The 60,948-nt window shown below is 43.3% G+C and overlaps 1 protein-coding gene across 1 annotated transcript; it reads left to right on the top strand.

Moving 5' to 3' along the window:
• The first annotated feature begins 22,594 nt into the window (after positions 1–22,594).
• Positions 22,595–27,311, top strand: RTL9 (retrotransposon Gag like 9). Its single transcript, XM_037512934.1, has 3 exons — positions 22,595–22,885; positions 22,925–26,620; positions 27,195–27,311. The coding sequence occupies exons 1-3, from the start codon at positions 22,595–22,597 to the stop codon at positions 27,309–27,311; spliced, it is 4,104 nt and encodes a 1,367-aa protein (XP_037368831.1).
• The last annotated feature ends 33,637 nt before the right edge of the window (positions 27,312–60,948 follow it).

Here is a 60,948-nt window from a genome sequence, read left to right as displayed (position 1 = left end):
GATTAGGTTCGAGGTGGGAACCAATGGGCAAAAAAGCAGGGGTTGAATGGACAGTAAGAGATGCCCGTTGAATTTCCTGGGACAATGGCTATGAAATTTGAGGGCAGAAAGGTCCACCTTCCCCACCCCCCACCCCAGGTCTGCTAACACACTTACCTTTTGGTTGCACCTGCCCAGCACGATCAGAGTCGCCAGCTGCCCTAGGCTAAAAGCCCAAAGTTGTCTTTCCTGCATCCTTATTTCTCACATCTACATCCAGCCAGTCACTAAGCCCTGCCAAGTCTTTTTCCCAAGCATTCCTCAAATTTTACCCATTTTCTCCATTCCTCCTGCCACAGCTTTAGGTCAGGACTCCCTCGTGGGCTACTCTTACCTTCCATAGCTTTCTGGTTCCTTACCTTTCTTTTGTCCTTCTGCTGATCTTTCCCTCCTGCCCCCCAAGGTGTTCCAAGTGTTCTAAGGATCAAATCAATGTTTTATAAGCGTGTCTTTCACTTAAGCGCGAAAGGCTTTCCAATACCTGAGGCCAAAGGCTCTAGAAGGGAAAGTCTTTAGAATTAGGTACTCTTGAGACTCTGGGGATACTCCCCCAATCTGTGTTTAACAAGCCCTTCTGGTGATTTTGATGAGTGCTCAAATTTGAAAACTCCCACCCTAAAGCCATAGTTGTCAATCCTGAGTGTATATTAGAATAAACTCGGGGAGCTTTTACAAATTCCAATACCTCCTCCACAGGCTAATTCAATCAGAGTCCCCAGGGATGGGATTTAGCCACCAGTGTTTTTGCAAGCTCCCCAGGTGATTCAACATGTAGTCAAGACTGAGAATCACTGCTCTATATGATGAATTCCAACCCCCTTAGTTTGGTGTTTAAAGCCTCTTTGGTCGTATATCCCCAAGCGCTTTCTATGCTTATTCTGTAATTGAATCATAGGGCCTCATTTACAGTACAGTTTTTTATCTCAGTGCATTTGCACACATCTCTCCCATCACCCAACCCTCCATGCCCTCCCTCTCTTTATCTAGCTGGCAGCTTCTCTTCTACATGTGGCTGGGATGACACCGCTGGGGAAGAGCCTTCCTGACCTCCCCAACCTGGGGGGTTGCCACTCTTCTCTCCCACTACATTTCTGCCATAACACTTGTTATGTTCTGTTTAGTGGTATGTTTTCCCTACCGGTCTGAGAACAAGGATTTGCAGCCGAAAGACCATGCTTAGCACATAGTAGATGCTCCCTGGTGCTACACATTCCCCTCCCTTTCCTGGGAGCCATTCTGAGCCTTGGGAATGGAGGGGATTTCTACTCAACATTTAAGATGCAGTTCAGGTATCTTCTTGGAAGTCTTTTCTGCATCCCCCTCTGGGTGAGATACCCTTCTTTGGGATCCCACAACACCCTAAATTTAATCTCATTCTAGCCCTTAGCGCATGGGGCTGCAATGGCCTGTTTACTTATCAGTCTCCATTACTGGGAGCAGCTCAAGAACAGGAACAGAGTCTTGTACATCCCTGCGTCTCAGCCCCTAGCACAGTGCCTAGCACAGGGCCGGGACTCAGGAAACACCCCTAGAATGGATGACTGGATAAAATGAAGTCCCTTGTCTTCTCCACAGTTTTTGCCACTGTTCTAGTCAAGACCCCCGCCACTTTATTGAAATAGATCCATAACAAATCCATCTCACCTTTCTGTAATCAATCTGTACCCAATTCCCCTTTCAGATGTGACTTTCTGAAGCCACAGTCACCCTGGCCTTCTCCTACTCAAACACATTCAGTGATTCCTCTTTACCTATTGAGCAGATATTAAAATCCTTTCCCTGAGTGCTCCTGCCTTGCCAGCCATACCTTCCTTTCTCTATTAGGACCAGCTACATCATTTGTGGGCCCTGGTGCAAAATGAAAATGTGGAACCCTATGCTTAAAAAGTATTAGAATTTTCAAGGCAACTACAGCAGTGCATTAAACCCAGCATAGGGTCCTGGTGAGGGCAGGGTCCTGCTCTGACATGTATCCAGTGCACTGGCCAAACCCACTCATTGTTCCCTCAACCGCTCTGCAAGGTCATTTCCTCCACGACATTGGTCAGGCTCTTTCTAGTCTCCTCTACCCTTTTTACTAATCATAAGCTCCTTTCCTCACATGTCTACCTCTTTCCTGCCCTTCCAAGACCTGCTCAAGTCTCATGACCTACCATTCTAGACCACAGTCATTTTAACCACACAGCTGAATACCAATGGTTATTTTTATATGTGTGGCGTCATGTCTCTACTGAATTTTGAGCTACTTGAGGGCAGAGACTATTGTGCCATAGCCTGGGTAAGGGAGTCTGCCAAAAGAAAACTAGACACTGAGCACGTTACTTGGGTCCCTCGTTATTAACACTGTCACATTGCAGGGGTCACTTCTTTCACTAAGCCCTAACATTGCCATTTATACAAAGATGATGCTCTATTTTCCACTATTACATTATTTCTAGTTTTCAAAATCTTCTTTGTTTTTTTAATACACCTAAAGCTCATTCCATATTATGACTTACAACATTGTAATATCTGAGTATTTGAGGATCTCATTCATTTTTTTTTTGTTGTTGCTTCTGGCTTCATTGTGTGTTTTGTAATTTTGGATTATGTGTTCATGTTCAACCAGATTTTACCCATGGTAATCCCATGAAAACTGCATGGAAGGTATGTTCGTCCAGGGAGAATTCTTCTTCCACATGGTTCAGGACACTGTTAACCCAGGACTAATTGGGGTGAATGTTCTAGTCCCAAAGGCAAGGGCCATGTCTTATTTACCTGTATGACCTGGGCTTAGCCCAGGGACTTGTAGGTGCTCGACATGTATTTGTTGATTAAATAAACAAATTAAGACATCTAAGAGCTCCTTTTCAAAGTCCAATTTGAATTTTAACCTCTGGTACTAACAAAGGATAATAGATAGAGCAGAATAATAATCACTAACATTTATTGAAATTTATTGAGCATTTACAATGTGCCAGGTATCACTCTATGCATGCCGTATGTGTGAACTCAAGTGATTCTCACTACAACTCTGTGAAGTAGGTACTATTTTTGACCTCATTTTATAGAGGAAGCACCAGACTCAGACAGGCTGAATAACCTGGCCAAGTTTACACAGCTAGTGAATGGAAGAACTTAAATATGAACCCAGCCACCCTAGAGATACAGCTAACTACCAACCTATATTGGGAAAGAGAGGAACACTGATGACAGTAGTAATAGAGTGGAAAATTCCAGTACTGCCAAGGGCATTGCAACAGCCACATGAGACTTGGGAAGGGGCATGGCATCATTTTGTACTGTCAGCTAACCTTTCTGTATAGAGGTCCCCCCGACCCCCCACACAATTAGAACAGAAGCCGTTTGAAGGCAGGAAGCATGGATTATGGCTCTTTGAAATGCTTAATATATATTTGCTAAATGAAGAAAGAAAAGTTTTGAAATTAAACATGAGTGCTTTAAATAAATTAAATCACACCTTTTGTGACAGACTGAAATTGCTGATAAAGATTTCACTTTTCCTTAGAACCTGAAAATACTTAGATGAGGCCATATTGCAGTTGGTATAATCACACCTCGCACTTGTCCTGGAATATGGCGTTCAGGACCCCCTGGGAATAGGAAGGAAGACATTCGGATTCTGCCTTCTGAGGCCCAATCAAGGTTGTCAGAAACCAACGGCCACTGTGTTTGTAACCCGTTCCTTAAGCTGCTGTCCAAATCACGGAGGACCTCAAGGAAAGGGGGGCTTTATTTGCTCTTATCCTTGCCAAGGCCAGGACAGAATTTGAGTGTGGACTCTCTATAAACTTTCCAGGTCTTCACTCCAGCACTGCTCTGATGGAATAAAATTCCCAGTTTCCACCAATCTTGGTTCAATATTTACCTGGGGGTTTGCAGTGAGCCTGGGGACAGGCTTCCAGAATGAAGAGAAATGGAGCTGGGAAGTGAGGGAAAAGCTGTGTGTGTGTGTGTGTGTGTGTGTGTGTGTGTGTGTGTGAGCGCGCACGCACACATGTGTGTCTGAGTGTATGCTGGATGAGGAATGGCAAGGGGCCACCAAGACAGCCAAGCATTGCAAGGAGAGCCAGGTCAGGAGGGAGAGTGTGGGGGAAGGAATCACTCCTCAGCACATGTTGGGCCCTTTTCAAGGACTTCTCTTTGCTGCAACATCTTGTCTGGTTCCACTCTTAGAAGACCAGTTTGGGCAATTAACACCCCCCTTGTTTTCAATTTAGCTTTTTTTTAATGGGTGAGGGGTTATCGTTAGGAGGGGCATGGGAAGGACTCAGGTGTCCTGGCATGAAGAGAGAAAGTGGGGTTAGGAGTTGGCTTGTAACTGCACCAAGACGAGATCAGTGCTCCTGTCCCGCTAGGGGGCGTAGAAGAGGACCTCATTTCCGGACCCCGAGACAGAGCAGGGCACTGCTAGACGCTCCCTGGGGAAGTCATTGCTGAAGAACTTTCTGTGGGGCATGCTGGATTTGAGGAGCATGAGAAACTTGCAGGCAGCTGGCGCGTTCTGGGCTGGAAAGAGAGATATGGGAGTTGGGAGCATATAGGTGAGAGTTGAAACTGCCCAAAGGGAATATATATAGAGAAAAGCAGAGGAAAGGGCTCCTGGAGTTAATATGGTCTTGCTATGGGAATAGAATTTGGGAGTCATATGGGTGTGGGGAGGGTACATGGATTCATTCATTCATCCATTCATTCAGCATTGATCGAGCTTTGTGCCAGATACGGAGTTTGAAGAGGAAGTTGGGGATTTAAGAGGGAGAAGGGTTAAGAGGGGGTCCCTGGGTGGATTCAGATGAAGGAGAAGGGAGGGGCTGAGTGCCTGGGTTCTCTCTTGCCAGGAGAGCACATCTGTTAACACAAAGCTGCATCTGTATCCCAGCCAGCTCTCTCCCGCTACCCACCCCCACAAGACAGGGAGCCACATGGTGACTTCCTACACTCCTGTATCCCACCCCACCCCCCGTGTTCTTTTTAGGCACTTAAGTGTGGCGCCAGCAACACCCCTTCTGAGAGCTCAGGCAATCCCCAAGGGCGGGTGGGGGGAGGGAGGGTTGACAGTTTGGAGAAAAGAGCCAGAGAAGGAGATGTCTGTCTGTCTGTAATTAGCTCCAGCTGCTGGTGCGCGGCAGCGTTGGGGGCCCTCAGGAGTGTGAATGCATGTATATGAACCTGGGTGCGTGGTGCCTCATTGCTATCACTCTATTTGTCACTGTATTGTGCTCTGGCTTCAGCCTTGCTGCTCTGCAACCTCTCTTGTCCCCGAGGAGCCCAAAGGACAGAGTGTTCCACAGCCAGCACCAGCTTGAATCACTAATGCTGCTAAGCAGGAGGACAACAAATATAGGCTCCCATCTGTCCTGGATACGCAAGCCCCTGCTCTCTCCTTCCACCCCCACTTCCTGAATGTTTCCCACCGAGTAAAGCCCCAGCCCTTGAAATCAGCAGCACCTCGCTTCTGCACGGCCTTCTGGCAAAGAGTTTTCACAGCTGCCATGCCATGCCTCCTAGGACCATCCTGAGGGGCAGCATTTGCCCATGAGGACCCTGAGGTTCAGGCAATTGGGAAGTCACCTGGCCAGTTGGTGGCAGAGTTGGATCCGTGGTGCAGGTCCTTGGCCTCCAGGCCTGGTGCCCCATACCCAGCTGCCTAAAGAGCTGCTACCAGTGGCTCCGGCTGCAGCTGTGTCTGTGCTCCTGAGAACCTGGGAGCTGCGGCGCCAGGACCTGCCTCAGCAGCCGCTGATGGTGCAGACGGTGCAGAAAAGGGAACCTCCACTGCCACGTCCAGCCTGTGGGTTCATTAGGTCACCCGGCTGGTGCTTATGGGGGCCTGAAGCAGGGGTACAGCATAGGCCACGTCTCCAAAGAAATGACGTGAACGGGAGATCCAGCTTAGACTCAGATCGAAAGGCCGTCCAAGAGCTGGGCGTCTTCCACTAACCGCTCTGTCACCAGGGACGATGGTGCAGAGACCCTTCTACACGCACCCTTTCCTGCTCCTGGGGGGCATGGGTAGGGAGGGCTAATGGTGACTTCATCAGGCAAGATGGGGGAGGAAAAGAAAAACTCAAGTTCCCACTAAGTGCCAGAAACTGTGTGGGTGTGTGTGTTACACACATGTCATTTATATGATGATTTGGTGTTTATAATACACACACACAAGCATAGCCACTTCCCAAGGGTTAACTCATCTCTTTAGCAAACTCTCATTCATGCAAAAAGTTTAGGCACTTAGAAAGCACCAAATGGATGCTAAGTGTTTTTCCTTCTTTTCAGCACCATCTTCATTACCTACAGAAATAATATATATTATCTCATCTAATCCTTTACAACTCCAGGAAGTTGCAACTATTGCTTTTATCTCCAATTTATAAATGAGAAAACCAATAGCTTACTGTATCCAAGCCTGGGGGGAGGGATTACCGAAAATACAAAGGAGAACCCAGAATGTTTGTAGGCAACCCATGGAGACCTTGTCATCCCACTGGAGGGACTGAGGCACACAAAACGACCATGTCCCTTGGGTGCTATAGCTGAGGCCTATCGTAACTTCAGGGGGGCACTGATGGCAAAGGACCCGATAACTTCTGGGGAAGTTAAGCAGGCATCATAGATGAAGGACATTGGACCTAGATCGTGAGGGTTTTGCCAGGATGAGCAGTGGAGTGAAGGGAAGGACATTCCAAGTAGAGGGAACAGTATTCGCATGAACGTTCCTGTTCTGGAGGGTGGGGCAATGATGGTGGGGTTTGAGATGGAAAAGGGGCTTGGGATCGGCTTATTCAGGGCTTTGTTGGCCAAGTTGAGAGTTTTGTAGTTTGTTGTGTGAGCAATAGGGAGCCAGCAAAGGTTTTTATGAAGTGGGGGATGACAGACCAAGAAGACCGTACTTAGAGCTCCAGGGTATGGAGGGGCTGGATGTCTACTTGCAGATGGAGCCATTGGGAGGCCATCTCAAGGTTCTGGAACAGGACTGTGGCAGTGAGAGCGGAGAGTAGGATACCATTCCTGGGACATGTCAACAGGTGGAAACAACAGGGCTGGGTGTCATGGAAGTCAAGGATAAGGAAAAGGTGGCAGTGACCCTGGGGTTCCCACATGGGTTTGCAGCGCTACTGTGAAGTGGATGGGAATGCAAGATTATCTGTTGGCAGGGGGATGAGTGGACACAGGTGACAAATTCAGCTTAGGCATGTTGGGTTTGGGATTAGTGGAACATCCAAGTGGACGTGTCTAGCAGGAAGCAGAGTGAGTGCTACAGTCAGAACCCAGGTTCTGAACACTTTGCATGAAATAACTCAGACCCAGGGATGGGAGCTGAGACAACAGCAGGGTCCAAGCGATCCTGTGGGACAGAATGAAACAACTCTTCTCCCATTTAGCCCTCCAGGGCAAGCGCTAGGGTCAAAGCCAGGTGAGCCCCAGCACAGAAGAAAATGGGTGGTGGGGGACCCTGGCGTGGGATAAGAAGATACTCTTCTCAGTCCTCCCAGAACCCTCATCACTGTCCCTCCGAATCAACATGTGGGACACTTTCCCTCGCTGGCCAGCATGAATTCATGTCCACACAGGGGCCGCGAGTCAGGAAAATGATACTCGCTGCAGCTTTTGACATCTTTAGCAGGAAACAGTCTTCTAATGAAATCTAATAAATTAATGATTGGGGATTTGAGACAGAAAGGACAAACACCACAGCTATACACTGATCACTAGAGCATTCAGTGCAAGTAACCGAGCCCCCCAATTGTCAAATGCTATGGAACCAGGATGATATTCAGCACAGCATTTCCAAAGGCCCAGTCTTTGTGAACCACAGTCAGTCTTCTAGGAGTCCTAAAGCTCTAATTAGAACCAGCAGGTCCCATAACCAAATCCCATAATCCTGTAAATCTATAGCAACAATTTAGGCACGAGAGTTTTAGATACCATCTGTATGTACGAACCCCCAAACTGCCATCTTCCTTCTGAACTTCTGCAGCCCCTTGACCGACTCCTCCTCCAGAACTATTTATCCAGGATGGGCTTGGTCTCCTCTGAAGCCCCAAGGATGTCTACTGATCTCTCTGTTAAATCCCTGGAACCACACCCATGCGGTTCGGAGCACTTTACATGCGTGCACTCATTTATCCCACATGATATTTTAGCCAGCCCCTGTATATATACACTGTTGAGAGTAACAATAAGAACAGACGTTTGCCGAGTGCCTCATGTGCGCCAGGCATGGATGAAAACACTTTGCATAAAATAACTCACAATTCCTGTGAATGACACGGAGAGAGGTATTATTACTACCCCATTCTACAGATGAAGAAACACATCAGAAAGACAGAGGACATTGCCCAAGGTCCCCCAGATGATAACAGGGCAGGACTGAGAGTCAAATCCTGCTTATTACCCAACCATGGTCTTCTATAGTTGCCACCAGCTCAAAGCACTTCTAGATAAGCGCTCTCTGTCCGTTGTGTAACTCAGACTGGCAGCGTCAGCATTTTAGGGCTTCAGTCCAGATATTTCAAAGAGCTCAGGGTCTTTGTGAAGCAGCCCAAGAGCTGCTGCTGGACAAAAGGTCAGGTCTTAGAAGGCACTTACATGAGCTCCCGAGAGTCAGAATGTAGGCAGAGGCTCAGTTTAGGAATCAGAGTCCTGTGATTTTCCTCTCCACCCCCGTTCCCATCCCCCAAGATGGCGTGTGCTCTTTCTTAACATGCAGGCTCCAGAGAGCTTTTCAAATGTACAGATTCCAGAGATGAACTCCTAAGCCCAGAGACTCTGCATATCTATGGAGATAGAAGCTAGAATATACATCTTAGCTCCCTGACTTAAATAGTATGACAACCACTCTCCCTTAGCCTTTGAGACGCCTGTCTTCTGACTCTAGGGGTACCATGAGCCTGCCTCGAGATGCTTCCTCCCTGCCCCCCTGCTCTGAGCGGAGACTCAGGCAGGCTAGAATACAGAGAGCACGCTGAGAGCATTCCTGCGCAGAAAGCAGAGTTCCTTTCTGTCACCACACCCCTCAGAGAGAGAGTGAGTCCTGTCTCCTCTGGAGAGTGTTGGGGGGTGAAGGGAAAGAGGAAACAAAGGAAAGCCAATGGAAGTTGCAGCACCCTGGGGCCCAAACAAGGGCGTATCCTGAGGAAGGGAGACAGGGGGGTACTGGAGTAGGAGAACAGCAGTGGGGCAGCAGCCACCATGTCGGGAGCTACAGTGGGAGTGGCCTTGGCTGGGTAATGAGCTAGGCAGTGAGCTTCACAGGAAGCAGAAGGTACAGTTTCCCGTGGGACGCCTCTCCTTTTGTTTGTAGTTCAGGAGCTGCACCGTCTGGACCCCACCTTCCCAGAAATGATTCCATTTCCCCACCAGGGAATGGGTCTCAAAACTCAGTCTGTGGTAGGGAAAACTGGGACTAGATTTCATGAAACCTTAGCAGCCAATCCTATATTTATTTAGCTGGGGGTTGGAGTGGATGCCTGCATAGTGGAAGGAAAGGCTTGGGAGCACTCTCATCTAATGAGTTTGGGAGGAAAAGGACGAGATAGCTACTTTAAATGAAGGCAATGATGAGCTCCGGAAACCATGGTGGTGTTAGACCTGCAGTGAGCACCACCATCTGCTGCCATAATCCACTCTCCCATGGTGACACTTAACGCAGAGATCTGGGAATCTGAATCCTTGCTGATTTTTATTAAGCACTTCCTTCATACCAGGCACTATGCTGGGCTTGAGAAACATCTCATTATCTTCACATCAGTGTCTAGTAGAGCCTCCTATGGTCGTGACCATTTTACAGATGAAACTCAGATATGTTGTGTGACTTGCCCAGGGTTGCACTACTAATGAATGGCAGAGCCAGAATTTCAGCTCAGGTAGTCTGACTCCAAAACCCTGTCCACTAGACCCTAGGAAGGAGCCTGCATAGAGATGTGGGGATGCGTTCCCCTTGGCCTGTAGTTCTGCACGGGTGACCCCTCTTTGCACCTTACAGCTCTTGATGAACAAGATGAGCTAACATATCTACTATGAATCCCTCAGGTCTGACTTTGATGATAGCCCCCAAAAATGGAAAAGGTGGGAGCAGGTCTTGAAGTCTAAATCTCTATGTGCACCCCACCTTTGACCTACCGTCCTGGGCTGGAGAAATGCCACGGTGGTGAGATGACAGAGTATTCGATCTCTTTGATTCCTTGTACTTACTATTTTTGAGAGCATCAGTTCAGTGACTCTGGCTCAGGTAATTTAGCCTGATGGGGGTTGGGGAGGTTGCAGAGAACTCTGTCTGTGTGCCTCCAATAGATGGGATTATTTCTCCTCCTTGTACCCCAGTTCCATTAAGTGGTTCTTGTCTTATTCCCAAAGCCATAAGTTTCAGTGAGTTGCCTCATACCTCACTTTAGCGAGAATGGGACCCTCCCTTTCTGCCAGCGGAGCCTCATGGTACTTTTGCTCTTGATTGGGGTCCACCCTCCAGACTCCTGCTCTGAGCTTCATCTTTGTATCAACAGTGATCTCATGTTCTTCCTCTTTCTGCTCCCCTCTATCAGAATCTGCTGTAGGATGGGATGTATCCAGATGAGGTTGAACAGTTTGACCCCCCCCAACCCCCAGAGGTTGTCATTTTAACTGCTACCAAAGTGCTGAGTCAAAGGAACCATGTACTTAAGAATTTTCAAGCCTTTGGGAGCGGATAGGAAGAGATTTGGAAAGGTAAGGGCATGTTCTTAATACTCCTGGCATATCACAAGGTAGACACAAAATTCAGGCTACTGCTAAGCCAGAATCTGGTTGTTTTGCTAATGAACGGAAGCTATCACATAGGGCGATCTCCCTCCCTGCACCCAATACTTTGACAACAAAAGTTCTCCAGACAATGAACTTCTGTGATCCAAGCAGCATTTTGTCAGAGCTTTCCCGAAGGAGGAGGGCTGAGAAACTTCACGAGTTACCAAAGACCGCACAAAGAGATAATAGTCAAAGCAAACACAAATTCTTAGACTAGTTTCTATATAGCCTGAGAACAAATCCAGTCTCCACCAGATACAAGCAAATTGCCCTTTTTGATTTCTCCGGCATTGATATTACTACCGTTGTCCTCAAATCCTTTTCAGACCCAGCACACTTAGTAGAATACAAATAAGAAGCTGCTTATTTCTCCAATTTGAGAAACTGAAGGTAACCAGGCTGGGTCTAATAAACATCTTAGGCTTTTTCCCTGCTACACACAATGTTCATTCTATGGTGAAAATCAAAGTACAGGACCTGCTGTTCTTATTCATGGCTCAGAAAGTCATTACAAGAGTACAGGTCATGGAAGGTTTTCTAAATGACTACCCATCAAAGACATTCTTTATCCTGGCTTCCGAACAAATTCTATACCCTCAGAAAGATTTGGTTTTGGCGTTGGGGGAGGGGGGTAGGTAACAGAGCTTGGCTCTGTCATTCTGGGCTATTTTGAAGGCTGTCCCCAAAAGAAAGAAGAGAAGGGCTTGAATGTCCCCTTCGGAACAGCCATTGGAGCTGCTTTAGGGACTGACAGCCAGGCCAGCGACAATGCCCAGTCTCTCAGGAAGGTGGTATTTAAAAGCACCAGAATTGCTTCTTTCCTGGGGAGCCAGGAGCTATTTTAGCCTCTTTTTCCATTAAAATAAGAAGGCAGCGAAAGGGGGCTCCCTGGCCGTGGCAGCAAGGAGTCTCCCCTTTGTGGCAGCATTTCTAACTGCGTTGAGAATGAACCCAAACCACACGGCTCTTCCTTTTTTACCATGGAGGAGTTTCTAGATTCTCATTTACACCCTCCTGCTTACAACATCTTTCACTGTTTCAGCAAATTGCTGCATAAAAGATGGAGAAGCCAGCAGGGGCTGTGCCCATAATAGTAGCTGTGGTTGCATTAAAAAAATTCAAATGGCAAAGGGACGCTTCTCCCATTAAATCCAACATGAGAAATAAGGTGTGCACGGCCCTAGGAACAGAAGACCCCAAACGACAGGTGGAGTTTCTGATATGCTGCAGGCTTGGGAGAGAACACAGGCATTTTTATTTTTCTAACTAAGAAGCAGTCTGGTGGGGGGGCTGTCAGGAATTCTTCTAATGCCATGGGCCTGCCCACACCTGAGTCACATATTGATGACCTTCCCCAGGCCCTGCCCACCTTTCTCCCTCCCCAAAAGACAGCATGAGCAGCAATGAACCCCAGTACTTACAGGTGCAGAGGATTTTAGGACAGGAAGATGGAGACCTCAGGCTCCAGAACGCCTGCCGAGTCAGTTGCATCAGATTAGGAAGTGATGATTGTGAGAACGAGATGTTTGGGGAACGGTGTTGCCCCTTCCCTCCCCTTTTCAGTCCATCTCCAAACTCAGACCACCCCGTAGGACATCTTCGTCCTTCCAGGCTGCCGGGTGCCTCTGTGCCCCTTACCGGGAGGGTGCTGGCAGCCACACTGCCTCTTGGAGCCTGTGGCCCAGCAAGGTAGTCAGGCTCCTGGGATTAGCTTGGCAAGAACGACTGTCCTCCAAACAACCAGCCCAGAGACAGAGAGAGAGCGAGCAAACCCGAAAACGGGTCCAGGACGGAGAGCTCCAGGTCCTTAGCATGATCCTGCCGTAATCCAAAAGTGGCATCCACAGCAGAGAAAGTGTCCCAAAATAGCTCAGGCTGCCAATGCCTCGCTGAAACCTGAGAAAGAATTGCTGAATTCAAAGATCTGGGTCGCTGTGGGTGTGTGATCAAAGTGCAGATTTGTTGGTAGGAGGAACTCAAGCCATGAGCTTGGAACAGACACGTCTACCTGGGTTCTGCATGGCCTGCCTTCTCGTCTCCAACATGCTTAAGTTGGTGGCAGTGTCAGAAAGGTCCCCTGTGCTGAGGCAGGGGGCTGCCAAGAGGTCCCAGGGACACTCTTTGCCTCCCCAGGTCTCTGATGCGCTAACAATATGAAACAGCAGTGCTCTATTTTCTGCATTTCAAATAAGGGAACTGATACTGTGCAAAGGTTTCTTTAAGATATTGCTTCATAACTGATGAAATTCCTTTTTCCAGTAGATTTTTCATTTCTTTTGGCCTTTGGCATAAGTAAATGTCAACTTCTTTAAAATCAACAGAGAAGAGCAAACAGTAGGGTCTCTGTGATTTTTCTTGGGATTTGAGAAATCTCCCCTCCCTGGCTTCTGACTGGATGGTGTCTGTACATTGCTGCCTATGGTACTGGGGAGGATGAGGTCCACCCAGACACGCTGTCTCATTTTTGTATTTGCTGAGATCTTGGGACACTCTCCTTTCATCAGGTATGTTGAAAATTTTAGGATTATCTGCAGAGAGTGGGGGTCAGTCTGTGGAAATTTCAGCATATGTCTTTTTTGGACCGATCTCGGGGTTTAAGAAGAAAAAGCACAGAATTTGGTTTCTAGTTCCAGCTCCGCCTGTCTTTTGCTCTGTGATTTTGAGCAGGCCACTTCTCTTCTCTGGACCTCAGTTTCCTCCTCTGTAAAATGAAGCCAGTAATCCCTATCTGGATTCTAGCCCAACGGTGTGTGGTGAAGATTAATGCAAAGAGTTGCAAGAATGTCACTCTCAATAAATGGTGGCATTCTTCAGGGCACTCTGGCTCGTAGCCACCAGGGTCCTGCATCAACATGCCTATGGCAGGCCTGACACATACCACAGGACTAGGCACTATGGGCTTCGGGCCTAAGGGTCCAAATTTCTGCTTCCAAACTGTGGGTCTTTGGGTCGGTTGCTTGGTACTCTGGAGCTCAGTTTTCCCATCTGTCAAGTGGGCATACAGATTACTAATATAGGTCCACAATCCCTTACCTGAAACCACTGGAGCTAGATGGGGTTTGGAGTTGTGAATTTTTGAATTTTAAAACAGCAGGATGGTACCAATAATGTATATTCTATTACACTCTTAATGGGATCTAGGGCAGTATTCTGTGATGAAGCACACTGATATTTCTAAATGGGATAACTGAGTCGCCTCCCGTCAACTCCTGCCCCACTTTGCCACCAAATGAGCTTGCAAAATTTCAGTTCTCAGCATCTTTTGGATGTCAGAAAGGCAGATATGGAATTGTGGGCAATGAAAGAAATGATACTTATTTAGCGCTTGCCATGTGCCAGGTATTATTCTAAGTAGTTTGCCGATGTCTTGCCAATGTCGTTGTATCTAACAGCCGTAGGAGGTAGGCATTGTGATTGTCAGCCCCGCTTTATAGATGAGGTGGCAGACTCAGAAAGGTTAAATCACTTGCCCAGGATTCCAAAGCCAGTAAAGGGGCAGAGCTGGGATTCTAACCAGGCAGTTCGAGTTCCAGAACCTGTGCTCGTCACTGCCTTCTCTACGGACTCCTTGAGTTAAAATGAGGCTTCAAATACCTACAAGGGCCAGCAAGTCACTGTGAAAAAGTGAAGGTGTCCGGTGGGCACGGGAGGAAACTGGTGAGCCCTGTGAACGGGGAACCACTTCCTCAGCTCTAGCTGGCTGTTGCCCTGTGAGCAGGAGGACCCAAGCCTTTCAGTTTTTCCCAGAGAAGCCAGAAAGTGTTTTTTTTTTTTAATGTGAAATCTCCTGACTTTTAAATGTTGGCAACCAATTAAAAAAAGTTAAAAACATTGTATGGGTCAAATAAAATCCGTCTGCTGTCTGGAGGCAGACTGTGGCTGCCAGTTTACAAACTCTACAAGGAGGAAATAGATGCGAAAGTGCTTTGAAAACTTAAAAATGTGCTAGAAACAGACCGTCTCATTTTAGGGTTAAGGTTTTTTTTTTTTTTTTCCCTCCTTGACTGTGGTCTAGTTTTTTTTTGAACGAGTGTTCCTGGCCTGATGGAGATGAAAAGTCGGAATTCAATAGAGACTTCAGTGAACTTGAACACTTCATTCCTTTGGCAGGCTGGATAAATGAGAAGCCTAGGTGTACTGGACGGGCTAAGCCTCAGAATTCCTGCCACACCCACGGGCCCCTTCTAAGGAGTTTCCATGCACAGACCCTAGCTGAGGGAAGTAGCAGCTTCTTATGAATAGGTGGCTATGTTTGGTACCACGTGACCCTGCTTCCCCCTGGCAATAGCCGACTGAGCCAGCAGAGGGCATCTGATCCAAGAGCAGTCGCTCTACAGATTGGCAAGCGGCCTACCAGGGCACCCGGGATGAGAACTTTGCTCAATAAAGCACAGTGCTGACTACATTTGGACTGATGAGAGTCTCTTGCTTGGGGAGTTTGACTACCAGACCTAGAAAGAGTGAGCAGTTGGCAGAGTCGAACACAGAGAAGGCATGCAGCAAGGCCCACAAATAAGCAGGGCCAGGAAACATCACGGAGCTTCGTTCCACTAGGTGCCAGACACTTGACACATTTTCTTTGTTTGTTTGTTCAAAACAGTGAGTGAGCTGGGAGGCAGTTACTGATATTATCCCTGTTTTACAGACTAGAAAACTGAGGCGAAGTAGCCAAGTGCCAACATGGGAGCCCAGGCTCACTTGATGTTAAAATTACAATTCTAGGGTGTTTGACAATATCTTGGGTGAAAATGCAGATTCCTTGGCTTCACGCAGACCTGACTGAGTCTGATTCTTCATAAGTGCAGCCCTCTTCCCCAAATCTGCTTCAGCATTTTAATAGCGCTCCCAGAGGGCCACTGATACAGAGCAAAAGAGAAGAGAAGCCACGCGAAGAGAATGCAGAGTGAGAGAGGATGGCAGGTACTGCCTACTGTGTCACTTTCTCCTTCAGAAACAAAGGTCAATGTCCACAGATGTGGTTTAACTCCAATTTAAACTTCTGGACATGGGGCCAATTCGCAACTATGAGGACATCAGTTTGGCCTCTTTTCTGATCCAGGCAGTGTATACACCAACACCGGCTATCTGGCAGGATTGAGAGGAATGCTGAGAGTCTGGATAGAAGACCCTATTCACTCTTTCGGTGCAGAGCTCATTGTTAGTATATGCTCACCAAGCGTTTTCCATGAGGAGCAAAAATGGCAGGAACATGGTGTACAGGCAACACAGAATAGGAGAGAAAATTACCAAATGCAGCAAGCCACATAGTAAACCACTTAAAATGTATACCTACTGGGCCTCCCTGGTGGCGCAGGTGGTTGAGTGCAGTGCTGTGAAGCTGTCCGCAGCCTCTGCAGTGCCAGCTCGATCCCTGCCGGCCTCAGAGCAACCCACATGGTGAGCAGACCTCTCCTGTCTCGCCTGCTGCTCCCCTCAGCAGTGTGTTTCATCAGTCTGCCTGTTCTGTTCCCCGCTCTGTCTCTGGTGAATCTTCTCACCCTCCCATGCATCTGGCCTGTACCCTGGCTCTTGTATAAATAAAATAAATCTTTAAAATAAATGTATACCTACTTCCCAATTTGATCATAGAGTTCTTCTCAGTCCTAGAAAATATCATGTAAGAATTTCATCCACGTTCATATTTTCTCCATTGATAAAAATGTTAAACGGGACAGGATCAAGGTTAGCAGTCTCCTTCTAGGTCTTGGTAGAACTCCCCTCTCTGGCAATAGTACTGTGCTAGTTTTGAATTCACCTGCCTTTCGGAATGCTCCCTGGGAAGACAAGTAACAGCCTGAAAGTTGCTTTCAGTGTCAGGAGCTGGTGTGTGGTCCAAGTGCTTAATGGCATCAGGTGCTTAGTCCTACCAGAGGGTCGTGTGGTCCAACGGGTAGCATAGGTCACACGTGTTGGCCAAGTCTGCCTGGGCAGGGCTCAGAGCTGCATTTGGCAACTGTTATTTGTCTCCCGCCCAGCGCCTGTGGATATATTCTTTATCTACGCTAATGTCCTCTCTAGACTAAGGTCAACCTCTATTCTTCTCTCTTCGGGCCAGAAAGACTTCCTACCCTACAGGTATCTGATCTTATCTATGTTGATATTTTAACTTTGAGTGATTCCCTAAAGCAAGTCCTTTGAACAAGTGCAGGAGTCCGCGGTGCACCGAGAAAACCTGCGGACTGTGTAGTCAGGGTTTTGTAAAGCAAAATCTATTTCATTTAAAGGACCACCCTTTGTTCTGAGATTATGCCCTGCTCTTTTGGAGTTTAAAGAGTGCCCTTTCTTATGAAATGACAATTTTGGATTGGCTGTTTTTCTTCTTAATGCCTTGACTTGGAAAAATAAAAACCCAACCACCCCAACGCCAGTCCCCTAATTCTTTGGTTTGAGGGAGCTGCAAGTCTGGGAGCCTGGTCTAATTTGTACAGTTCTGCTAGTTCCTCTAGGTGCTTTCTCTCACCACTTATGTCCTAAGTGCTTATAAATTACCTGCTTCATAATCTGCAGCAGAATCTCTCCGAGGATTGACATCAAGCTCACAGCTCTGGAGTTTACAGTATACTGGTCTTTAGTTTCCTTATTTAAGAAAATTGGGATGCTGCCCATTTGCAGTTCTTCCGTATTCCTCCTCTTCTCTCTGATTCCGCAGATCCTTCAGGACGGCACCTAACGCAAGGCAGTTCCGTTTGCTCTTCTTATAATGTTCTTTTCCCTATAGAGTTGGACATGCATACACATGTTGTTTGGGGAATTTGCAGTACATCCAATGAAAGCATAATTCCCAACTAACAGTCAAATCCTTCTCTTTGGAGCTACTCAGAACACACCTACCCTCTCTTCCATATGACAGCCCTTCAGAGACTTGAAGACAGTGTGACTTTCCCGTGAGTTAAGAGCACCAGCTGAGTCAGACAGACCCGAGTGACAAGACCAGCTTCACTCCCTCTCGGCTGTGAGAGCCAAGGTAAGTTACTTGATTTTATTTTCTCTCTACTCCAGTTCTTTAGCTGATTTATAAAAAAGGGGGGGTAAAACCCCCACTTCATTGGTTTATTGTGCAATAAATAATGTAATGCATGTAAAGCGCTGAGCCCGGTACCTGGCATAATGAGCACTTAGCAAATGCCTGCTATTTCTCCCCTCTATTTATGAAGAGCTGGGTGGGCATTTTAAGTGTCAGGGCTATTGGGGAGCAGGAAGGTGAGGAGGCTTTCTCTCTCCCTGATTGACCTGGGAAGGCAGCGGACCCTCAAGTAGACCACGTTATTTCTTTATCCTGAGGTGGTCTATTTTCAGTTATCTGAAATGCCTGCTTGCTAGAGCTAGAGGAGAGAATACTATTGAGAACCTAGAGAAAGGTTTATTTTCAAGAGCTTGAAAGCTATTCGTTGACATATTGAACGGTCTCTTGTTTATTCTTATTTCCCTGAGCAGCTAGCCATGCAATACCCCAAATTCAATTACCTTTTGTGAGGCGGCAGGAGCGCTATACCTCCTCACTGTATTGATCAGTGTGGACTGGGCAGGACGTGAGGGACCTGGAGATGCTAAGTAGCAATTTCTGGGCTTTTCCTTCCTTAGAAGGCCTCCCTTCTCTCTGTGTGTAGGGACACTGGCATTAATAAAACAGAAATCTGTGACCCAAATGGGCTGAGCATGCTAGAACTCTCTCAGTCGCCTTCTTAGAAGCAGACTGATGTTGAATGGTTGCAATGGACCGGAACTTGGAATCCTGGAGTGACCAGGGCCAGTATGGTTTTTTACTGTAGCTCTTTGCACACACTGGGTTTTGCAAGCAATTGCATGATATGAAATCTGAATGCCATTGCAGCTAGAAAAAGTTTGGAAGGAGACACACCCAACTGCGAACAGAGAGAGCAATGGGATTGGGGGTTGGGGGGGGGCAGCTGAGGACTAGCTTTATTTACATGTAGGATTTCAAGTTTTTATCTTGATGCTCTATGCCTAGATACTTTGTATAATTCTTCAACATAAATAAAAGTTAGAAAGACAAAAAAATCATTTTGAAAAATAAATAAGTAAATAAATAAATAAAAGCAAGTCACTGGAGACATTTTCCAGAGGTCACTACTGACCCAAGGTCCAAGTGGTGCAAACACTGAAACTTTTTGGGGGAGAAAGGTCGCTTGGGTGAGGAGATCTTGGGGAGCCTTGGAGAAAGCACACATGAAAAAAGAGGGGAGAGGGCTAGAGACAGAACCCTAGGGGTTTTTATTTAAAGAAATATAACTTATTTTTTTCTAAATAATATGGATCCATTATATACAAATAAGAAAAGAAAAAAAAGATTTTTTTAAAAAGCACATGTAAAAATCCCCTTTAATCCAGCCACTCAGGTACCATAGTTATTATTCACATTTTGGTATGTATCCTTCCAGACTGTATTTTTCTATGCTAAATTATATACATTTATTTCATCAAAATCAGATCATCATATTCAAAGGTTGTTAAATAACTGAATTATGTTTTAGCTTTGACATTTAAATTATGTCCCAATTTTTATGATCATAAACAACAGTGCTGTGTGACACTGAATAAACTGGCTAACCTCTCTGTGTTTCTGCTGCCTCTTCAGTATATAAATAGTCCCTACTTCATAGGGTTGTTGTGAGTATCATGTAGAAAAAAAGTACTTAACAAAGTACATGATACTATAAAGGTTGGCTTTTATTTTGGGATATAATGATTATTGTTGTTGTTGACTTTTTGTAGACTTCTTTTTTAGGGGAGAGGGGAAAGCAATTGGAATTTTTCTTTTTGAGTAACAGGCTACCATGAACTCTGGCATCAAACTGAGCTGTCTTTGGTTGTGTCGATTCACTTTGCTGAGACACAGTTTTAATATCTGTAAACTGGGAAGTAAAAGGATCCAGCTCACAGGGTAGCTGTCAAGATTAAATGAGAGAATGCTTGTAAAGCCCTCAGCGCAATTCTTGGCATATGGGAAGACTTCGGTCAAAGCCAGTTGGTTGAGAAGTTAATTCTCTTCCCAGTCTGGGAGTTTGAGAGACATCGCCTCAGAACGTTATAGGTTTCTGGTAACTTTTCTGCTAGTTGTACTCTGACCTTGTGCCCCAGTTCTAGAAAGCAGACTGAAGCTCTGCTTCTATGAGCAAGACCTCACCTGGTATGCTCAAGATTGGTGTGCTTTTCTTGCCAGCTGCCTGAGAGTGCTGGAACCTCACTATTGAATCCTAGCCCTGAGGCAGGGACAATGGGTGCCAGAATTCCCTCTGTGTCTCTAACATTGGGGCAATTTTTTTTCCCCTAATTATCACCATTGCAGGACGTTATTAAACCCTTACCCTCCCAAACCCTGACTCCCCTGTACCTGAGCCTCTTTGAACTTTTTTGACATGGCTGTGGCTCAACGTCTAGCCCCAGTTCCCTTTCCTCTACCCGCTGCCTGCACTTCCGTCATGTGGGTGGCAGCTCCTGACTCCCAGGACTTGTGCTTCTGCTCAGCCCCAGAGAATATGTTTCATTTCCTGAGCCAGGACACTTCTACTCTCATCCCTTTACTATGGGAATCTCTTCTTTCCTTTGGGACAGCCAGAGGTGGCCACAGTGGACTGGTGCAACTCTTGGGGGTCAAGGGGAAGAAGGGCGGGGTTGCACAGGCCAAGTGCTAAAGCGGAGCTGTCAAGTGAAAGGCGGCCAGAGGCAAATGTCAGAGCCTATATAGAGGCAGGAATCTGGGACCAGGGAGACAGAGCAAGCACTAGCAAGTCAGGAGCAGTGGGGCGGGTGGGCGGGCAGGCAGGCTGGCTGGCTGGCGGGCAGGAGGGGGGCGTGGCAGGGGATAGCTAAGGGAGATTGCAGAGAACAGCTGCTGGTATTGGGTCTTGCTTTAATGAACTGGCTGGGCATGGGGCAACAGTAAATTGGCCAGACTAAAAGAGCTAGGGGCGCAAAGGACGCACTCTTCCTCTTCCCGCTAACGGGCAAGGTAAGATCTTCTGGGTTTTACCTAGTGGGAAATTGTGTCAGGTACAGGGATTTTTCTGGAGATGGGAGGTGGACACATATGACCACACTTTGACTCATTTTTCCAATTGCACCAATTTCTAGAGGAGCCGAGGAGCTAGCAGGAGGTGAGTATTTCTTTTACTACACCCCCTCCTGGACTTGGCCAGGCTGGAGATGGGGTGGGGTGGGGCCTTGATAACGTGACTGAGTAATAAGGGCAAGAGAGGGTGGGCGAGGCAGATCATCATAGCAAAGTGGGGAAGGATAGGAGATTCTGGAGGTGGACAGACTTCGAATCTACGTGACTGCAGGTAAATTGTTAAGCTTCTCTGGGCCTTGGTTTTTCTCCTTTGTAAGATAAAGATAAAGTGCTACTGGAATCTCTTAGTGTTGCTGTGGGCTCGAAATGAAGTGATGCATGTAAAGTGCCTAGCAGGGTGCCTGCCAGTCGGTGCTTGCTCAGGAAATGTTCTCTGTGCGTATTTTTGTGGCTAGTACTCTCGTTATTGTCACGGAGGCCCGAAGTCATGAGGTGGAGGGCTGTGGCAAGATTGTCTCAAATGAGCGTGCTTTCCATTTTTGACCTGGGCAGGTTGTGGAGGTGTGTCCACATTCTAGTATAACGTGTGTGTTGGTTTCCAAGGCAAGTGCCAAGAAGCCCCTTCTTGGGCTGCTTCTGGCATGAGTTGGAGGGGTGAGGCTCTGGGATTGCCGACTCACATGTCATTAGAGAAATTTGAAATTTGTACATGGTATCGACAGGCTTTGGGTGAGCTGTGGAGAAATGTAGTTGAATGCAGCCTCAGGAATACCAAAGTCTGGGAAACCCTGAAGAAGGAGTGATAACGATGTGCATTTGGTTACTGTCTCAGTGACCTTATTTTAACCCCAACCCTGGTTCCTCTGAGAAAAAAAATGGTAAAATGGGAAGAAGAGGAATATCTATTGCTCAGGGAATAAGATTCAAGTGGGACAACGCTCGCAAAACCCTGGAATTACAGGCAGATTAAAGTTGTGCTCAGTTTCCTAAAGAACAGTGCATGGAAAACACTAAGTGGACAATCTGTGATAACAGTAGGGGGGTTGTTGTTGTTATTAATACAATAATTATAAGTCACAAGATTTTTCAGTTCATGGAATGCTGTTCCTTATCCTTGATCAGATAAATGCCTTCCTTTTCCTGAGGAAGAAATTCAGGGTCTTCAGAGTAGTAAAATGCGGATTTAAGCATTGGCAAGACTCTATGAGCCCAAGGAACAACTAATTATCCTGGGGCAAAGGGCTTTCCATCAGGCCTGTTAGTGCCTTGGCTGGCTTGTGACTGACTACTGTAGTGGGCAAAGAGCAGAGCCTAAGAACCTGCACTTCTCAAAGTTCTCCTGAAGGTGGTGCTGCTGCTTCATTTGATCCAGGCCTGCGCAGACTCTGGCTGCTGCCTTGACTGGCATTTATAGCATTTTTATAAACTAAGGCTGTGCTGTGTGACCAAGTGGGCTGGTTTGAAAAGCATAGAGGCAGAAGGAATATTTACCCTAACTCCAAATTCATTCATTGCTGCATAGCTTCTTTAACTCGATAGACCCAGGTCCAATGCACCCAGCTGGTAACACATAAAAACAAATCTCCATTGTGAATCATTTGTATATTTCCCAGTCTTCTTGACGCTGACTGTTGACTGCTAACTTTGTTTCCTGTTTGCAGATTTTCTCGCCACTTGGGCTTCAGCAAGATCCCAATATCAGCACCTTAGGGGTTCCCTCCATATTATCTTGTGGCCATGGCAGATATGTCAATACCCTTACATTCACTGCGATTCAACAGCATGCTGAGGGAGGATAATACCGACTCCCAAAACAGGGGGAACACCATCCCTGGACCAATGTCAGACACCAGAGCAGAGGTCCAAATTCTGCATTCCTGTGCACAGCCTATAGTCTCGACTTCAGCGTCAGACCCTGGAGGGATGTCCACACAGTTGATGACATCCCCAGCCTTTGACACCATGTCAGCCTCTCTGATGGGAACACCAAATTGTGGACCATTGTCCCCATCACTGATGCCAGCCTCGGATGCTGGGGCACTGTCCCCGTTGTTAATGCCAGCTTCAGATTCAGAGGCACTGTCCCCACTGCTGATGCCAGCCTCAGACTCTGGGACACTGTCCCCATTGCTGATGCCAACCTCAGATTCTGGGACATTGTCTCCATTGCTGTCTACTTCAGACTATGGCTTAATGTCCCCAGGACTGATGACAATTCCTGACTTTGGGACAATGTCCACAGCACTAATGGCAGCCCCAGATTCTGCAGACATATCACCCTTGGCCATCCCAGTTCCATCCTCTGGAGCCATGTCCACCCCTATAATGAACACCCAGTCCTCTGATGCAATGTCCACATCGCTGATGCTAGCCCCAGATCCTGGAGAGCTATCCCCACTGCTAATGCCGGATATAAACCCTGGAGTAATGTCCACACAGCCAATGCCAGCTCCAGGCTCTGAAGAAATGTCACCATTGCAAATCACAGATGAAGACACTGAAGCAATGTCCAAAGTGCTAATGACTGCACTGGAGACTGGAGAGATATCTTCACTGCTAATGTCAGGCACGGACTCTGAAACTATATCCTCCCTGATAATGTCAGCCCTAGCTTCCGGAGAACCGTCAAGCCAGCCAACGAACTCCCAAGACTCTGGGGAAACGTCCACTCAGCTCATGTCAGGCCTAGGATCCAGAGCAGTGTCCTCATCCCTAACAACAGCTCCATGCTCTGCAGCAATGTCCACAACACTCCTGTCAGTCCCAGATGCTAGAGAAATGTCCACACTGCCAAAGCCAACCCCAGATGCTGAAGCGATGTCCCCTCTGCTGATGACGGCCCTGACCTCTGGAGCGATGCCCACCCAGCTGATAGCAGCCCAAGGCTCAGGCACGATGTCTCCACAGTTAACACAAAATCTAGACTCTCAGATTGTGTCTACTCCACCGCTGAGAGCAGCAGCCTCCAGGATGATGTCCACACCACTGCTGAGAGCCTCAGACCCTGGAGCAATGTCCACACTGCGCATGAGAACCCAAGCCTCTGGAAATATGTCTACATTGCTAAAGACAGACCCAGCCTCTGGAGCAGTGTCCACCCCACCGATGATGGCCACCACCTCTGGAGCCATGTCCATGGAGCAAATGTCAACTGCAGCCTCTAAAGTGATGTCCACACAGTCAGTCATGGCCAGGACTTCTGGAGCTGTGTCCACAGGCTTTCTGAAAGCCACAGCCAAGAGGGCAATGTCCACACCTCGAGTGAGAGTGTCAGCTTCTGGGATGATATCCACACCACTAAGGAGAGCCCCAGTTTCTGGAGTGATGTCCATGCAGCCAAGTACAGCCTCAGTCTCTGAAACAATGTCCATGCCACAACTGACCACCCGAGCCTCCGGGTCACCGTCCACACCGCAGATGAGAGCCCCTGTCTCTGGAGCCATGTCCATGTCACAACGGAAAGCCACGACCTCTGGAGCATTTTCCACCCCACTGACGACACCCAAAGCCTCTGGAGCCATGTCCACACTTTTAACAAGAGACACAACATCAGGAGTGGCATCCACGATGCACATGAGAGCAATGGCCTCGGGAACATCGTCCAAACCACTAATGACACCCAAAGCCCCAGAAGCAATATTCATGCAGCAAATGCCAACTGCAGCTTATGAAGAAATAGCCACAATGTTAATGAGAGACCCAGCTTCTGGCGCCATGTCCATGCCACAGATGACAGACACTGCCTCTACAGGGATGCCCACGCCTCTAATGAGAGCCTCTGGGTCTGGAACGATGTCCACAGCACCGATGAGAGGCACAGCCTCTGGAAAGATGCCCAGTCAGCCAACAAGCACCCAAGACTCTGGAGCGACATCCATGTCATTCATGAGATCCATGACCGCTGGAGGGATGGCCCCAATGCAGATGCAAGTCCCAGCCTCGGAAATAATGTCCACACCAAAAATGGGAATCTCCTCCTCCGGAGTGATTTCCACACCACTAGTGAGAGCTTCTGACTCTGAAGAGATGTCTGCACTGCTCACAAGAGCTTCATCCTCCGGAGAGATTTCTCCATCATTAATGAGACCCTCAACTTCTGGAGAGATTGCCACACCTCTGAGACCTCCAGCTTATGGAGCGATGTCTACTCCGCAAATGACAGCCACGGCCTCTGGAATGATGTCCGTGCCACAAATGAGGGCTCCAGTCTCTGGGGCGATATCCACACCACTAATGAGATCCATGGCATCTGCAGAAATGTCTGCGCCTCAAATGACCGCCACAGCCTCAGGAGGGGTCTCCATGCCACTGATGAGAGCCCCGGCCTCTGGAGCAACGTCCACACCACACATGATGCCCACAGCTTCTGGAAAGATATGCACACCATCAATGCGAGCCCCGGCCTTTGGACTGATGTCTCCACCACAAGTCAGGGCCCCCGTCTGTGGGACTTTGTCCACACCACTGAGGAGATCTACAGTATCTGAGGCTGCATCCACAGAGTTCATGAGAGCTCCAGTTTCTGGAACAATGTCCATGGCACAAACAGCAGCCATGGCCTCTGGGGGTATGGCCAAACCAGTAATGAGAACCACAGCACCTGGGACAATGCCCATGCCATTGACATCAGCCATGGCTTCTGGAGAGATATCTATGCCACAAATGAAAAACATGGCGTCAGGAGCAATGTCCACACCTCAAACAAGCGTCACGAGTTCTGGATCTACATCCTTGCCACAAATGACATACGCAACTTCCGGGAGGATGCCTGCACCACAAATGACAGCCTCAGCTTCTGGAGCAATGTCCACACCGCTTATGAGAACCTCAGCTTCTGGAATCATGTCTACGCCACTTCTGAGTGCCACAGCCTCTGGAGGGATATCCAGGCCACAAATGAAAGTCACAGCCTCTGGAGAGATTTCCACACCAACGATGAGGGCCCCAGTCCCGGGCACCATATCCGTACCACAAAGGGCAGCCACAGCCTCTGGAATGATGTCCACCCTAGAAACGAAAGCCACAAACTCTGGAGAAACATCTGCCTCTCACATCAAAGTCACGGCCTCTGGATCAAAGTCCACACCACATGTGACTACTACAACCGCTGAGACAATGAACCCACCACCAAAAGAAGTCCCATCCTTTGGCATGCTGACCCCAGCACTCTGCTACCTATTAGAAGAGCAGGAAGCCGCCCGGGGGTCAGGTTCTGTGGAGGAGGAGATGGAGATTGATGAGGAAAAGCAAATGAAGGGATTTTTGGATGATTCAGAGAAAATGGCATTTTTGGTGTCTCTTCATCTGGGGGCAGCAGAGAGGTGGTCCATCTTGCAGATGGAGGTGGGAAACCCCCTCTCAGCTGAAAACAAATCTTTTCTGAGAAGATCACAGGGCTTATATGACTCCTTATCCGAGATAGACATCCTCAGTGCCGTTCTTTGCCATCCCAAGCAGGGCCAGAAGTCTGTCAGGCAGTATGCCACTGACTTCCTGCTGCTGGCCCGACATTTGTCTTGGTCTGATGCCATTCTACGGACCAGGTTTCTGGAAGGGCTCTCGGAAGCTGTTACCACCAAAATGGGCAGGATCTTCTTGAAGGTGGCTGGCAGCCTAAAGGAGCTGATAGACAGGTCTCTCTACACAGAATGCCAGCTGGCTGAAGAGAAGGGTTCCCCGGGCAGCTCAAGCCAGGTTCTCCCATCAGCATGTAAGCGGAATAATGAGGAAGCAATGGAGAATGAACTGAATTCTCATCAGCAGACTGAGGAGGTAATGATGGGGAAATACACTTATGGTTTTTGGGCAGAAAAATGAGGCGGTAGTGATGGGGAATAGACTCTGCTCCTTTGAGTAGAATAAGGAAGCAGTAAAGGGGAGGCACGGAGCTCCCAGACCATGACACCCAACCTGGAGTTTCATTAGCGGATCTGGCTATGCAATTATTTTGGGTATATTAACCACTTTGGGGAGCAATACTCTACCCAAGTTACTGAGTGTCTGGGATGGTCAAAGGATGAGGTCTTCTGATGTATGAGGGAACTGGCCAGACTGAGTCCCAATTATCCACCTATTTCAAGTTGAGTTCTAGGAGAAGGGGTCCCATTTAGGGCAGATAAGGGGTCCCATTTAGGGAGCTCCGTCCCACTGACAGCCACATGTGTTGTGGACCCAAGCTGCTAAGGCATTGGGCTAGCTTGGTCCTCAGTCACACCTTTATCCAAGAAGACACTTTAGCCAAGTTCCTTGTCCTGCTAAGTTACTGAAATTATTCCAGCGGAGCACCCTTGTTATAGAAAGTGAGGCTCTTACTACTGCTGTTTTTTTTTTTTTCTCTCACCCCCAGCACCGACACGTTCCCAAACGCTGTTACTACTTGAAAGAGCATGGAGACCCCCAAGAGGGTCTGCACGACCGCCTTCGACAGAGCAGAGGCCATCAGAAGGCCCCCACCCACAAGTAATGCTCCCCGGATTCTTCTGTGATATTTAAATCAGCTGCTAATTTGAGGACTGCTTCTTGGACCCATTCCATTCAATGACATCATAAATCTTGTGGCCTTCCCCCTTCAGCTTCCCACTTCAGGCACATCCACTCTATCTGCCACTTGGCTGGCTTGGCCTTCTCTTTCACCCACATGCCTGTGATCTGCCCCGACAATCAGAGTGTGGACTTTCAGAATGTTTGGTGTATGATGTTCTGAGCTCCCATCACCATCAAAGTCAGTCCAAGTTTTTATTCCAGGGAGAAGTTTAGGCAGGAGAAACCATGTCCTACCTCAAAAGTACCTCAGAGTGTCTTGCCATGTGTCATCAGGCAAACTTGAGGAAGCCCTGGTCCCATTTCACCTGGCAGGGGAGTTTATAAGGAGAGTGATACTCCTACACCACCAGCCTTTTCACCCACTAGCCTTGTCCCTGTATACCCCAACTCATAATAACTAAAATGGGTCTCCAGGGCTCTTGCCCTGTTTATAGTCTCCATCTTGAACCATGTGTTTTAACCCATGACAATAATCATAGTAATGGTTACCATTTATTGATTCTGTACTATGTGACAGGTACTGGGTTAGATTCTTAACAAGTACCATCTCACTACATTCTTTCCATAAATCACCTTGTTCTTGTGTTGTCAGCTTTTGACTCCTTGATCTGTTGTTTATGGCCCTTGTCTTGTCCCTCAGTATGAAATCTCTCGCTCTGACTGCTCAGTGAGCCCCTCAGTTGTTGTTAAGTGCTCTCACTCCTCTTGAATATTGTGCTTCATGGCCAGCGCTCTTGCTAAGGGTCTTGGTCTTTAACAGGCATAGATGGTTAGAACATAATATGAGCAGTGTTTGCCTTCAAATGGTGGGATTATTGGTGTTTTATCTTCTTTCTACTTCTCTGTACTTTCCAGATTCTCTACAGTAAGCATGTACTACATTTGTAATCATAAAATAAATAAAGTTGAGTTACAAAAACAGAATTAACTGGCTAACAGAATTTGATTTATTGAGCTCTTCATTCAATCAATATTTATTATCTAACATGTGCCAGCCACTGTTTGGGGGACAATGAGATAAGAACCCTGATCAAATGAAAACTTTGTTCCAGGAGAAGACAAATAGCAAGCAAAAAATCCACAAAAGTAATAAAGGTTGAAATCATGGTGAAGGCTACAAAGACAGGAAAACAAGATAATGGGGGAATTTGATACTAACCGGCTAAGTTATTTATTCTGTAATTGTCCACATAATCAGATTACTCAAAGATCTCTTTAAAACAGTAGGAGCAACATGATTAGAAATTTTAAGAAAGTTAACCTGGCCACAGTTTAGAGGCAGTTTGGGGGAAGGGGTCAGAGGGCAGTTATGAGACCCCTCTTCAATAATACAGGTGATCGACTTTCCAGGAGACTCAATCTAAGGTTATGGCAGCAGGGATGGAAAGACAGGGACAAAAATTAAAACCTCTCGGGCCTCCCTGGTGGCGCAGCGGTTGAGCGCTGGGTTGCGAAGCTGCCCGCGGCCTCTGCGGCGCCGGTTCGATCCCCGGCTGCTCCCCGGCTGCTCCCCGGCTGCTCCCCGGCTGCTCCCCAGCCACCAGAGGAGGGTCCCACATGGCGCGCAGACCTCTCCTGCCGCCCGCTGCTCCCCTCAGCAGTGTACTTCGGTCCTTCTGCCTGCTCTGCTCCCCGCTCTGGCTCTGGTGAATTCTCTCACCCTCCCGCGCTTCTGACTGTACCCAGTGCATGTATAAACAAAACAAACAAACAAATAAATAAATAAAACATGCCTCTATTTAAAAAAAAAAAAATTAAAACCTCTCTGAGGACTTAAGTCCACTGCCCCATTACCCTAAACATTGGGTCCTCTTCTAGGAAGAGGAAAATGCTTCTCAGAAAAAAAAAAAAAATTGGCAGACAAATTGGCAGCCCCATGGGACTGTAGATAAGAATCTGGCTCTGTGGGCTGCCTGCAGAGGCATCTATAACCAGTCCTGTTGCCTAGGGACAAAGAGGGTGCAATAAGTTGGGAAACCTAAATTCCAGGCAGGGAGGCAGCTGGCCCCTGGGGACCCAGCTTTCCCCTCTTCTTTGGGCCGGTTGGCTCATACATGGCCCGATTCTGGCCTGCATGGAGTTTGGATATCTGTGAGCCACCAGGGTTGCTTGTAGCCTGGGAATGCACTGTTGATTTTACTCTCTACTGAAGAAGAAATTGATGACATGGAATAACAACTTATATCTGGAAAATGTGCATACGAAGGAAAATGTCGGAAAAATGAAACTGATTTTCTTACAGCCACAATAGTGGTAATAACAATTCTTTTCTTTCTTTTTCCTCCATCTTTCTTCCTTTTGCTTTTGCCTCTCCACTCCTTTAAGCTAACGTCATTAGAGAGATAAATGGAGAAAATGAAGCTCAGTAATACCCTGCCAGAGTGCAGTCCCTACTCCTCTACCCACCCCAAAGGTTATATTTAGAAATGTTTCAAGAGCCACTCAGCATCTACATGGAGCTAGGCTATTACATACCCAAGTATTGGAGACAATTTTGTCGGCTGTAAAATGGTGTTTCAAGCTTCTCTATTCCTCACTGGCCTGTGGGTGAAAATAAGATCCCATAAGCAGTGAGAACTCAGCTCTCACTGACCTATGTCACCACCTGCGTGTTACAGGCCCACAGTCCCTGGAAAGTTTCCCCCAGTTATTTGTGGAAGAGCTGGGCACTTTCCTGTTCCCTGGGATAGTCCTCTCTCATTTTGCCTGCCTTGTGGAGGTCAGCTGTCCACATTGCCACATGAGGCCATCCTGTGCCTGGTCCCAGCTGCTGGCCATGGGAACTTGGAGGCCCCTGCAGGGTGGGGCATGGATGCTGGGGCACTCACAGCTGCAAATGATCCAGGGGCTTCAATTGTGCTGCCCTCCTTTGGGGTAGCTTTGGCTGAAATCTCCCACGGATTCATGGAAGGCAGAGTGGTTCTTCCTGTCTCCATTCTGTACCACACTTTGTCACCTGCACAATGAAACAGCCCTGCATCCACCCTATGTATCAGTGAGGCCCATGTGGCAAAAGCAGCTTCAGTCTTCCTGCCACCATCTCTCCCCGACCCCCACCACCTTAGCTCAGACTTTCAGACTTAGTTCCTGTGCCTGGAAAACTAAACCAATTCCTCTATCCAGACTACCCTTCCTCACCTCCCATTTCCATATTCTATCTGGTCTCTGTCCCTACCCCCTAAGGCATCAAAAGCCCACAGAGATCTTCAAAACCACAATCTTCCTATTTCCATGGGGGAACTCTTTCTACCCATCCAGTCCTTGGGACCCAGGTGGAGAGCACATGTCACCCTGTCCTGTTCCTCCTCCCTTCTGCCACCTCTCACCCTCTGCCTGGGCTCTGGCTCTGTCCCTTGGGGAACAATGGTACATAAAGTCTTTACTTCAAGACCCTGTTCTCCATGCAAGTAGAGCTGCCCCCGAATGACCAATGCCTCAGACAATTTCCAAACATTTCTGTGTCTTAGTTTGGACTCAGCCAAAATCCCACTCCACTCCACTAGCTTTGTTATACCAAATATGAGACCTCTTGCCCTCATTCCTTCCAATAGGCCTTTGGCCTAGAGGCACTCTCAATCTCATTCTGAAATCAAAATATTACAGTTAAGATAATCTGCCCTGTCTCAGAGCTATAGAGGCTTCTTTTTTCTTACAGATCACGTGTTTGCTTTCTTCTCACATGGCCTGGAAGCTCTGAGTGTCTTGAAAGGTGGCGGGATTTGGAAAGTGGGTTGTCAGTTCCCTTGTGACCTAATTTAGGAGGATGTATACGAGAATAGATATTGTATGTAGAAGGCAAATGACCACCAGAGGAGGAGACTTGAACTTGAGGACCATGGCTTCTTCCTCTAACAAATTGGGTAATTTTAGACAATCCACTTTACCTCTTAGGGCCTTGGTTTCCTCTTCTCCAAGTGGGGCTCTATGTGGGTGAGGGGGTTGGGTAGGACTCGAAAGTAAATCCCTAGCTGAAGACTAGCAAAAGCACAGTTTAATATAAGCATCTATTGAGCACTTACTATTGGCCCAAGCTCTAGACTAACTGCTTCAACTGGATTATCTCATATAATTCTCAGTCTGACTGAGAGAAGTAGGTGCTTTCGAAAGTCCTTACAAAGAATCTGAGGCACAGAGAGGCTAATTAACTGGCCCAAGGCTGCAGAGTTAAAAAGTAGCAGAACTGGGATTTGAACACATCCAGATTAAACCCGCTTGCAAACCCCCCCACCACCACCACACACACACTATATATACGCATGGCTTCGTTATTCATGGCTGTTGCAGAGCTATAGATGGCTGATGTGGAGACTCCTTGTTCACCCCTGAACAAATTTGTCACCCAACATCAGCCAACCTTTAAAGCTCATAAAGTCTGAGGCCCGAGCAAAAATAGCTCAGGTCTGTATTGTCCCTTTCCTGTCTCAGATTCAGATGTGAATCCTCCTGGGGGTATTTGGGCAACATTTGCAATACTGGAAAAGAATGGGCACTTTTTATTTTAATCTTGCCAGCTTCCCCAAGTCCAACCCAGTACCTTGTGAATGGTGAATTAACTCAATCTTTCTTGGAAAATGCCCATGTTTCATACTAACTCTTGAGTGATAGTTGAGCAGTGTATAGAATCAAAGGTTCACAGTTTTTAATCTTCAAGTGCTGTGTAAATATTCCATTGTCTGCTAGTATGCATCTCTTCTGACTTCACATCTTCTCTAAAGTGTACAAGAGGTTATTGGTCTCATTAAGTTCCTTCTTTGGTTTATGCCCCTGGGGATGCTACTGAGCTGCCTCAGGATGCTACTGAGCTGCCTCTGCTCAGAGTTCTGGCCTGAGAAGTTAGAAAAGAATCATCCCTTCCCTGCCACCTCCCTTCTTCCCACTGAGGAAAAAAAACAAAATAAAACAATGTGTCTTGGGCCCAGGCATTTGTGGAAGGGTAGAGGACTCTGAAAGTGGAAGAGATGTTTTTGTGGTTGTAGCAAAAGTTGGCTCTTCTTTCTTAGAACTTTTCTTTCTTTGTTGCTTAACTCTTAGGAAAAGGGTAGAGCCAGTAAGGAAGGAAGATGATGAATCATTTTGCTATTCCATACACCTGACCCCCAACACCACTCCAACCCCTTGGAAGGTTACCCTAGTTCTAATATTGGAGTGAAAACACACAACAAAATGACACCAGCTACTTCTGGTTGAAGCAAGTTTCTAGAGATAATCTGGGGTGGCTTCTCCCACTACAATATCATTTAAAAAATGCTGGGTAAAATGGGTGTGTGTGTGTGTGTGTGTGTGTGTGTGAACTGACTACTGTGTCTGAAACAAAGGGAAATCCCCAGGGGCATAAACCAAAGAAGGAACTTAATGAGACCAATAGCCTCTTGTACACTTTAGAGAAGATGTGAAGTCAGAAGAGATGCATACTAGCAGACAATGGAATATTTACACAGCACTTGAAGATTAAAAACTGTGAACCTTTGATTCTATACACTGCTCAACTATCACTCAAGAGTTAGTATGAAACATGGGCATTTTCCAAGAAAGACTGAGTTAATTCACCATTCACAAGGTACTGGGTTGGATTTGGGGAAGCTGGCAAGATTAAAATAAAAAGTGCCCATGCTATGGAAACCTTTGCTGAGAATTTCATTAACTTAAGCATTGAAACGTAAATGGGTATGGAATAGTCTGACTCTGGATTTCCCACAATATCCTCCAATATCTTTTCAATTAAAAAAAAATTGTAAGGGTTTTATTGAAATAAAATCCATATACCATACAATCCAACCATTTAAAGTGCATGATTCAATTTTTTTAGTATATTCACATAGTTGTATGACCACCATGATCAAATGTTACAGCATTCTCATCACACCAAAAGCAGTCATTCATTCCTCATTGTCCCCGAAAGCCACAAATCTACTTTCAGTCTACATAGATTTATACAGGTCATTTCATATAAATGGAATCATATCATATGTGGCATTTTGTGGTTGATTTTTTTCACTTAATATAATGTTTTCAAGGTTCATCCATGTTGTAGCATCTATATGTACTACATTCCTTTTTATGGCTGAATAATATTCCATTGGATATACTGCATTTTGTTTACACATTCATAATTTGATGGTTATTTTGGTTCTTTCTGCCTTTTGGCTATTATGAACATTGGCTGTGAAAATTCTTGTATACATTTATGTGTGAACATATTCTATCAGGTGTATACCTAGGAGTAAAACTGCTAACTATAGCACATGATAATTCTATATTTATCCATTTGGGAAACTGTCAAACCACCAAAGTGGCTGTACACTTTACATTCCTATCAGTAGTACATGAGGGATGCAAGTTCTCATCTGTGCTTACACTTGTATTATCTGGTTTTTATTATAGCCATTCTTAGTGGTTATTTCATAGTGGTTTAGAATTAATTTTTCTTGATGGATAATGATGTTGAGTTTCGCCCTAAAGTATTTTTGCTACAAACTCAATTGTCTTGCAAATTATTACCATAAATGTTGTTGGAGGCTTCACTTTTGGAGAGTATATTGGAAGAAGCAACTGCTGCCTTTGCTCTCCTGTCCACTGTTAACTATTCTATTATCCCAACCCTTTTCAGGATGGTGAGAGGGGGAAGGGTTTTGAAAGGCAAACTCTCATGACCCTGCCAAGATTCATAATAACTTTCTTTTGATTGCTGCCTTCTGCAACAAAAATTGTCTTATAACATAGGAAAATGTGATCTTGTATTTTGGAGTTTGCAGACAACCAGAAGTTCTAGATCAAAAGAAAATTCCTAGAGATGTGTGGCATCTTATAGATTCTTCCTCCTTCAACCAAAAATCTAAAATAATGTAAATAGTTAATTCATTCCTATGATAATTTATTGCACCAAGACCCTTTCTTATTTTGACACCAGAGCACATAATCCAATCAAGACTTAATATCTTCTACAGTGAGGAAGAAGAGAGGAAGAGGGAGAAAGAGAAAGATAATGAAACAAAATGAAAATCTGTATTCCAGTTCCAACTGTGACAGTGACAACCCATGTGACTTTGAGCAAGTCACTTGACCATTTTGTCCCTCAGTAACCTCGTGTTCATCATGGTTAGATTTTCCATTAGGGAACTTTGCTGCGTGATAACTCCCTTTTCTGATGGAAGTGGTCTTGGTGTAGGAAGCTTCCAACTGACCTGGAGAGAACGCTGCTAGTGTGGAAGTCCAGTCTGAGCCATTGCTAGAGGGCAGCATTGTATCAGCAATTATTTTAATGACACTGACTGAGGTGTGGTAGCTTCAAGTTCTCTCATTCAAATATGTAGTATTTTCCTCTCCTATAAATGGCATTTTTACAAAACAAAGGTAATTTCTGAGAAACCAGAGGGAGAAGAGTGCTTCCCACCCCCTGGAAACCTCACTGCCCATTAACAAAATTTAAGATTGCAAAATAAAATCATGCATATTAATTTCTAATCAAGCCTGTTTGTTTTTGGTCTCATTTGGATAGTTGCACAAATATCTTTTCCTCTTTGAAAATCCCACCAGCAACATGAGAGAAATGCTCAGATTCATTTGAAATCTCTTCTAGAGGTTTGATTCACAGATTCAGTGACAGAATTTCTAATTGTGGCAAATATTATTTTCAGTCTCTTCCTTCCCTGGCTTATATTTTTTTACAGCCAAAAAATGGTGCACTTAGGAAATGGATTTGTTATAAAGAATCATCTAGAAGTTCCCCATTCAATTTTTCAATTACTTGTCATATATACCACAGTGTTGACTAAATTTCTGCCTGTCAAGATGGAATCCCAAATCACCTGTCTGGGGGAAAAAAACATGACAAAAATAAGTGTTCAAACTGTGTACTTCTGAGTCTCTTCTAGAGATATTGCAGGTTCTTCAGTTCTCCGTGAGGCCATGTCTTTCCCACAACCTCACTATGCACATACACTATTTTTAAGGGCATCAGGGATTGTCTTGCCTGTGCTGTGCTCATAGACAGTTCTCTCATCATTCATCATGGGAAAGAATAAAATGGACACATTGCAACTCTGTAGTAAGCATGGGAGATACATAACCACTTATATGTTTGCTCCAATTACTTGATAGTGGTGTTTAGAGCATTGTTGAGAAGGGTTCATAGGTCACATTTGGAATCCACAGGATAGAGGATAAATGAACAATTAATTGGCAATGTCTGCTAAGAACAGGGGTGTGGATACAGAAGTAGAGACAATTATTTTCCTTAGGGTAAAGTCATGAAATGGCTTTAGTTTATTATTGATAGTGATGATAACAGTGAGAAAAATATTATAATAATGAAGGAAGATATTATTTAAAGGAAACTGACAGCTCAAAGAACATCTAGGATATGGGGATATGGTCTGGATGGGAGGGTTTAACTGATCCTCAAGAACTCCTAAAATCAGGGATTTGAATATCACTAGTATTCTCGGGTTTTCTCTTTGTTTCTCATCTCTGCATCTCTCTACACATTGACTCACTCCTTCTGTCCCTGTAGGCTGACTTCCTTCTCTTCTACAACTACAGCTACTTATCCAATATGGTAGCCACCAATCTCATGTGACTACTGAACACTTGAAATGTAGCTAGTCCAAATTGAGGTATGCTGGCTGTACATGTCAGACACACACTGGATTTTGAAGACTGAGTAGGAAGGAAAAAAGAATGTAAAATATCTTATTAACTAAAAAAACATATTGGATGTTGAAATGGCAACATATTGGATGTATTGTGTTAAATAACATATATTATTAAAATTAATTCCACCTGCTTACTTTCTTAATGTGGCAATTAGAACATTTAAAACTACATTCTTGGCTCATATTATATTTCTATTGGACAGCACAGCTCTACAGCATTACAACTTATAGCTACTTGGGGAGTGATTGATTGAGTTCTCTTGGAGCAAAACATTAAAAAAAGGAGAGAAAGGGGCTTTATTGGTGAAGTTAGGCTTCTAGAGCAATGCTACATAGCCTGTGGGGGAAGATCCCATGAAAGCGCAACCGTTCCAGTGGGGCCGTAAAGTTGGCATAGTCAGAGAGAAAATTCCAAGGAGCATGGAGGGGGCTACTGGATGGATAAAGGAGTAGAGAGCCTTCAATCTAGGGTCATCCTAAACTCTCCCCCTTTTTTTGACCTCAAATTTCCATAGCGAATTTAGCAGCAAGTTTTATTGATTCAACCTCCATTCACTTTTCTCCATCCTTTTAGTTTCAGTCACTGTTGTCTCAACTGAGGCTAAATAGGCAAGTGGCAACTGAGAGTTATTTATGTTATGTTTATTGCTGTAACATTACAACACTATGTATGTTTTAGGAGTAAATGTTCAGATTTCTACAAATTTCTACCAATAATCTTCCACCATAATCCATTAAATAAGTGTAATGTACAACCAAAAGACTGTTTATTCCCACCAGAAAGGCATTTGGGAAGATAAACACTTATTTCCAAGCAAGATGGCTTCAGATTCTTCCAGGTGCTGCCACCCATTCCTTGTACATGTGAGCAGGCCTAAATCACATAGCTTTTCTGGAAACTCAGTGTTCACATCTTTAAATTGGGACTAACATGGATCCTACTTAATTGGGTCATGGGTGATACTGAAGGGAAAACTATTCTGAGAGTCCTTTAATATGCAAAGTAAAATTTTAGAGATAGGACTGCACTGCAAATTGAGAAAAGAAAAACCTGCGGTGCAATGCCTTCTTTAGAACTGCCTTAGTTGCAGGGACAACATCTTGTAATACCCTCAGCAGCAGTGACTCTTTTCTTTGAAGGTAGATCTGATTTTGGAAATGGTCAGAAATTTTTGAGAGTCAAGTCTTGTGAGTGAGTTGGATAGCTCAAGCTGGATAATACAGAATTTGTTTAAAAAATCAAAGTCTGGCTGTAAAGGAGTTTTATTCTATCCTTAAAAGAGGTTTCCAGAGTGTTTATTGCAATATCATCCAAATTAGGCTAAATGGCTAGTCTCCAGAACTGACTATTTTGATGCACCAAGCATGTAGTAGCATAGAAGTGTTGTTTTTGTATGTACATTAAAAACAGTCTGACTACTGGGAGATACAGGTCTAAAATAATACTTTATGCTCAAAGAACTCTCTCTTACAAAAGTTGTTTCTTTTGAATATCGTCAACATCTCTATAGATGGGGTAGGCCCTATTCCCAATTGAGAGATGTGGACACTGAGTCCTAGAGATGCCAAATAACCTCATTTTGATGACAAACTGACCAGTCTGGATGAGATTAGACCATTTGACTCTGAGCCTTGCTTCTCTCTGTTGAACATTCAGTTTTCTTCCCATCTCCTTGTGTATATAATTCATAATAATAAAAATAAAACTGAGGCACAGAGAATTTCTGGGTTGGCGAACATATGGAGAATTTGTGAGTGGCACGTTCAGAGAGAGCACGAGAACACCCTTCCCCGCACTTTGCTCTACCCATGTCTTCCATGTTGATATTCCAAACTAATTTAAAGAAGTGGGATCCAGCATCCAGGGCTGTGACTTGGCCTTCACTAGCTTCCTCAGGAAAACCACCACCCCTCTCCTCAGCCCCAGGACCACACTTTCAGTGCCTTAGGAACTTGAAATTTACATGAATTTATGTCATTATTTGATTTGTTTCCCACCTGAAGCTGGCCCTTTGACCCTGCCTGTCTTTCTGGGACTGCACACAGCATCAGGCACAATACTGCCACTCAGGAATGTTTACAGAATAGTCAAAAGACTCAGTGAGTAAAGCTTCCACCTTCAGAGTGAATAAAGTCTCTACATCTTTGGAAAAGTACAGAATGAATACTGAAATTCCATGGGTATGACAATGGGTGTAAAGTATAGTTGAGTGAAAGAAAACTCTCTAAATAGCTGACAAAATTATTCAAAAAGAGCACAGTGAATATGAGGTCATGTTAAAAATAAAGCATACAAATATGTAGAAATACAGTCAAATTCTTACAAATGACACTGAGTGATTAAGGTGGATAACAAAAAATTTTGTACTTGGACTACGGATGCACTTGTTTTAAATCAAAACACCTCACCCAAGTGTCTGCAATACAGTATGTGCTTAATAATTATTTGTGGAATACATGCAAAAAATGCAGAAAAATAAAAAATGGTATTAAGAGAGCAAAGTAAAGGTGCATATGAGTTGAATGAAAACATATATTGTGGTTGAGCACAGCGCTGTGAAGCTGTCCACAGTCTCTGCAGCCCAGGTTCCAGCCCAACCGGCCGGGGAGATACCCACATGGCATGGCAGACCTCTCCTGTCTTGTCTGCTGCTCCCCTCAGCAGTGCATTTCAGGAAGTCTGCCTGTTCTGTTCCCGGCTCTGTCTCTGGTGAATCCTCTCACCTTCCCGCACATCTGGCCTGTACCCCAGTTCTTGTATGCATGAACAAATAAAATCTTAAAAAACAAACAAACACATATTGTAAATACATAGTCATGAAAATAAAATGCTTCAGCGGGTGACAAAAAACAAAATGAGATACGGAGAAATGAAGTGATATACCTGGGGTCACAACTGACAAAGTGTTAGATGCAAAAATCAATGTTAGTCTCTTTGCTGAGCTAGTCATTTCCCTAAGTGGTTAATCCCATTTCTTTCACAATCAAGTCTTTATAACACCTGCCTGTCTATCTGCCCTTACCATGTTACCAAAGTCCTCTCTATCCTATCTTCTCTCTCTCTCTCTCTCTCTCTCTCTCTCTCTCTCTCTCTCTCTCTCTCTCTCTCTCTCTCTCTGGCATGCACACAAAAGTAGTGTCATTTTAGAGGTTGGAAGACAGATTCAGTATAGGAAGACTATGTCCATTATAAGAAACAAACCTGAAAATTTCTGTCACTTCACATAATAGAAGCTTATGTCTCATTCATGTAACAACCCAATGTGGGTGTTCTTCATTGGTTAGTAGCATTTTTCTGGGAGGTGTTTCAGGAAACCTAGCTCATTTTATATATTACCAGGGTCTCAGTTTCTATTCCATTGGTGAAAAAAAAATGGATATGAAAATAGAGTCCCTGACTGGGAGACCACCTCCCTGCAACAACTGTACCACAAGGAAGGGGGGATACAAATATTGAATGACCGTTATTCTTTATCACACAAACTCAGAAATGTTGCAGGGTCTCACTGCTAATAAGTGGTAGAAAAAGGATTTTAAACCAGGTGCATCTAAATCCACGAGATACCCTCTAAATTATTACGTCTTCTGCCTTTTGAGAAGGAAATCATTTTCTTTTGAAAAAATAGAAACTCAGCTGCGCTATCTCATGACCTCTAATTAGGCATTGCAGGGTAGAAGTACTAGGAAAGTACCAGGCAATTCTCATGTTTCAGAATTCACTTTTTTACATGTGGTTCATCTTCAGGAATCCTGAAATGATGTCACAGTTTACTTTAGCAGGTTTTTTTAAATTATTTTTTAAAGATTTATTTTATTTATCCAAGAACCGGGGTACAGGCCAGGGGCGGGGGAGGGTGAGAGGATTCACCAGAGACAGAGCGGGGAACAGAACAGGCAGAATGACTGAAACACTGCTGAGCGGAGCAGCGGGCGAGACGGGAGAGGTCTGCCGCATCATGTGGGCTGCTCCGTGGCCGGCGGGGATCGAAACAGCACTGCGGAGGCTGCAAACATCTTCACAGCTCTGCACTCAACCGCCTGCGCCACCGGGGAGGCCCTACTTCAGCAGTTTTGATCCTCATTCCCTTCTTCCTACTGATCCTTTCGTGATATGTCCATGGTCTACTGCTTTGAATCCACTGATTTCTCTGACTTGTTAGGAAATTAATTCACCCTTTGTTTTCACATACACTCCAACAGGTGGGTTGGAGGACACACAAACAATTAGTTTATTTAAGCAGCTAGGTACTTTAAAAGCACAAAAAAATCAATGAGAACAACTGGTTAATTGCAAAATTATTAACTATCTGTTTTAAACTAGTTATTTGACTTGCCACCAACTTCTATCCTCAGAAATGCTTTGGGACGCTAGCTTTAGCTATAGATGGAGATAAAAGTATTTGTATTGCTATGTATTCATGTTCCGTTATATATATAGTCCTTCTCTTTCTTTACTCACCCCCATTCAAGTACTTCTTTCCCAGAATCTCTGATTGGTAAATTCCCAGATTGTTTTTAAGTAATTGAGACCTGCGATGTTTGCTAAAAACACTTGAATCAAGGGCCTCCCCTGATGGCGCAGCCGCCGGGGAAGGTCCCACAAAAAAGAAACCTTGAATCAATAAGAAGTTCGTGGTGTGGCTGAAGAAAGGCTTTACGTATAGCAGAGACCCAAGTGTTAACAAGGTTAGGATTTCGACTTCTCTCCTGACCTTGACTCAAGTTTTTATTTTCCCTGTGGAGAGAATACTATTTGTCTCTTAGCCAAACCTTGAGAAGGGCTCAAAGATCAACCTTAAATAGCAAGAGGTTCCCTTATAGCTTAAACTGTGGCCCTGACTGAAATTCAGATATACCCTTTTGTGTAAATTTACTGGCATGAGGGACTGGGAATTTTCCTAGGAAAGAGTTTGCCCCGACTGGAGAGGAAGCTATGCCTGTGTGTTTGGTGAAACTATGTAGCCTTAGTGTAGAAGAAGAGGACTGATTTGGAAGACACTGTGGTATCTGTCATTTGGCTGTGTCCTTAATTCAGCACCTGTTAGAGTGTAAATAAAATAGGAGAATCACTCCCTCCACTTCATCTTAGAACTCTATACTTTGGTGCCACTCCAAATGGCAATCCAGTGGGACCAGAAGCAGTGCCAGGCAGAAGTAATGGCGGCCAGAGGATACAGTGGTCCCCAACAAAAGTTTGTTATGGAGGCAACCGAGTTGAATCTCAGAATGTCAAGGTGACTTGTCAATGTCACAAAGAAATAACCCACGCTTTGCTAACTCTCTTCCCTAATACCTGCAGAGTTGTTGTTGTTTTTTTCCCAAGACTTTTGCACGATATCTCACAGGCATGCATAAGTAAGTACAGTCGGAAAGCATTTGATGTTTGCCACGCCCACCCCCCACCCCTTAGTACTTTAGTAGACTTTTGCAGACATTGCCCAAACCCCAACTCCTGAACTGAGCACTCGATCAGGAGCCCTGACAGAAGCAGAGGTCATTCGCTGGTATTGGAATTAACACAGGTCTCTATGCCCCCCCAGAGGGCTATATTCTCATGACACAAGACCATGAACATAAACCATGCAGGAAAATCAAATTCTTTGAGCTAGAAAGATAGATAAAAACTTACCCAGGTAGAAATGGAATTTGAGGACTTGGAGATGCAGTAGAGTGAAATCAAATGTGGATGGCTTAATCCACAAAATAACTGCTTCATGTTATTAATTTTCAGGAGTTTTGTTGCCTTAGTGATCTGTTAAATTTTCAACACAGAAAATTCAGTACTATCTTCACTTTTGACATAGGAGAAGGAGATCATGCACTCTTGAAAGCACTTCCTCTCTAATGAGGCCCAGGGAGCATTAACCACTTATTTTGCTGCAGCTGTTGCTCTTACTTTGCCTTGCTACTGAGGATTCTGCCCCTATCCTGGAACCCCACCTCTAAAATGCTCTCTTTAATCAAACTATGCCACAGCAGAGGTTTAATCTTGATAGAACTGTCTTTTTATTGGGGCACAAGACAGAAAAGTATGGGAAAATGGAGAAGTGTGAAAAACTCAAGGAAATACATGTTTGGAAACATTACCACTCATTCATTCATTCATTCATTCATTCATTCATTCATTGAACAGTTATTAAGTGACTATTGTATATTAACCTCTGTCAAAATGGTTGTTTGTTGACAATGGTTGTTTAACAAATGGTTGTTAAACGATCACTTAATCATTAATCTATGTCTGGATTTCTCTTCAGAAGCTCCAAAGATAAACAAAATCGATTTGGTATATTCCTCTTCTAATATAGATACTTCTTCCTCCACCTAGCTCCTCCCCTTCCATGCATGTTGAAGAGACCCAATTTTGAGAAGCACATACCTGACTCCCCAAAGATGTTTACACCTTATTTCCTGAAATCAAATCAACGAACATGTTAGATTACATGGCAAAAGAGAATTGAGATTGTAGATGTAATTAGTTTGCTAATTAACTGAAATTGAAATGAGGAAATGATCGTGGATTTTCCAGGTGTGTGAATGTAATCACAATGGTCTTTATAAGAAAAGGTGGGAGGCAGAAGAGGGAGAACCAGAATAATGTGGCACAAGAAAGATTTGGCCTGATGTTGCTGGCCTTGAAGATGGAGGAAGGGAGCTATGAGCGAAGGAATACAGGCAAATCTCAATAAGCTGGAAAAGAAAAAGAAGCAGATATCCCCAAAGATTTCAGAAGGAATGTAGCCCTTCCTATCCCTGACTTTAGCCCAGACCCATTTTGGTCTTCTGACCTCTAGAAATGTGAGATAATAAATTTGAGTTATCTTAGATCACCAATTTGGTGGTAATCTGTTATAGCAGCAATAGGAAAATGAATACACTAAATAATTATCTAAATCAATAGTTCTCAACCTTAATTGCATGATAGTCACTTGAACAGCTTTTAGAATCCAAAGGCTCAGGTTCCATCCACAGCAATCAGAGACCCCGGGGGTAATATTCAGGCATCAATACTTTTAAAGCACTTCAGGTAATTCCATTGTAGAGCAAGATTGAGAACCACTGTTCTGAATAAATTATGTGTATCACTGTATTTTAAATGTGAAAATCTTAGTTGACTGAGAAAACTCTCTCCTTACCTAATTCTATCAGTTTGTCTTTCAACAGGGCAAAGAAAAATAAAAAGATATTCAATTTCAAGAACTCCTGGGGCATGAGGCCAGGTGAGAAGAGCTTCATATGACCTCCCAATCAGTTAGAATGAACAGTGTTTTGGCTGATCCATTCTCTTGTGTTATCTGTGGATGTGTATTTACTTTTGAAACGCCATTTGTTTTGTTTTCAGCGATGCACATAAGAGCCATCATAAGATGAATAAATGTTGCCAAGTGAGTCTTAAAAAGCATCCTACCCAGACTTCCACATAAGCGAGTAAAGTCCAGGGCCTCTCCGGTGCTGCAGTGGGTTGAGCGCAGCACTGTGGGGCTGTCCGCAGCCTCTGCAGTGCAGGTTCGATTCCTGGCCAGCCAGGGAGAGACTCACATGGCACGGCAGACCTCTCCTGTCTTGCCTGCTGCTCCCCTCAGCAGTGTATCTGCCTGTTCTGTTCTCCACTCTGTCTCTGGTGAATCCTCTCACCCGCACACCTCTGGCCTGTGTGTACCCCAGTTCTTGTAGAAACAACAAACAAACAAACAAACAAACAAATAAATAAATAAATAAATAAAAGAGAGTAAAGTCAAGTACATTCCCAACCTAATAGACCTATTATTTATACCAGACAGTGTGAGTTCTGTCTGCATTAGTGGTACAAGCAAGCTGGAGGTTGAAGTTTTCACGGTATTATTTTCTGAAGCCTTTAGCAGAAATGAATTACATACACTCTGCACCTGATTCCTCCTAAAGATTCAGGTACATTTACTGTCACAGATTGGCCAGGCCATATGAAAATGTGGGCCCAGACAACCATATCAAATCCTTCTGATCACTACAGAACATGCTATTGCATTGCCTGTCTAGTGTGAAGATGTTGTAGATCCTTAACTGACTGTTTTCTAATCTAGTAAGTACTGGTAGATTTCCATACATTTTGGAGTGCAAAGAAAGACAAACAGAGAAAGCATGTTTTTTTCCAGGAAGATAGAACATGTCTACCTGCTGTCTCATGTTCCCTGGTTAAGGTTTGGTTTAAGGAAGAGAAAATGTTTTCTGTAGAGGTGACTCCAACGACCTGAGCAGAAAAGAAAGGGCCAGGATCAGTGGTGTGGTGGAAGTGACTTGTACTAGGTCACCAGCAGTTATATGGTGTATCTTTGCATTCAATAACATGATGGTAGCTTAAAATTGTGAGGTTTCTGAGGCTAAGGTGGAGGGAGGTGGGAAAAAGGGTGTAAGAGGTATAAGGGGTGGTGATGGAGGTGAAAATATAAATTAAAAATATTATGTGAATGAAAAAAATTTTAAGTGAAAATTCCAACAAGCAATAAAAGTAAGAGTTTAATTTTGGAAAAAAAAATTGACCATGATAGGACCATTTACACCATAGGCATTGGTAAATGCTACAAATCAGTTCTCTCTCCTTTCTTTCCACACCGCAGAGTTGGTTGTTAAACATTTACCAACACAGTGGGACTTACAATGCAGTGAAGCAGGCTGGATCTGAGAGGTGTGAAAGAAAGAAAAAGACTTGGGTGAACATAACTGCTGTTTACAGGAAGAGGGCTCAGATACTTTACTTTTATAAAGGGTAAATCAGCATCACAGTGCACATGTGTGTGTGAGGGGGCATTCCATGGAAACCGATTCAACTCAATATTAAAAACAGAAATTATTAATATTCAGTACCACTCAAATGGGGAAATTTTGTCTCAGGAGATCTTGGGCCTCTTCATCATTGGAAGTGAGTGATCATAGGTTAAAAAAACCAGTAGGCAGATATATTATAGAGGGATTTCAAGTACTAGACAGCAAACTAGATTGAACTATTTGACCTCTGAGGTCTCTTTCAACTCTTAAGACACTTTGAATTTTGTGGAAAAGAAAGCGATGGATTTTGAAGAATTAAAGGTGGTCGCAGCATTGTGGAGTTCAAAACCAGTAAGAGGGGAAATGTTTTCTAAGAGCACAGTATACAAGCACTAGTATACAAGCCTCATTTTTCCCCAAGACAGTAACTTGTAGGCACAGGGGCAGAACAGGAAGGTCTCCAAGCCCCCTTGCAATCCTTTCTCTACTACAAACTGATATTGTTAAAAAGTGTCTTTATTTGATCAATTCTCTGTATGTATCTTAGAAGAGAGAAGAAAAGCTCCCTTTTTTAATTTTTTTGGCCAAGTGCCTCTGAATGCTCAAATATTACCCAAACAGGTTTCCCAAAGTAAATTAAAGTAAGCATTCTACTCATGTTAGGAGAAAAAAATCACATTAGATCAAACAGGCATTGGAAACAATTATACTATAGTGGGAAGAGTAGTTACATGTTTACATTGCTTGAAACTATGTTCTACAAAGTCATGTCAAACATAGCAGCTATGAAAAAAAAAAAAAGAAACAGGAATTTTAGTATATTAAATGTCCTTTCCTAGTAACTCTTCATGATTCTCTTTAGTTCACTGTCTATTTTCATTAATTCAATTGCGATTTCTTTAAGCCCAGAGGGGCGTGAGTCAGTATTGATTTCCATGGTTTGGATAGTTGTCCACTTACACGGGATGTTAGAGGTATTCACAGGAAGGAAGGCACCTGGCTTTTCAAGTGCCCTTTCTTTGACCTCAATCTACTTGGCTGTCGATAGAATGGAGTAAAAATTGTGTGTGTGCATGTGTGTGTGCACAGCTATTAATGTGATATATGCGGCTATGAATGATATATGTGTCAAGGGGGTTGGTGATAGTTGGGTCATGTTTTTAATAACAAATAGTTTAGGATTAAAACAGAACTATAAGAGAGCACTTCTTCATTGGCTGAGAAAGGGGTTCTAAAAATCTACTTCTCCAAAAACGTAACAGGAATACAGAAAAAATTGTCCAGATGAACTTTTTCAAAACTCTGGAAATTAACCAAAGTGTTTCAACAATCCAAGAACTATTTATTAAAGAAAAATGGCAGGTCTTAATAAGAAGAGTGAGTTTTGTGGTACTTTAACTTGCTGTGTTCACATCTCCCTCTCCCCAACTAAGTAGTAGCCTTAAAAACCAACAGCTTCACAACTCTGGTAGTTGTGAGAAACTGCAGCCTGGCAACCACCAGAGGAGGCAAAAATAGATGTTGAGCTTCCCCATAAATTCCTATTTTCAGAGAATTATAATTTGTCATTTGACCTGCCTGACAGCTTCCTGGAATCTCCATTTGCTGTTTGTCGTTATTTGACCTGATTTAGGGCTCACTCACTATGAATAGTCTTTTCCCTAGGATATTAAAAAAATAATCTGTGGCAATAGTTATGGAGTCAGGACCAATGGTATGTTAAGTGGGGAACTCAGGGAATTCCTCATTTATAAGGTGACATCTGTGCAGACACCTGAATGAAGTGAAAGAGTGAATCATGCATTTTTGGGGGCGGAGGAGAGAATTTTAGGCTGAGGTAACAGTAAATGTAAAGATCCTGAAGTAGGAGCCTGCTTCGTTTCTGTCAGGAAAAGAAGATAACTTGGCTCTAATTGTTCTCACTGTGTCTTTACTCACTTAGAAGTTCATGTGGTCTTAGGACTTCAGCCACAATCACTACAGCACTAATTAAGCCCCCCACTCCACTATTTCGATGTTCTAACTCATTCAGAAAATTTTTACAGAAACAATGATTTCCTCAGGTTATTCCTCTGCTAGGGTAAAAAAAAACAAACAAACCTATGATTACACCCAACTTCTTATAGGAGGGGTATAAAGTCAACTTACCAAGATAAGAAAATAAAATTCCCTATTACAAACCATAAAAATTAAAAATAAATGGAGTCCAGCAAGATGATGACAGAGTGAAAAACACCAGACTCAACTCCTCCAAACTCACACAACAAAACACACCAAAAAAAAAAAAAAAAAAGAAAAAGAAAAGAAAACCCTGAGGGAAAAACTGACTGCTATCATACACAATAGAAACATCAACTCTATGGAAACGAGACAGAAAAACTTTAAGTGAACTCTGTTGAGAGTGACAATGTGGCAGTAGAACCCCAAGAGGGAGGAGCAGCTGTGGTGCAGAGTGCCCTACAGCTATTGACTTGGACACATGCCAACATTGGGGCTCCTAAAACCTAGTACAGCAACTGGATAAGCGAGTGCACAAGCAAGCAGGCACCCTGGGCAGAGGTACATTGCTAGAGAGCTGCAGAGGTGGGGGGCATAGAGCAAGGACTAGAGGGCTTGAATCTGAGGCTCATAACACAGAACAGATGTGGCCTGAAATGGAGGGTCAGAGCACCTGAACTTCCTATAAAAGAGGCTACTGCTGAAGGCCAGGATGAGATATACAACACACCTGCCACGCCCACAAAGACAACTTTACAGTAGGAAGTTCAAATTTCTGGGCCTATTGGATGTGATCCTTCCATGCCTATTGGATGTGATCCTTCCATGTCTATTGCCATAGTTTTCTTTTACACCTACTGCCTCTCTCTGGTACCAGTCCCCTGACTAATGTAACAGATATAAAAACAACAGTTGAAAATCTATCCCTACTAAAACCCATACAAAATCGAAAATGAGGAGACAGAAGAGCACAATATATTTGCCAGCACAAAAAAGCCTGAAAAGCACGCTGACTCAGTGGAGTTGTGAAGCATGACAGAAGGGGAATTCAGGGCAATGGTCTGAGTGATACTTATTGAACTTAAAGAAAACAAAGGATGATATAAAACAATACCAGAATAAAGATAATAAAAATATGAGGCAGCTACATTCAAAAATAATGGAGTTAAGAAACACCATAGCTGATTTTTAAAAATATAATTGAGGGCCTCAATAGCAGACAAACAGAAACAATGGAGAGAATTAATGAACTTGAAAACAATGTTGGAGAACATGAGACTAGAACAAGGTAGACAAAAATGAATTTAAAGAATGAAAGCAGTGTAAGATCTCTCTGGGTCAACTTAAAAGAAACAACATCCACATTATGAGGATCCCAGAAGGAGAAGAAAAACAGAAAGGCATAGAAACCCTACTTTAAAAATAATCACGGAAAACCATCTGGGAAATCAACCAGAAGTTGTGATCCAAGAGGTCAACAAGTTCCAAACAAAATAATACCAGATAGATAAGACACATCATAATAAAGCTGTCAAGAACCAACAAGAAGAACTGAATATTAAAATATCAAGGGCAAAAAGGGTAACCCATAAGGGTTACCACCAAACAGACTGTCAGCAATCTTTTCAGCAGAAACATTACAATCATGAAGGAACTGGATAGAAATATTTAAAATACTGAAAGACTTCCAGCCCAGAATCCTTTACCCAGCAAGATTAACAATCAAGATAGAAGAAAGTGTAAGGAATTTCACTGAAAAGCAAAAACTAAAGAAATTTACGAACACAAAACCACAGGTGCATGTAATCCTAAAGGAACAGAACAATGAATATTAAGGAAACAGACACTAAATTACCTAACATAGATGAGGAGGAAAGTAACTAGAACCAGGCAGAGACCAGACAGCCCAATGGGTCACACTGATAATCCCCCATATACTAACCTCAGTACCAACTTCAAACAAAAGACAATAGAAAAAATATATAAAATGATGAAAATGTAACTTAAACTAAAGATAATAGGAATTCCTCAAAAAATAAAAGTCACAGGACAAACAAAAGACAAAACATAACAAAATGGCAACAAGCACTTATATCTCAACAATCACCTTAAACATATGACCTCAATCCACCAGTCAAAAGGTGTAGACCGGCTGAATTAATTTCAAAACAAAGTTCAACATTCTGCTGTTTTATAAGAAAAATCTTACCAACAAAGACAAGCATAGACTTAGCATTAAAGGTTAGAAGACAGTTATACAAGCAAATGGCAATCAAAATAAATCAGAAACAGCTCTATTTACATCTGATAAAATAGACTTCTAATTAATAAAGTTAACAAGAAATAAAGACATTATAATGGCCTATGGAACAAGAAAAAATTACACTCATGAATATCTATGTCCTGAATGATGAAACACTGTGAGATACATATCAAAATTACATGTGGTTAATAACATATGTTATGCTTACCTTTTGTTAAATAACAAAAAGTTAATAAATTAACCTTTCTCATGGTCATTTTCATTTTCTTTTTTTTTATTTTATTTTATATATTTTTACACCATTTTTCATTTTTGCACAAGGTATGCATTTTCATCTTGGTTATAGTTCCCATACAATTCCCGCCTCCCTTGTTTTGATCCTATTCCCTTCTCTCCCCCTACCTCACAGTGTGTCTCTGGTTTATAGTTGCTTATTGATTTTGATTTTTACTTTATTATAATTAGTCTTTTTCCTGGTCCCTTATTTATGTTTTCTAGATTCCTGCTATGAGTGAGACCATTCAGTATTTTTCTTTTTCTTTCTGGCTTGTTTCGCTGAGCATGATCCCTTCCAGCTCCATCCATGTTGCTGCAAATTGCCTGAGTTTATCTTCTCATGGTCATTTTCTATCCATAAGATTATTTCATCTGTGAACAGAGCTTCTTTTTACTTTTTCTAATTTAGATGACTTATTTCTCTTTCTTTCCTAATTGCTCTGTCTAGGACTTCTAGTACCATGTTACGTAGAAGTGGTAGAAGCAAGCATCCTTATTTTGTTCCTGATATTACAGGGAAAACTTTTAGTCTTTAACGTTGAGCATGACACTAGCTACGAGTTTTTCACATGTGGCCTCTAGTATGTAGAAATAGTTTCTGTCTTTTCTTTGCTCAGTTTTTTTTTAATCATGAAAAAGTGCTGAACTTTTGTCTTTACTGCATGAATCATGATGTGGATCTTCCCACTTTATCCTGTTTATCTGGTGTATTACAATAATTAATTTTTATGTGTTGAACGATTATTGTACTCTAAGAATAAGTCCTACTGGATTGTATTGCATAATACTTTATGTGTTGTTGAGTTTGTTTTGGTATTATTTAGTTAGGATTTTTTACATCAATATCATGAAAAAATATTACTCATAACTCTCTTACATAAATAATATTATAAATGTGGTGTTTCCCTGCAATTTTATAGCATTTAATTATAGGACTTACCTGAACAATCATTTCAGCTGAATCTCAAAGACAGTAAGTGGTCAATGTGTCCAACTTAGGTAGGATACAACAGTCCCTCAAAGTGACCACATTGTCTGAAGGTGGTGAGAGACTAGACTACAATGTTGTTATAAGAAATAGAAAGTGGGTATAAGGAATGCATATAAGAGTTGTCATTTTTGTCAATATGAGAAGTCAAACAAGGTCATAAGAATGATTTTTCAAAATGAGATGTGGGTCACGGGAGATGGCATGTCCTTTAAATCATATGTCAGTAGTAAGAATTAAGATCAGGTGACATGACTACTATTTGGCTATAGCATAAGAAGATGAAAGTAAGAGTTAAAAATTACTTCAATTTTGATCTTTGATGTCTCAGAAGACAACAGAGAAGAAATAATTTTTGGGAAATGATAAGGGATTAAATTTGCAGTGAGCTGAATTTTGAGATGACTGAGGACAACTGACATGGTAGTTGAGTTGGCAGTTGAGAAATAGGACTGTTGTTATGGGGAGCATCCTGCGAAACCCAGAGTTGGAAGTCATGTTCATGGGTGAATATGGTGAATAAGGCTGGGGGCCCAATTATAAGAGCATAGAAAATTGGGAGAAGGTCTTGGAAGAAGACTGTGTAAATTTCCAAGAGTGGGCAGATTGAGGAAAAGAATATAGGTAAAGAAACATTATGGTGTAGACCAGAGCCTAACAAAGAATAGAGGCCACAAAAACACAAAGATTGTACTTTTTCTTCAAGGTACTATTGCTCTCCAAGTATTCTGTTGTGGGTGCCTTGGTCTGAAGTTCACCAAGGGAAATCGAGATTCCGATGGTAGACATATACCTCAAGCAGACACACTTGAGGTAGAAAAGATACAAGAAGAAAAGATATAAATGGAACATGGACAACAACAAGTTTATGCCCCCAGAAGGAAGGAAATGCTAAAGGATAAGGCATTTTATTGGCTTGTGTTCTATTTGCTTGCTAGTGGAATGCTGTAGATAGGATGTAATATGACCTTTTAGAATATATAGCATTGATGAAGAGGAGAAAAATTGGCCAGAACTGGGATCTAATGTCTGTGTTCCTTTCTTTCTCCTATTTACTTTGTTTTTTAAATCCTCTTGTAAAATATTTTAGCAGCATTGCAAATAAGTAAAAGATTTATGAAGACTCAAGGCTCAAATAGCACCAATTTTGGAGCATGTACTTTCTCAGTGTGGAATGAAAAGCATGTCAATGTTTCTGTTCTGTACTTCTATCTTCATGGTTTAATTGTTAGGCCAAAAAATACATCAATGATATAAGATATATACTTTGAAATAAACTTCTTTTCATTGAAACCAAAGTAAGTTTATTTATATATTTGAAATTAAGACTCATGTCCCCTAGATCAAGCACACATTTTTGTGTTCCACCCACAAATAATAATCATCAAATTAGAAAAATATACCCTCAAATTAAGTAAATAATGCATCATTATTGTTATAGACAATTTCTGGCATTGAGCCATATACCGAAATAACCTTCACTCCCAGTTTTGCCCTTCTTTCTAGAGATAATCTCTGTCCACATCAGTAGTCACTGAAGTAGCCATTTTCAACTGCAGCAGTGGTGTTTTATTTTTTCCCTGGCTATTTGGTTGAATTGTTGGTCTACAATGTTTTTGCCACTGCCATATACAATTCAGTATAACAAATAACCTTTTGAAATCTGCTTTCAACATGGAACTATAAATTAATTAATTTCCCTGTTAGAGACTGAGAAACCAGGAACAAATGTCTATTTTAAGCTCTTGTGATCACCAATTCACTTTCTTTTTATTTTTAACTTACATATTTTTTTACATCGTTGTTCATTCTCTTCTCAGGTATGCTATTCCATCCACTGTTTTGATCCCTCTCCCTCCTCCTCCCCTGCTGAATGTCTCTGATTTATAGTTGCCTGGTAGTTTTGTATTTTTTTTTCTGATCCCTTGTTTGGTTTCCCTGTGTTCCTCCTATAAGTAGACCTAGTCGAATAGCCATAGGTACTACAAAAACCCAGCTTTTATTTTATCCCCATTTTGCAGAAGTTGATTTAAGTAATTAGTCTCACAGTCACAGAGCAAATAAGGGCCATAACTGATAAAGGAACATAAGTCAGTCTTATACACTCTATTTTTTTTCAAAGTGAAGATGTGCTCTAGACAGTGCAAATAGGTATGAAAAGGAGAAAATATAGTGAAACCTGTGACGAAGACATCTTAAATATTTTCTGTGCTTGTGGGGGTTTATCCACAATCAAAGAGTCCAACTGGTTTGAAAATCTTTATTCAACACCCCCTCCCCAGTTTGCTACTCAATTAACTAATAGTAGGTGTCAATATCAGGTCTATCAGTTCAAGTCTTTACCTGAATTGTGTCAAAGATCATCTTCTCTGCAGTCTACCTTGACTGCTCTATTAAAAATATCAACACTCTGCTACTGTAAGTACTCATTCCTTTCCCCTCCTTTATTCTTCTCCTTATCACTCATTCTCATCAAACAAACTATAACATTGACATTTATTTTGTTCATGTCTCCCCAAGGGCAATGATTGCTAATTATGTTATCTCTGAAGCCAAAACCTTATGTCTCATTCACTGTTGAGTGAATGAGTTTAAAAGGTTTTCTTTGGCTTCTACAAGGGCAGCTCTTTGAATTGTAGTATGTGTTCTGGTTACAAATGTTCTGACACTTGTAGGTTTCTCTATAGATTTTCTGGGTTAAATATTGAAGCTAGAATCGGCCAGGTAAGACTTCCTAGACAGGTGAGTTTGGAAATGTTCTTCAAAAAGTGTGGTGATCAGAGAATAGTGGAGAAAAAAAGAAAGAGCTCCCAAATTGAAGAAATACTGTGCTCTAGAATAGAGATGATTAGCTTGATTAAAGGGGAGGAGCTTTGTTCAGTAGTATTCAGAAGTTAGAATGAAGAAAAGAGGGTATTAGCCTAGGACTCTGAAAGCCAGACCAAGACATTTGGAATTGATATCCAAGGGAGTGGTGACTGTAGAAATGCAATCCACAGATGTTAAGGCTCCTGCTACTTTTTAGCTATATGACATTTTCCAAATAACTATAACTCTGTGTGCTTCAGTTTCTCTCATCTGTAAAATGGACACAAAATAGCACAATCCTTACTTTATAGAGTTGTTGTAAGAATTGACATAATACAGGTTAAGTGTTTACACAGTGTTTGGCATAAAGTAAATGCTCTATGTACATTACCTGCCATCATTGTCAACAGCAGTGGACTATGATAGAGGACTGTGGGTATGTGGTGGTGGATGTGGTATAGGATATACATCAGAGGAGGTATGATCCTGTGCCTCTGAATCACAATGTTGTAAACCAATATTGCCTCAAATAAATAAATAAATAAATAAATAAATAAATAAATGTTAAACAACATCTTTATATAATGGGTCTTCTTATATAGTATTATATTATGACTATTTTATGTTTACTAGTCAAAATGTTGTGGCTTAAGGGAACATCAAACCAAAGTCTTTGAAAATATTGAGTGTGTGGAGGGAAGCAATATCAGTGTTAGTCCATCTACAGGGCAGCAACCGTGAATGACTTCTATTCAGCTGCCCATCTGAATACTGACCCAAAACATTATAGGATGTAGTGGATTCTGGAGAGCTTCCTGAATTCAGAACGGCCTGGGATATTGGGCAGAGTGTGGTAGGGAAAGGCAGGCTATCTTATATTTTCACACTGAGGTTGAACTCTGCACATACACTACTACTACCTTTTCAATTACCTGAATGCTGTTCCTTACACTTAGGAAATTTAGCAACCAACCAATGAAGCAAAACAGGAGGAAAAGTAGTAGAGTTCATACAGAAAGTCAGGGATACCATTGTCATTTTGGGTCAAACTCACAAGATAGGATGTTTCTTTGGCAGAGAAAAAAGGAGAGGGAGCTGGTACCCAGAACTTAGTGTGTTCACTAGGACAGTGGAGGGCAACTGAGGCAGGTGGTACTTGACTGTCAGCCAGGTCATCATGGAGTGGGTCTGCTCACATGTAGTGATGGGAATGGACTGGGATCCAATCCTGGGGAAAAATTTGGACAAAAACAAGAACGTGATGATTAAAGCAACTATTTTTTAAAATTGCTGTCTAGACATTTTCAGTAACTCTGCTTACATAGAATTTGGGTATTTAGATAAGGGGTTGAAATTAGGATTCCCAGTGTAAGTTCTCACTTTGCTTTTGGTGAGGCCCCTTTTAAAATAGCCACTTAGAATTGAACCCATGAAAAATGAGTCACCTCTGCCCCGTCACCATATAAATAATAGGTGTTTGCTGCCCTGTTCTCTGTCTCAGGCTCATTCATGACGTGGGGTGGAGGACTATCCTTCCCCCAGAAAACTGCAGTCTGCCTCCCCCCACTTCTGGAATCTGTAAATCTGGAATCTTTTGACTTGACTTGCTTGGTGTGGATTCATTGAAATTGCACCCTCAATCTATCCAAATGCCCCGTGGTTGTCACTTCTCCACAGTGGGAGCTCAGATGCTGAGGAAGCTACTTGATGGCCCTGTTTGCGTGCCTTGTGCCCCTTCATTCAGAAGCTCACAACTGGCACATTCTTAATTTAACATACCAGTGTATGTCTCTCAACACAAAGAGTGACCATGAAGATTGCTCTGTGGCAGAGGGGAGCAGATGGATAATCTGTTATGACCCATTTTAGTGCCAACTGGACATTAAAGGTATGATTTGGAGATGTGGAATTGTTTGTGGGGGAAAGAAATTCAAGTCAATGGGAATAGGTAGGTAAAGGACTGAATCTGAGCAAGCAGGGAGCAGCTGAAACTTAAGTTAGTGGTATGGAATGATGCTGGAAAGGTATCTGGGGGAACATGTTGTGAATAGTTTTAAATGCCAAGTTAAAAAAAATTTAGGATCGATTAAAATAATGGGAAACTAATGAAAGTTTTAGAGTGGAAGAGTAACATGCTTAGAGATGTGCCCTTAAAAAATGAATTTGTTGGTTATTAGGAGGGTGGGTTTCAAAGGTATTCACCTGGAGACAGAGAAACTTGCTATAGCCCAGAGAAGAGGGAATTTGGGGCTAAACTGGGGTTGTGGCAGTGGGAATGGGGACAAAAGGACAAAGTCAAAATATTTAGATGATGAATCTGGCAGAGAATGGTTTCTGAATGGCAATAGAATGCAAGTTCCAAGTGCCTAGAATAATCCTCAGCATATAGTTGGTGCTCAAATAGTTTTTAAATGATACCTGGACTTCATGCAGCTTCTGCTATGTTCTGACTATGTCTCCCCAAAATTCAGTACGTTGAAATGCTAATGCCCAAAGTGATAGTATTTGGAGATTGGGCCCTTGGGAAGGATTTAGGCCATGAAGATGGAATCCTTAGGAATGGGATCAGTGCTGGTATAAAAGAGACCCCACAGAGATCCCTAGTCCCCTCCACCATGTGAAGATGCCAGAGAACTTTGTGACCTAGAAGAGGGTCCTCATCAACCATGCTGACACCCTGGTCTCAGACCTTTAGCTTCCAGAACGATGAGAAATAAATTTCTGTTGTTTATAAGCTACTTGTTCTATGGTATTTTGTTATAGCAGCTTAACTGTACTTAGACAGCTTCTATCTTACCACTGTCAAACACTGACCTGTGGCATGTGTTTGCACACCTGATTCCTGACACCCAACTTGTCTTTTGTATTAGCAGCCAGCCCTGCCTTCCTCCTCAGGGCTCCCAATTCCTGCTCTCCATTCATACCCACGATTCACCAGGCATTGCCTTTTTAACACTGATAGCATCTTGGCTTTCTTTTTTCTCTACTTTTTTCTTCCAAACATTTTCCTACACAGTCCAGATAACAAGAATCTTTGTTTGGGACCCAGAGGAGACACTGAGAAAGGAACACCAAGGAAGAAAAACAATTGTGATGTCTCCATGAATCAAGTGAAAAGGGTAGGAGCAGATTTGGAGGGTCTGTGCTGTGGGCAGGAAATGGGCAAATGTTCCCTATATGACAACATGAGCAACTGCTTACAATTTAGTATTAAACAATAATCTAGTAAAAATTCCCTGTAATAGGTGGAGTCAATTTTTTAAAGAAATGAATAAAGAAGTCTATTTTTGTATCTTCGGATACAAAATAAATTCAATTATTCATGTTGTTTTAAAAAACACCCCACATTCTGGGCCTCCCCTGGTGGCGCAAAGGTTGAGCACTGGGCTGCGAAGCTGCCCGCAGCCTCTGCAGCGCCGGTTTGATCCCCGGCCACCAGCGAGGGTCCCACATGGCGTGCGGACCTCTCCTGTCTTGCCCCCTGCTCCCCTCAGCAGTGTACTTCGGTCCTTCTGCCTGCTCTGCTCCCCGCTCTGGCTCTGGTGAATTCTCTCACCCTACCGCACTTCTGACTTGTACCCAGTGATTGTATAAATAAATAAATAAATCTTAAAAAAAATTAAAAAAAAAAAAACACCCACATTCTGTTTTCATGATAGAATAGAAAAACATTTTTGGACCTTAGTTTTGAAAAAGACACAATTTTACAGACAGCCAAATGCAACCAAAGACAGACCCCAAATAAATTTAAATATACTGTATTTTTCAGGTCCCCGAAACTCGAGGGTAATGAAACTCATAGCAACTCAAGTGAATTAGTAGATCCAAGAGAGCCAAATAAAATACTTAACAGTTGGGTATCAATAAAAAGTTTATGATCATGGTTGTAATTCAAGCTTTAGCCAGTAGGAACTATAGACAAAATTACATATAACTTTGAGATGTTTCAGAAATAGCTGATTTTTTTTTTTAAGATCATACTCATATAGCATCCTTCTATAAGATTTCTCATCTTGACAAGGTTTAAAAAATGCTGGGCTCTAATTTTCCCTAGTGTCTTTTTTTCAGTAAGTTAGCTATATTGGAAAGCAGATCCATTCAGCCTGGCTACTAGGGACAATTTATTGCACAGTTGGAGAGAAATGTGGCTCATCTAATTCACACAAAATCCCCTTTCAGGTAGATGGCTCGTATGAATTTGGCTGAGTATTTTTGAACTATTCAAATGTCATTTTTGCTCCTATTCCCCAAACCCAAGTACTCTCCTTGGAATTTTAGAAACTGAGAATCTGACAGTGTTGCGAGAAAGGCCATTAAGCTTGTGCCTGCTTCGTCCTGAGAGACTATTTGCAATTAGTCTGCTGAGATTGTGAGTGTCTAATGCGAAGACAAGAAAAACCAATAATTTTGACCTCTGGAAATTCACTTGGATGCACCAGTTTATCTGTGTTGATTCCCTACACTGATCAAGTAGACCAGGGGAATTCCAGTTCCTTTTTTCAACGACCCGTCAATTGAAGGGGCCATTTGAAAAAGTCAAATCTAGTTAGTGGTTCCAATTAGTAGGGTCACAAGGGAACACAGCAACAGTCCATTTTGTGGTAGCCTTCAGGAATAACAGGTGATGGAGAAGCTTGGGGAGGTGTCTTCAACCAGGGTGGCAGAAACATATTGGTATAGCACAGTAAATAATCCTGCGGAGTTCTGATGACTGTGCCAACTTTTAGATGAACCACAGTAGGTACTTTGCTGAAAGGTAGTTGGATTGGTCTCAGGTATCATCATGGGTCAAGTGACTTCTGATCTACCATCATTAATCATTAGTTCTTCAACCATGCCAGGGTGCTTCTCACCAATTTATGTCTTGCAGTTTTGGTAAAAGTTCTAATTTATGGACACTTCCAATGTGAGAGTGGTTCTTAAATGTCAAATCCACTCTAATATCCTCCCTAAACCTTTGAATCCTTTTTCTACACTACATCAAGCAGGTCTACCATTTCAAACTTGCTTACTCTGTGCTGGTTTTTCTGTTGTTGTTGTTCCATATTTCAACCAACCAACAAACCAAACTGTTAAAGCTCTTTTATGATCAGGAAGCCTTTCCCTCTTGACACTGAAATGGTAAAGAGGCTGTACAGAGGAAGTGTGGCCAGTTAGCAGGCCCTGGTGTACGTAATTCTGTAAGATGTTTTATTTTAATTCTATCTGATTAGCATTGTATGGCTGTAGCGAATGGTAATCTCTCCATAATCTAGGGCTTGTAATTGCTCCAAGTTCCTTTTTCCTGTCATATTATCTACAACACCTTGCACTTCTTTTTAATGTCTCTTAAGGACTGGCCCAGAAAAGGAGGTACAATTTTAAAGAGCTTCTGGTGACCAGTTCTTGACTGAGGTGAGGAGGAGTTTGAAAAAGTTTTAGGATGCCTGTGAATTTCAAAAAGCCAGGCTCTTTCTGTAGCCTCCCTGCGTCTTCATCATCTTCATCATATCTTCATTGGCAGGTGGAGTAGCAGCTACTGTTTTATTTATTTTAAAATCCCAATAAAACCCTTTGTCAATCTAAAGAAGAAAGAAAAATTTCACATTCACATCATTACAAGTATAACTTTTCCCCTAACAAAACAGGAGATTGGCATTTTAGGAATGCAGATGTTTGTCTATATCTGTGAATTCCAACCTTTCTCACAGTTCTTTTTCTAATTGTTCTGCCAAGCAGCTTTTGACCTTTTACAAAACAAATCTGACCTGTGTGTCACTGCCCTTTTTAGCAAAATTCAATCTCAGAGAATAAAATAAAGAAAGTGCCTATAATGGATATAAGGAAGGAAAGGAGAGAAAGCCCAAGTCAATGGAAATCAAATAAGAGTTTGGAACCTTGGGGTGAAATTACATGTAACTAATTGGAATTCTTTTCTTTCCATGATAACAAAATTAGGCTCCTTAATAACTATTTCTTGGGATTTAATGAATGGCCTGAGGATACTGAGGAAGGGTGAAGGGACTAATCTGTAGTGATTAGGGGACCCAAAGCCATTGCTCCAGCTACAGATGAGACGGACTATATTTTCTGAATTAACAAATAGTTTATGGGTGGTTTATCAAAACTGATGGACTAGTTTTAGGCAGAATGAGAGGATTATCTGAGTCTGCATGGAGAGACTGAAAACATGTATCTGAAAAGAGGAATAAGTTCAATCAACCACTCACATGTTTACATTTCCATGGCACCAAGCATGAGGAACTGGAAAAGAGCTGAATAGCTGATTCAACTAGAGCTATTTCATTTGGATGCCTCTGCCAATGCTGTAGGTCCTTCAAGGGGAGTTACCATGCCTGATACTTTCTCCCTCACACAGTGCCTACCAGAGAGCAGCCTGCCACAATGGCTAGATTAAATGGTTGTTAGGATACTTATTGGTTTTTATAAAGAAATGCAGTTTACATCAGCCTGCAGAGCATTCCATGGTGTGACTTCATGTCTGCATGACCCCTACGATTCCTACTCCATACTGTAGGGCTGCTCTTGGAGAGTGACTCTGCAATTTCCAGTCCCTCTGGCATCCAGATGGGGCCATCTTAGTAACTGAATTTTAGAGGAATTGCTTTGTGACTTCTTTAGGCAAAAGTACTTAAAAGGCTATTTAATCTCTTCCCCTGTCTACTGGCTGAATGGAGAGGACTGCAAGGGGCCAAAAGGAGGGAGAAGCAGGGGATGGAAGCCCTTGATGCCCACACGGAGTGTTCACAGCCAGGAACACTCACATTGGACTGTGAAACACTCTTACTGTGCTATAGATTTGGAGTTTATTTTTCAGAGCAGCTAGTAATATCTTAATTTTAAGTCACTTTGAGTTTTAGTATTTGAGGGCTGGAATATGTGCTGGAAGCCACTTTTATTGAGTCTGCATGGTTATCAGCTGAAAGGGGTAAAACTGGACATTCTGGTAGGTCTCCGTTGCCACTGCAGTGTCCCAAGGGAGCCATGCTGGATGTCTTCTAGTTGCCCTTTCAAAACCCCCTCTCTGTTTCCCCCCTCCCTGAATCTGCTCTCTGTAATAGGAACTGTACGGATTACATCAACGAGCTCTCATGCCCTCTGGCTTCTAGCCGGGTTTGGCTAATAGGCAACTCCCACAGGAGGTCAGAGGGAAGGGGGAGAATGAGGTCAGAATATTGATTCCCTCAGTTCTCTTGCTTTGAGATTTCCTTGGGGTGTCTGCGTCCCTCAACCAAAGGTCACTACTTCTCTCAAGGGAGCCTTCTCCACACCATTGCCCCCTTCTTCCCTCCTTCTAGTAACCATCCTTCACCTTGTACCTGCAAGGTTGCAGCTGGTAATAGCTTTGTTGCTATAACCTTGGGTTATTGTACTACTTATTACAATTCCCTTAGATCCTATCCGCTTTGATATAAATAGCACCTTCTATGTGTCAACTCTATCTCAATAATGCTGGGGAGAAATAGTCCCTTAATTCAACATCTCTTCAATGCTCCTAATTTGAATGTACCCTCTGTTTCTCCTTAGGACTCTGATACAGGGAAGCAGAATAGATATTCTCAAGACAGTCTCCATTAGTCAATATGAGTGGGGTCCATTGAATCTTCCAGTGGGGTCCATCAATCTTCTATCCAATTCCAGTTGTGCACAGATTTTGTAGGACTTCCCATTTTCCCTGCAACAGTGGCCATAATGCCTGAGAACATTGACTTTTTACTCTGTCCGTGAATCTGACATTGAGGCCTCAAGTAGCTTGGATACCAGTTTGATATTTCTTCAAGATGTTTTGTATGTGAGTTTTACTTCCTACTATACATCTGTAATTTTAAAAAGT

Source organism: Talpa occidentalis, unplaced genomic scaffold (assembly GCF_014898055.3).
Source record: "Talpa occidentalis isolate TD23 unplaced genomic scaffold, MPIMG_talOcc4v2.1 talOcc4.15, whole genome shotgun sequence".
Classification (NCBI taxonomy): Eukaryota; Metazoa; Chordata; class Mammalia; order Eulipotyphla; family Talpidae; genus Talpa; species Talpa occidentalis.
This window is presented reverse-complemented; position numbering and strand designations above follow the sequence as displayed.

Bases quoted from the DNA above. Each gene is read 5' to 3' on its own strand.
- RTL9 (XM_037512934.1), top strand. From the start codon at position 22,595: ATGTCAATACCCTTACATTCACTGCGATTCAACAGCATGCTGAGGGAG. The intron at 22,886-22,924 runs GCACTGTCCCCG...TCAGATTCAGAG, and splicing joins TGCCAGCCTCGGATGCTGGG to GCACTGTCCCCACTGCTGAT. The intron at 26,621-27,194 runs GTAATGATGGGG...TCTCACCCCCAG, and splicing joins CTCATCAGCAGACTGAGGAG to CACCGACACGTTCCCAAACG.